The 71,563-nt window shown below is 39.5% G+C and overlaps 1 protein-coding gene and 1 non-coding gene across 2 annotated transcripts; one reads left to right on the top strand and one right to left on the bottom strand.

The window, feature by feature from the left end:
- Nucleotides 1–35,713: 35,713 nt before the first annotated feature.
- On the bottom strand, nt 35,714–36,591 carry LOC119994952. Its single transcript, XM_038841287.1, has 3 exons — nt 36,449–36,591; nt 36,185–36,394; nt 35,714–36,080 (listed from the first exon to the last, which is right to left on the bottom strand). The coding sequence occupies exons 1-3, from the start codon at nt 36,589–36,591 to the stop codon at nt 35,714–35,716; spliced, it is 720 nt and encodes a 239-aa protein (XP_038697215.1).
- A 3,888-nt stretch (nt 36,592–40,479) lies between these two features.
- LOC119994953 lies at nt 40,480–40,586 on the top strand. The gene has a single exon (XR_005467531.1). It is a non-coding gene; the product is annotated as a small nucleolar RNA R71 (small nucleolar RNA).
- Nucleotides 40,587–71,563: the final 30,977 nt, after the last annotated feature.

The following is a 71,563-nucleotide window of genomic DNA, read 5'->3' as shown; positions in this document are numbered from 1 at the left end:
GTGAAATTGCACAAAAACGTGAAAAGCTCCTCTATGGAGAGAGTTGAGCAATTCCAAAGCATCTTTGTGGGCCGTTGTACTACATTTAGTGCTCTTTAAAGAATAACTTGCTAGTTGAGCCTTCGTGCCACGTTTCGTAAGGTAAAGATGCGAATAGACCATGTTATGTTTAAAATTGCACAAAAACGTGAAAAGCTCCTCTATGGAGAGAGTTGAGCAATTCCAAAGCATCAATGTGGGCCGTTGTACTACATTTAGTGCTCTTCAAAGTATAACTTGCTAGTTGACCCTTCGTGCCACGTTTCGTAAGGTAAAGACGCGAATAGACCAAGTTATGTCTCAAAATGCACAAAAACGTGAAAAGCTCCTCTATGGAGAGAGTTGAGCAATTCCAAAGCTTCAATGTGGGCCTTTGTACTCTACTTAGTGCTCCTAAAAGTGTAACTTGCTAGTTAAGCCTTCGTCCCACGTTTCGTAAGGCAAAGACGCTATTGAATAGACCAAGTTATGTCTCAAATTGCACAAAAACGTGAAAAGCTCCTCTATGGAGAGAGTTGAGCAATTTCAAAGCATCAATGTGGACCGTTGTACTCTATTGAGTGCTCTTAAATGTCTAATTTGCTAGTTGAGCCTTCGTGCCGTGTTTCGAAAGGTAAAGACGCGAATAGACCAAGTTATGTCTCAAATTGCTCAAAAACGTGAAAAGCTCCTCTATGGAGAGAGTTGAGCAATTCCAAAGCATCAATGTGGACCGTTGTACTCTATTGAGTGCTCTTAAAAGTCTAACTTGCTAGTTGAGCCTTCGAGCCACGTTTCGCAAGGTAAAGACGCGAATAGACCAAGTTATGTCTCAAATTGCACAAAAACGTGAAAAGCTCCTCTATGGAGAGATTTGAGCAATTCCAAAGCATAAATGTGGACCGTTGTACTCTATTGAGTGCTCTTAAAAGTCTAACTTGCTAGTTGAGCCTTCGTGCCACGTTTCGTAAGGTAAAGACGCGAATAGACCAAGTTATGTCTCAAATTGCTCAAAAACGTGAAAAGCTCCTCTATGGAGAGAGTTGAGCAATTCCAAAGCATCAATGTGGATGGTTGTACTCTATTTAGTGCTCTTGAAAGTCTAACTTGCTAGTCGAGCCTTCGTGCCACGTTTCGTAAGGTAAAGATGCGAATAGACCATGTTATGTGTGAAATTGCACAAAAACGTGAAAAGCTCCTCTATGGAGAGAGTTGAGCAATTCCAAAGCATCTTTGTGGGCCGTTGTACTACATTTAGTGCTCTTTAAAGAATAACTTGCTAGTTGAGCCTTCGTGCCACGTTTCGAAAGCTAACGATGCGAATAGAACATGTTATGTTTAAAATTGCACAAAAACGTGAAAAGCTCCTCTATGGAGAGAGTTGAGCAATTCCAAAGCATCAATGTGGGCCTTTGTACTCTACTTAGTGCTCCTAAAAGTGTAACTTGCTAGTTAAGCCTTCGTCCCACGTTTCGTAAGGCAAAGATGCGAATAGACCATGTTATGTGTGAAATTGCACAAAAACGTGAAAAGCTCCTCTATGGAGAGAGTTGAGCAATTCCAAAGCATCTTTGTGGGCCGTTGTACTACATTTAGTGCTCTTTAAAGAATAACTTGCTAGTTGAGCCTTCGTGCCACGTTTCGTAAGGTAAAGATGCGAATAGACCATGTTATGTTTAAAATTGCACAAAAACGTGAAAAGCTCCTCTATGCAGAGAGTTGATCAATTCCAAAGCATCAATGTGGATGGTTGTACTCTATTTAGTGCTCTTGAAAGTCTAACTTGCTAGTCGAGCCTTCGTGCCACGTTTCGTAAGGTAAAGATGCGGATAGACCATGTTATGTGTGAAATTGCACAAAAACGTGAAAAGCTCCTCTATGGAGAGAGTTGAGCAATTCCAAAGCATCTTTGTGGGCCGTTGTACTACATTTAGTGCTCTTTAAAGAATAACTTGCTAGTTGAGCCTTCGTGCCACGTTTCGTAAGGTAAAGATGCGAATAGACCATGTTATGTTTAAAATTGCACAAAAACGTGAAAAGCTCCTCTATGGAGAGAGTTGAGCAATTCCAAAGCATCAATGTGGGCCGTTGTACTACATTTAGTGCTCTTCAAAGTATAACTTGCTAGTTGACCCTTCGTGCCACGTTTCGTAAGGTAAAGACGCGAATAGACCAAGTTATGTCTCAAAATGCACAAAAACGTGAAAAGCTCCTCTATGGAGAGAGTTGAGCAATTCCAAAGCTTCAATGTGGGCCTTTGTACTCTACTTAGTGCTCCTAAAAGTGTAACTTGCTAGTTAAGCCTTCGTCCCACGTTTCGTAAGGCAAAGACGCTATTGAATAGACCAAGTTATGTCTCAAATTGCACAAAAACATGAAAAGCTCCTCTATGGAGAGAGTTGAGCAATTTCAAAGCATCAATGTGGACCGTTGTACTCTATTGAGTGCTCTTAAATGTCTAATTTGCTAGTTGAGCCTTCGTGCCATGTTTCGAAAGGTAAAGACGCGAATAGACCAAGTTTTGTCTCAAATTGCTCAAAAACGTGAAAAGCTCCTCTATGGAGAGAGTTGAGCAATTCCAAAGCATCAATGTGGACCGTTGTACTCTATTGAGTGCTCTTAAAAGTCTAACTTGCTAGTTGAGCCTTCGTGCCACGTTTCGTAAGGTAAAGATGCGAATAGAACAAGTTAGGTCTCAAATTACTCAAAAACAGGAAAAGCTTCTCTACGGAGAGAGTTGAACAATTCCAATGCATCAATGTGGACGGTTGTACTCTATTGAGTGCTCTTGAAAGTCTAACTTGCTAGTTGAGCCTTTGTGCCACGTTTCGTAAGGTAATGACGCAAATAGACCAAGTTATGTCTCAAATTCCACAAAAACGTGAAAAGAACGTTGTACTCTATTTAGTGTTCTTTGAAGTCTAACTTGCTAGTTTAGCCTTCGTGCAACGTTTCGTAGGTAAACGATGCGAATAGACCAAGTTACGTTTAAAATTGCACAAAAACGTGAAAAGCTCCTCTATGGAGAGAGATGAGCAATTCCAAAGCGCAATTCCAAAGCATCAATGTGGACCGTTGTACTCTATTGAGTGCTCTTAAAAGTCTAACTTGCTAATTGAGCCTTCGTGCCACGTTTCGTAAGGTAAAGACGCGAATAGATCAAGTTATGTCTCAAATTGCACAAAAAGGTGAAAAGAACGTTGTACTCTATTTAGTGTTCTTTGAAGTCTAACTTGCTAGTTTAGCCTGCGTGCAACGTTTCGTAGGTAAACGATGCGAATAGACCATGTTACGTTTAAAATTACACAAAAACGTGAAAAGCTCCTCTATGGAGAGAGTTGAGCAATTCCAAAGCATTAATGTGGACGGTTGTACTCTATTTAGTGCTCTTGAAAGTCTAACTTGCTAGTTTAGCCTTCGTGCCACGTTTCGCAAGGTAAAGACGCGAATAGACCAAGTTATGTCTCAAATTGCACAAAAACGTGAAAAGCTCCTCTATGGAGAGAGTTGAGCAATTCCAAACTTTAATGTGGACGGTTGTACTCTATTTAGGGCTCTTGAAAGTCTAACTTGCTGGTTTAGCCTTCGTGCCACGTTTCGTAAGGTAAACACGCGAATAGACCAAGTTATATCTCAAATAGCACAAAAACGTGAAAAGCTCCTCTATGGAGAGAGTTTAGCAATTCCAAAGCATCAATGTGGACCGTTGTACTCTATTTAGTGCTCTTGAAAGTCTAACTTGCTAGTTGAGCCTTCGTGCCACGTTTCGTAAGGTGAAGACGCGAATAGACCAAGTTATGTCTCAAATTGCACAAAAACGTGAAAAGCTTCTCTATGGAGAGAGTTGAGCAATTCCAACGCATCAATGTGGACTGTTGTACTCTATTTAGTGTTCTTGAAAGTCTAACTTGCTAGTTGAGCCTTCGTGCCACGTTTCGTAAGGTAAAGACGCGAATAGACCAAGTTATGTCTCAAATTGCACAAAAACGTGAAAAGCTCCTCTATGGAGAGAGTTGAGCAATTCCAAAGCATGAATGTGGACTGTTGTACTCTATTTAGTGTTCTTAAAAGTCTAACTTGCTAGTTGAGCCTTCGTGGCACGTTTCGTAAGGTAAAGACGCGAATAGACCAAGTTATGTCTCAAAGTGCACAAAAACGTGAAAAGCTCCTCTATGGAGAGAGTTGAGCAATTCCAAAGCATCAATGTGGGCCGTTGTACTACATTTAGTGCTCTTCAAAGTATAACTTGCTAGTTGACCCTTCGTGCCACGTTTCGTAATGTAAAGACGCGAATAGACCAAGTTATGTCTCAAAATGCACAAAAACGTGAAAAGCTCCTCTATGGAGAGAGTTGAGCAATTCCAAAGCTTCAATGTGGGCCTTTGTACTCTACTTAGTGCTCCTAAAAGTGTAACTTGCTAGTTAAGCCTTCGTCCCACGTTTCGTAAGGCAAAGACGCTATTGAATAGACCAAGTTATGTCTCAAATTGCACAAAAACGTGAAAAGCTCCTCTATGGAGAGAGTTGAGCAATTTCAAAGCATCAATGTGGACCGTTGTACTCTATTGAGTGCTCTTAAATGTCTAATTTGCTAGTTGAGCCTTCGTGCCATGTTTCGAAAGGTAAAGACGCGAATAGACCAAGTTTTGTCTCAAATTGCTCAAAAACGTGAAAAGCTCCTCTATGGAGAGAGTTGAGCAATTCCAAAGCATCAATGTGGACCGTTGTACTCTATTGAGTGCTCTTAAAAGTCTAACTTGCTAGTTGAGCCTTCGTGCCACGTTTCGTAAGGTAAAGACGCGAATAGAACAAGTTAGGTCTCAAATTACTCAAAAACAGGAAAAGCTTCTCTACGGAGAGAGTTGAACAATTCCAATGCATCAATGTGGACGGTTGTACTCTATTGAGTGCTCTTGAAAGTCTAACTTGCTAGTTGAGCCTTTGTGCCACGTTTCGTAAGGTAATGACGTGAATAGACCAAGTTATGTCTCAAATTCCACAAAAACGTGAAAAGAACGTTGTACTCTATTTAGTGTTCTTTGAAGTCTAACTTGCTAGTTTAGCCTTCGTGCAACGTTTCGTAGGTAAACGATGCGAATAGACCAAGTTACGTTTAAAATTGCACAAAAACGTGAAAAGCTCCTCTATGGAGAGAGTTGAGCAATTCCAAAGCGCAATTCCAAAGCATCAATGTGGACCGTTGTACTCTATTGAGTGCTCTTAAAAGTCTAACTTGCTAATTGAGCCTTCGTGCCACGTTTCGTAAGGTAAAGACGCGAATAGATCAAGTTATGTCTCAAATTGCACAAAAACGTGAAAAGAACGTTGTACTCTATTTAGTGTTCTTTGAAGTCTAACTTGCTAGTTTAGCCTGCGTGCAACGTTTCGTAGGTAAACGATGCGAATAGACCATGTTACGTTTAAAATTACACAAAAACGTGAAAAGATCCTCTATGGAGAGAGTTGAGCAATTCCAAAGCATTAATGTGGACGGTTGTACTCTATTTAGTGCTCTTGAAAGTCTAACTTGCTAGTTTAGCCTTCGTGCCACGTTTCGTAAGGTAAAGACGCGAATAGACCAAGTTATGTCTCAAATTGCACAAAAACGTGAAAAGCTCCTCTATGGAGAGAGTTGAGCAATTCCAAAGCTTTAATGTGGACGGTTGTACTCTATTTAGGGCTCTTGAAAGTCTAACTTGCTGGTTTAGCCTTCGTGCCACGTTTCGTAAGGTAAACACGCGAATAGACCAAGTTATATCTCAAATTGCACAAAAACGTGAAAAGCTCCTCTATGGAGAGAGTTTAGCAATTCCAAAGCATCAATGTGGACCGTTGTACTCTATTTAGTGCTCTTGAAAGTCTAACTTGCTAGTTGAGCCTTCGTGCCACGTTTCGTAAGGTGAAGACGCGAATAGACCAAGTTATGTCTCAAATTGCACAAAAACTTGAAAAGCTTCTCTATGGAGAGAGTTGAGCAATTCCAACGCATCAATGTGGACCGTTGTACTCTATTTAGTGCTCTTGAAAGTCTAACTTGCTAGTTGAGCCTTCGTGCCACGTTTCGTAAGGTAAAGACGCGAATAGACCAAGTTATGTCTCAAATTGCACAAAAACGTGAAAAGCTCCTCTATGGAGAGAGTTGAGCAATTCCAAAGCATGAATGTAGACTGTTGTACTCTATTTAGTGCTCTTAAAAGTCTAACTTGCTAGTTGAGCCTTCGTGGCACGTTTCGTAAGGTAAAGACGCGAATAGACCAAGTTATGTCTCAAAGTGCACAAAAACGTGAAAAGCTCCTCTATGGAGAGAGTTGAGCAATTCCAAAGCATGAATGTGGACTGTTGTACTCTATTTAGTGCTCTTAAAAGTCTAACTTGCTAGTTGAGCCTTCGTGCCACGTTTCATAAGGTGAAGACGAGAATAGACCAAGTTATGTCTCAAATTGCTAAAAAACGTGAAAAGCTCCTCTATGGAGAGAGTTGAACAATTCCAAAGCATCAATATGGGCCGTTGTACTCTTTTTAGTGCTCTTCAAAGTCTAACTTGCTAGTTGAGCCTTCGTGCCATGTTTCGTAAGGTAAAGACGCGAATAGACCAAGCTATGTCTCAAATTGCTCAAAAACGTGAAAAGCTCCTCTATGGAGAGAGTTGAGCAATTCCAAAGCATCAATGTGGGCCGTTGTACTATATTTAGTTCTATTAAAAGTATAACTTGCTAGTTGACCCTTCGTGCCACGTTTCGTAAGGTAAAGACGCGAATAGACCAAGTTATGTCTCAAATTACACAAAAACATGAAAAGCTACTCTGTGGAGAGAGTTGAGCAATTCCAAAGCATCAATGTGGACCGTTGTACTCTATTTAGTGCTCTTGAAAGTTTACCTTGCTAGTTGAGCCTTCGTGCCACGTTTCGTAAGATAAAGATGCGAATAGACCAAGTTATGTTTGAAATTGCATAAAAAGGTGAAAATCTCCTCTATGGGGAGAGTCGAGCAATTCCAAAGCATCAATGTGGACCGTTGTACTCTATTTAGTGTTCTTAGAACTCTAAATTGCTAGTTTAGCCTTCGTGCAACGTTTCATAGGTAAAAGATCGGAATAGACCAACTTATGTTTGAAATTGCACAAAAACGTGAAATGCTCCTCTATGGGGAGAGTTGAGCAATTCCAAAGCATCAATGTGGGCCGTTGTACTCTATTTAGTGCTATTAAAAGTATAACTTGCCAGTTCAGCCAGCGTGCCACATTTCGTAAGGTAAAGACGCGAATAGACCAAGTTATGTCTCAAATTTCTGAAAAACGTGAAAAGCTCCTCTATGGAGAGAGTTGAGCAATTCCAAAGCATCAATGTGGGCCGTTGTACTATATTTAGCGCTCTTAGAAGTATAACTTGCTCGTTGAGCCTTTGTGCCACATTTCGTAAGGTAAAGACGCGAATAGACCAAGTTTTGTCCCAAATTGCACAAAAACGTGAAATGCTCCTCTATGGCGAGAGTTGAGCAATTCCAAAGCATCAATGTGGGCCGTTGTACTATATTTAGTGCTCTTAAAAGTATAACTTGCTAGTTGACCCTTCGTGACACGTTTCGTAAGGTAAAGACGTGAATAGACCAAGTTATGTCTCAAATTGCACAAAAAGTGAAAAGCTCCTCTATGGAGAGAGTTGAGCAATTCCAAAGCGTCAATGTGGGCCGTTTTACTATATTTAGTGCTTTTAAAAGTCTAACTTGCTAGTTGAGCCTTCGTGCCACGTTTCGCAAGGTAAATATGCGAATAAACCAAGTTATGTTTGAAATTGCACAAAAACGTGAAAAGTTCCTCTATGGAGAGAGTTGAGCAATTCCAAAGCATTAATGTGGACGGTTGTACTCTATTTAGTGCTCTTGAAAGTCTAACTTGCTAGTTTAGCCTTCGTGCCACGTTTCGTAAGGTAAAGACGCGAATAGACCAAGTTATGTCTGAAATTGCACAAAAACGTGAAAAGCTCCTCTATGGAGAGATTTGAGCAATTCCAAAGCATGAATGTGGACCGTTCTACTCTATTTAGTGCTCTTAAAAGTGTAACTTGCTAGTTGAGCCTTCGTGCCACGTTTCGTAAGATAAAGATGCGAATAGACCAAGTTATGTTTGAAATTGCACAAAAAGGTGAAAATCTCCTCTATGGGGAGAGTCGAGCAATTCCAAAGCATCAATGTGGACCGTTGTACTCTATTTAGTGTTCTTAGAACTCTAAATTGCTAGTTTAGCCTTCGTGCAACGTTTCATAGGTAAAAGATGGGAATAGACCAACTTATGTTTGAAATTGCACAAAAACGTGAAATGCTCCTCTATGGAGAGAGTTGAGCAATTCCAAAGCATCAATGTGGGCCGTTGTACTATATTTAGCGCTCTTAGAAGTATAACTTGCTCGTTGAGCCTTCGTGCCACGTTTCGTAAGGTAAAGACGCGAATAGACCAAGTTATGTCTCAAATTGCACAAAAACATGAAATGCTCCTCTATGGCGAGAGTTGAGCAATTCCAAAGCATCAATGTGGGCCGTTGTACTATATTTAGTGCTCTTAAAAGTATAACTTGCTAGTTGACCCTTCGTGACACGTTTCGTACGGTAAAGACGCGAATAGACCAAGTTATGTCTCAAATTGCACAAAAAGTGAAAAGCTCCTCTATGGAGAGAGTTGAGCAATTCCAAAGCGTCAATGTGGGCCGTTTTACTATATTTAGTGCTTTTAAAAGTCTAACTTGCTAGTTGAGCCTTCGTGCCACGTTTCGCAAGGTAAATATGCGAATAAACCAAGTTATGTTTGAAATTGCCCAAAAACGTGAAAAGCTCCTCTATGGAGAGAGTTGAGCAATTCCAAAGCATTAATGTGGACGGTTGTACTCTATTTAGTGCTCTTGAAAGTCTAACTTGCTAGTTTAGCCTTCGTGCCACGTTTCGTAAGGTAAAGATGCGAATAGACCAAGTTATGTCTGAAATTACACAAAAACGTGAAAACCTCCCCTATGGAGAGAGTTGAGCAATTCCAAAGCATCAATGTGGACCGTTGTACTCTATTTTGTGTTCTTAGAAGTCTAAATTTCTAGTTTAGCCTTCGTGCAACGTTTCGTTGGTAAAAGATGGGAGTAGACCAAGTTATGTTTGAAATTGCATAAAAATGTGAAATGCTCCTCTATGGAGAGAGTTGAGCAATTCCAAAGCATTAATGTGGACGGTTGTAGTATATTTAGTGCTCTTAAAAGTATAACTTGCTAGTTGACCCTTCGTGCCATGTTTCGTAAGGTAAAGACGCGAATAGACCAAGTTATGTCTCAAATTGCACAAAAAGTGAAAAGCTCCTCTATGGAGAGAGTTGAGCAATTCCAAAGCGTCAATGTGGGCCGTTTTACTATATTTAGTGCTTTTAAAAGTCTAACTTGCTAGTTGAGCCTTCGTGCCACGTTTCGCAAGGTAAATATGCGAATAAACCAAGTTATGTTTGAAATTGCACAAAAACATGAAAAGCTCCTCTATGGAGAGAGTTGAGCAATTCCAAAGCATTAATGTGGACCGTTGTACTCTATGTAGTGCTCTTGAAGGTCTAACTTGCTTGTTGAGCTTTCGTGCCACGTTTCGTAAGGTAAAGACGCGAATAGACCAAGTTATGTCTCAAATTGCTCAAAAACGTGAAAAGCTCTTCTATGGAGAGAGTTGAGCAATTCCAAAGCATCGATGTGGGCCGTTGTAGTATATTTAGTGCTCTTAAAAGTATAACTTGCTAGTTGACCCTTCGTGCCATGTTTCGTAAGGTAAAGACGCGAATAGACCAAGTTATGTGTCAAATTGCACAAAAACGTGAAAAGCTCCTCTATGGAGAGAGTTGAGCAATTCCAAAGCATCAATGTGGACCGTTGTACTCTATTTAGTGCTCTTGAAAGTCTACCTCGCTAGTTGAGCCTTCGTGCCACGTTTCGTAAGTTAAAGATGCGAATAGACCAAGTTATGTTTGAAATTGCACAAAAACGTGAAAAGCTCCTCTATGGAGAGAGTTGAGCAATTCCAAAGCATCAATGTGGACCGTTGTACTCTATTTTGTGTTCTTAGAAGTCTAAATTTCTAGTTTAGCCTTCGTGCAACGTTTCGTTGGTAAAAGATGGGAGTAGACCAAGTTATGTTTGAAATTGCATAAAAATGTGAAATGCTCCTCTATGGAGAGAGTTGAGCAATTCCAAAGCATTAATGTGGACGGTTGTACTTTATTTAGTGCTCTTGAAAGTCTAACTTGCTAGTTTAGCCTTCGTGCCACGTTTCGTAAAGTAAAGACGCGAATAGACCAAGTTATGTCTCAAATTGCACAAAAACGTGAAAACCTCCTCTATGGAGAGAGTTTAGTAATTCTAAAGCATCAATGTGGACCGTTGTACTCTATTTAGTGCTCTTGAAAGTCTAACTTGCTAGTTGAGCTTTCGTGCCACGTTTCGTAAGGTAAAGACGCGAATAGACCAAGTTATGTCTCAAATTGCACAAAAACGTGAAAAGCTCCTCTATGGAGAGAGTTGAGCAATTCCAAAGCATCAATGTGGACAGTTGTACTCTATTTAGTGCTCTTGAAAGTCTAACTTGCTAGTTTAGCCTTCGTGCCACGTTTCGTAAGGTAAAGACGCGAATAGACCAAGTTATTTCTCAAATTGCACAAAAAGGTGAAAAGTTCCTCTATGGAGAGAGTTGAGCAATTCCAAAGCATGAATATGGACCGTTGTACTCTATTTAGTGCTCTTCAAAGTGTAACTTGCTAGTTGAGCCTTCATGCCACGTTTCGTAAGGTAAAGACGCGAATAGACCAAGTTATGTCTCAAATTGCTCAAAAACGTGAAAAGCTCCTCTATGGAGAGAGTTGAGCAATTCCAAAGCATCAATGTGGGCCGTTGTAGTATATTTAGTGCTCTTAAAAGTATAACTTGCTAGTTGACCCTTCGTGCCACGTTTCGTAAGGTAAAGACGCAAATAGACCAAGTTATGTCTCAAATTGCACAAAAACGTGAAAAGCTCCTCTATGGAGAGAGTTGAGCAATTCCAAAGCATCAATGTGGACCGTTGTACTCTATTTAGTGCTCTTGAAAGTTTACCTTGCTTGTTGAGCCCTCGTGCCACGTTTCGTAAGGAAAAGATGCGAATAGACCAAGTTATGTTTGAAATTGCACAAAAAGGTGAAAATCTCCTCTATGGGGAGAGTTGAGCAATTCCAAAGCATCAATGTGGACCGTTGTACTCTATTTAGTGTTCTTAGAAGTCTAAATTGCTAGTTTAGCCTTCGTGCAACGTTTCGTAGGTAAAAGATGGGAATAGGCCATGTTATGTTTGAAATTGCACAAAAAGTGAAATGCTCCTCTATGGAGAGAGTTGAGCAATTCCAAAGCATCAATGTGGGCCGTTGTACTCTATTTAGTGCTCTTAAAAGTATAACTTGCTAGTTCAGCCTGCGTGCCACATTTCGTAAGGTAAAGACGCGAATAGACCAAGTTATGTCTCAAATTTCTCAAAAACGTGAAAAGCTCCTCCATGGAGAGAGTTGAGCAATTCCAAAGCATCAATGTGGGCCGTTGTACTATATTTAGCGCTCTTAGAAGTATAAATTGCTTGTTGAGCCTTCGTGCCACGTTTCGTAAGGTAAAGACGCGAATAGACCAAGTTATGTCTCAAATTGCACAAAAAGTGAAAAGCTCCTCTATGGAGAGAGTTGAGTAATTCTAAAGCGTCAATGTGGGCCGTTTTACTATATTTAGTGCTCTTAAAAGTCTAACTTGCTAGTTGAGCCTTCGTGCCACGTTTCGCAAGGTAAATATGCGAATAGACTAAGTTATGTTTGAAATTGCACAAAAACGTGAAAATCTCCTCTATGGAGAGAGTTGAGCAATTCCAAAGCATCAATGTGGACCGTTGTACTCTATTTAGTGCTCTTGAAAGTCTAACTTGCTAGTTGAGCCTTCGTGCCACGTTTCGTAAGGTTAAGACGCGAATATACCAAGTTATGTCTCAAATTGCACAAAAACGTGAAAAGCTCCTCTATGGAGAGAGTTGAGCAATTCCAAAGCATTAATGTGGACGGTTGTACTCTATTTAGTGCTCTTGAAAGTCTAACTTGCTAGTTTAGCCTTCGTGCAACAGGTCGGTGGTAAACGATGCGACTAGACCAAGCTACGTTTAAAATTACACAAAAACGTGAAAAGCTCCTCTACGGAGAGAGTTGAGCAATTCCAAAGCATTAATGTGAACGGTTGTACTCTATTTAGTGCTCTTGAAAGTCTAACTTGCTAGTTTAGCCTTCATGCCACGTTTCGTAAGGTAAAGACGCGAATAGACCAAGTTATGTCTCAAATTGCTCAAAAACGTGAAAAGCTCCTCTATGGAGAGAGTTGAGCAATTCCAAAGCATCAATGTGGGCCGTTGTAGTATATTTAGTGCTCTTAAAAGTATAACTTGCTAGTTGACCCTTCGTGCCATGTTTCGTAAGGTAAAGACGCGAATAGACCAAGTTATGTCTCAAATTGCACAAAAACGTGAAAAGCTCCTCTATGGAGAGAGTTGAGCAATTCCAAAGCATCAATGTGGACCGTTGTACTCTATTTAGTGCTCTTGAAAGTCTACCTCGCTAGTTGAGCCTTCGTGCCACGTTTCGTAAGGTAAAGATGCGAATAGACCAAGTTATGTTTGAAATTGCACAAAAACGTGAAAAGCTCCTCTATGGAGAGAGTTGAGCAATTCCAAAGCATCAATGTGGACCGTTGTACTCTATTTTGTGTTCTTAGAAGTCTAAATTGCTAGTTTAGCCTTCGTGCAACGTTTCGTAGGTAAAAGATGGGAGTAGACCAAGTTATGTTTGAAATTGCATAAAAATGTGAAATGCTCCTCTATGGAGAGAGTTGAGCAATTCCAAAGCATTAATGTGGACGGTTGTACTCTATTTAGTGCTCTTGAAAGTCTAACTTGCTAGTTTAGCCTTCGTGCCACGTTTCGTAAAGTAAAGACGCGAATAGACCAAGTTATGTCTCAAATTGCACAAAAACGTGAAAACCTCCTCTATGGAGAGAGTTTAGCAATTCTAAAGCATCAATGTGGACCGTTGTACTCTATTTAGTTCTCTTGAAAGTCTAAATTGCTAGTTGAGCTTTCGTGCCACGTTTCGTAAGGTAAAGACGCGAATAGACCAAGTTATGTCTCAAATTGCACAAAAACGTGAAAAGCTCCTCTATGGAGAGAGTTGAGCAATTCCAAAGCATCAATGTGGACAGTTGTACTCTATTTAGTGCTCTTGAAAGTCTAACTTGCTAGTTTAGCCTTCGTGCCACGTTTCGTAAGGTAAAGACGCGAATAGACCAAGTTATTTCTCAAATTGCACAAAAAGGTGAAAAGTACCTCTATGGAGAGAGTTGAGCAATTCCAAAGCATGAATGTGGACCGTTGTACTCTATTTAGTGCTCTTCAAAGTGTAACTTGCTAGTTGAGCCTTCATGCCACGTTTCGTAAGGTAAAGACGCGAATAGACCAAGTTATGTCTCAAATTGCTCAAAAACGTGAAAAGCTCCTCTATGGAGAGAGTTGAGCAATTCCAAAGCATCAATGTGGGCCGTTGTAGTATATTTAGTGCTCTTAAAAGTATAACTTGCTAGTTGACCCTTCGTGCCATGTTTCGTAAGGTAAAGACGCGAATAGACCAAGTTATGTCTCAAATTGCACAAAAACGTGAAAAGCTCCTCTATGGAGAGAGTTGAGCAATTCCAAAGCATCAATGTGGACCGTTGTACTCTATTTAGTGCTCTTGAAAGTCTACCTCGCTAGTTGAGCCTTCGTGCCACGTTTCGTAAGGTAAAGATGCGAATAGACCAAGTTATGTTTGAAATTGCACAAAAACGTGAAAAGCTCCTCTATGGAGAGAGTTGAGCAATTCCAAAGCATCAATGTGGACCGTTGTACTCTATTTTGTGTTCTTAGAAGTCTAAATTGCTAGTTTAGCCTTCGTGCAACGTTTCGTAGGTAAAAGATGGGAGTAGACCAAGTTATGTTTGAAATTGCATAAAAATGTGAAATGCTCCTCTATGGAGAGAGTTGAGCAATTCCAAAGCATTAATGTGGACGGTTGTACTCTATTTAGTGCTCTTGAAAGTCTAACTTGCTAGTTTAGCCTTCGTGCCACGTTTCGTAAAGTAAAGACGCGAATAGACCAAGTTATGTCTCAAATTGCACAAAAACGTGAAACCTCCTCTATGGAGAGAGTTTAGCAATTCTAAAGCATCAATGTGGACCGTTGTACTCTATTTAGTTCTCTTGAAAGTCTAAATTGCTAGTTGAGCTTTCGTGCCACGTTTCGTAAGGTAAAGACGCGAATAGACCAAGTTATGTCTCAAATTGCACAAAAACGTGAAAAGCTCCTCTATGGGGAGAGTTGAGCAATTCCAAAGCATCAATGTGGACAGTTGTACTCTATTTAGTGCTCTTGAAAGTCTAACTTGCTAGTTTAGCCTTCGTGCCACGTTTCGTAAGGTAAAGACGTGAATAGACCAAGTTATTTCTCAAATTGCACAAAAAGGTGAAAAGTACCTCTATGGAGAGAGTTGAGAAATTCCAAAGCATGAATGTGGACCGTTGTACTCTATTTAGTGCTCTTCAAAGTGTAACTTGCTAGTTGAGCCTTCATGCCACGTTTCGTAAGGTAAAGACGCGAATAGACCAAGTTATGTCTCAAATTGCTCAAAAACGTGAAAAGCTCCTCTATGGAGAGAGTTGAGCAATTCCAAAGCATCAATGTGGGCCGTTGTAGTATATTTAGTGCTCTTAAAAGTATAACTTGCTAGTTGACCCTTCGTGCCACGTTTCGTAAGGTAAAGACGCAAATAGACCAAGTTATGTCTCAAATTGCACAAAAACGTGAAAAGCTCCTCTATGGAGAGAGTTGAGCAATTCCAAAGCATCAATGTGGACCGTTGTACTCTATTTAGTGCTCTTGAATGTTTACCTTGCTTGTTGAGCCTTCGTGCCACGTTTCGTAAGGTAAAGATGCGAATAGACCAAGTTATGTTTGAAATTGCATAAAAAGGTGAAAATCTCCTCTATGGGGAGAGTTGAGCAATTCCAAAGCATCAATGTGGACCGTTGTACTCTATTTAGTGTTCTTAGAAGTCTAAATTGCTAGTTTAGCCTTCGTGCAACGTTTCGTAGGTAAAAGATGGGAATAGGCCAAGTTATGTTTGAAATTGCACAAAAAGTGAAATGCTCCTCTATGGAGAGAGTTCAGCAATTCCAAAGCATCAATGTGGGCCGTTGTACTCTATTTAGTGCTCTTAAAAGTATAACTTGCTAGTTCAACCTGCGTGCCACATTTCGTAAGGTAAAGACGCGAATAGACCAAGTTATGTCTCAAATTTCTGACAAACGTGAAAAGCTCCTCTATGGAGAGAGTTGAGCAATTCCAAAGCATCAATGTGGGCCGTTGTACTATATTTAGCGCTCTTAGAAGTATAAATTGCTCGTTGAGCCTTCGTGCCACGTTTCGTAAGGCAAAGACGCGAATAGACCAAGTTATGTCTCAAATTGCACAAAAACGTGAAAAGCTCCTCTATGGCGAGAGTTGAGAAATTCCAAAGCATCAATGTGGGCCGTTGTACTATATTTAGTGCTCTTAAAAGTATAACTTGCTAGTTGCCCCTTCGTGCCACGTTTCGTAAGGTAAAGACGCGAATAGACCAAGTTATGTCTCAAATTGCGCAAAAAGTGAAAAGCTCCTCTATGGAGAGAGTTGAGCAATTCCAAAGCGTCAATGTGGGCCGTTTTACTATATTTAGTGCTCTTAAAAGTCTAACTTGCTAGTTGAGCCTTCGTGCCACGTTTCGCAAGGTAAATATGCGAATAGACCAAGTTATGTTTGAAATTGCACAAAAACGTGAAAATCTCCTCTATGGAGAGAGTTGAGCAATTCCAAAGCATCAATGTGGACCGTTGTACTCTATTTAGTGCTCTTGAAAGTCTAACTTGCTAGTTGAGCCTTCGTGCCACGTTTCGTAAGGTTAAGACGTGAATATACCAAGTTATGTCTCAAATTGCACAAAAACGTGAAAAGCTCCTCTATGGAGAGAGTTGAGCAATTCCAAAGCATTAATGTGGACGGTTGTACTCTATTTAGTGCTCTTGAAAGTCTAACTTGCTAGTTTAGCCTTCGTGCAACAGGTCGGCGGTAAACGATGCGACTAGACCAAGCTACATTTAAAATTACACAAAAACGTGAAAAGCTCCTCTACGGAGAGAGTTGAGCAATTCCAAAGCATTAATGTGAACGGTTGTACTCTATTTAGTGCTCTTGAAAGTCTAACTTGCTAGTTTAGCCTTCGTGCCATGTTTCGTAAGGTAAAGTCGCGAATAGACCAAGTTATGTCTCAAATTGCACAAAAACGTGAAAAGCTCCTCTATGGAGAGAGTTGAGCAATTCCAAAGCATCAATGTGGACCGTTGTACTCTATTTAGTGCTCTTGAAAGTCTAACTTGCTAGTTAAGCATTCGTGCCACTTTTCGTAAGGTTAATACGCGAATAGACCCAGTTATGTCTCAAATTGCACAAAAACGTGAAAAGCTCCTCTATGGAGAGAGTTGAGCAATTCCAAAGCACTAATGTGGACGGTTGTACTCTATTTAGTGCTCTTGAAAGTCTAACTTGCTAGTTGAGCCTTCGTGCCACGTTTCATAAGGTAAAGACGCAAATAGACCAAGCTGTGTCTCAAATTGCTCAAAAACGTCAAAATCTCCTCTATGGAGAGAGTTGAACAATTCCAAAGCATCAATATGGACTGTTGTACTCTAGTTAGTGCTCTTGAAAGTCTAACTTGCTAGTTAAGCCTTCGTGCCACTTTTCGTAAGGTTAAGACACGAATATACCAAGTTATGTCTCAAATTGCACAAAAACGTGAAAAGCTCCTCTATGGAGAGAGTTGAGCAATTCCAAAGCATTAATGTGGACGGTTGTACTCTATTTAGTGCTCTTGCAAGTCTAACATGCTAGTTTAGCCTTCGTGCCACGTTTTGTAAGGTAAAGACGCGAATAGACCAAGTTATGTCTCAAATTGCACAAAAACGTGAAAAGCTCTTCTATGGAGAGAGTTTAGCAATTCCAAAGCATCAATGTGGGCCGTTTTACTATATTTAGTGCTCTTAACAGTCTAACTTGCTAGTTGAGCCTTCGTGCCACATTTCACAAGGTAAATATGCGAATAGACTAAGTTATGTTTAAAAGTGCACAAAAACGTGAAAATCTCCTCTATGGAGAGAGTTGAGCAATTCCAAAGCATCAATGTGGACCGTTGTACTCTATTTAGTGCTCTTGAAAGTCTTACTTGCTAGTTAAGCCTTCGTGCCACTTTTCGTAAGGTTAAGACGCGAATAGACCAAGTTATGTCTCAAATTGCACAAAAACGTAAAAAGCTCCTCTATGGAGAGAGTTGAGCAATTCCAAAGCATTAATGTGGACGGTTGTACTCTATTTAGTGCTCTTGAAAGTCTAACTTGCTAGTTGAGCCTTCGTGCCACGTTTCGTAAGGCAAAGTCGCGAATAGACCAAGTTCTGTCTCAAATTGCACAAAAACGTGTAAAGCTCCTCTATGGAGAGAGTTGAGCAGTTCCAAAGCATTAATGTGGACGGTCGTACTCTATTTAGTGCTCTTGAAAGTCTAACATGCTAGTTTAGCCTTCGTGCCACGTTTCGTAAGGTAAAGACAAGAATAGACCAAGTTATGTCTCAAATTGCACAAAAACGTGAAAAGCTACTCTATGGAGAGAGTTTAACAATTCCAAAGCATCAATGTGGACCGTTGTACTCTATTTAGTGCTCTTGAAAGTCTAACTGGCTAGTTGAGCCTTCGTGCCACGTTTCGTAAGGTAAAGACGCGAATAGACCAAGTTATTTCTCAAATTGCACAAAAACGTGAAAAGCTCCTCTATGGAGAGAGTTGAGCAATTCCAAAGCATGAATGTGGACCGTTGTACTCTATTTAGTGCTCTTAAAAGTCTAACTTGCTAGTTGAGCCTTCGTGCCACGTTTCAAGAGGTAAAGACGCGAATAGACCAAGTTATGTCACAAATTGCTCAAAAACGTGAAAAGCTCCTCTATGGAGAGAGTTGAACAATTCCAAAGCATCAATATGGGCCGTTGTACTCTATTTAGTGCTCTTCAAAGTCTAACTTGCTAGTTGAGCCTTCATGCCACGTTTCGTAAGGTAAAGACGCGAATAGACCAAGTTATGTCTCAAATTGCTCAAAAACGTGAAAAGCTCCTCTATGGAGAGAGTTGAGCAATTCCAAAGTGTCAATGTGGGCCGTTGTAGTATATTTAGTGCTCTTAAAAGTATAACTTGCTAGTTGACCCTTCGTGTCACGTTTCGTAAGGTAAAGACGCAAATAGACCAAGTTATGTCTCAAATTGCACAAAAACGTGAAAAGCTCCTCTATGGAGAGAGTTGAGCAATTCCAAAGCATCAATGTGGACCGTTGTACTCTATTTAGTGCTCTTGAAAGTCTAACTTGCTAGTTGATCCTTCGTGCCATGTTTCGTAAGGTAAAGATGCGAATAGACCAAGTTATGTTTGAAATTGCAAAAAAACGTGAAAAGCTCCTCTATGGAGAGAGTTGAGCAATTCCAAAGCATCAATGTGGACCGTTGTACTCTATTTTGTGTTCTTAGAAGTCTAAATTGCTAGTTTAGCCTTCGTGCAACGTTTCGTAGGTAAAAGATGGGAATAGACCAAGTTATGTTTGAAATTGCACAAAAACGTGAAATGCTCCTCTATGGAGAGAGTTGAGCAATTCCAAAGCATCAATGTGGGCCGTTGTACTCTATTTAGTGCTCTTAAAAGTATAACTTGCTAGTTGACCCTTCGTGCCACGTTTCGTAAGGTAAAGACGCGAATAGACCAAGTTATGTCTGAAATTGCACAAAAACGAGAAAAGCTCCTCTATGGAGAGAGTTGAGCAATTCCAAAGCATCAATGTGGACCGTTGTACTCCAGTGAGTGCTCTTGAAAGTTTAACTTGCTAGTTGAGCCTTCGTGCCACGTTTCGTAAGGTAAAGATGCGAATAGACCAACTTATGTTTGAAATTGAACAAAAACGTGAAAAGCTCCTCCATGGAGAGAGTTGAGCAATTCCAAAGCATCAATGTGGACCGTTGTACTCTATTTAGTGCTCTTAGAAGTCTAACTTGCTAGTTTAGCCTTCGTGCAATGTTTCGTAGGTAAAAGATGCGAATAGACCAAGTTACGTTTGAAATTGCACAAAAACGTGAAAAGCTCCTCTATGCAGAGAGTTGAGCAATTTCAAAGCTTCAATGTGGGCCGTTGTACTGTATTTAGTTCTCTTAAAAGTGTAACTTGCTAGTTGAGCCTTCTTGGCTCGTTTCGTAAGGTAAAGACGCGAATAGACCATGTTATGTCTCAAATTGCACAAAAACGTGAAAATCTCCTCTATGGAGAGAGTTGAGCAATTCCAAAGCATCAATGTGGACCGTTGTACTCTATTTAGTGCTCTTGAAATTCTAACTTGCTAGTTAAGCCTTCGTGGCACGTTTCGTAAGGCTAAGACGCGAATAGACCAAGTTATGTCTCAAATTGCACAAAAACGTGAAAAGCTCCTCTATGGAGAGAGTTGAGCAATTCCAAAGCATTAATGTGGACGGTTGTACTCCATTTAGTGCTCTTGAAAGTCTAACTTGCTAGTTTAGCCTTCGTGCAACGGGTCGGTGGTAAACGATGCGAATAGACCAAGTTACGTTTAAAATTGCACAAAAACGTGAAAAGCTCCTCCATAGAGAGAGTTGAGCAATTCCAAAGCATTAATGTGCACGGTTGTACTCTATTTAGTGCTCTTGAAAGTCTAACTTGCTAGTTTAGCCTTCGTGCCACGTTTCGTATAGTAAAGACGCGAATAGACCAAGTTATGTCTTAAATTGCACAAAAACGTGAAAAGCTTTTCTATGGAGAGAGTTGAACAATTCCAAAGCATTAATGTGGACGGTTGTACTCTATTTAGTGCTCTTGAAAGTCTAACTTGGTAGTTTAGCCTTCGTGCCACGTTTCGTAAGGTAAAGACGCGAATAGACCAAGTTATGTCTCAAATTGCACAAAAACGTGAAAACCTCCTCTATGGAGAGAGTTTAGCAATTCCAAAGCATCAATGTGGACCGTTGTACTCTATTTAGTGCTCTTGAAAGTCTACCTTGCTTGTTGAGCCTTCGTGCCACATTTCGTAAGGTAAAGATGCGAATAGACCAAGTTATGTTTGAAATTGCACAAAAAGGTGAAAATCTCCTCTATGGGGAGAGTTGAGCAATTCCAAAGCATCAATGTGGACCGTTGTACACTATTTAGTGTTCTTAGAAGTCTAAATTGCTAGTTTAGCCTTCGTGCAACGTTTCGTAGGTAAAAGATGGGAATAGACCAAGTTATGTTTGAAATTGCACAAAAACGTGAAATGCTCCTCTATGGAGAGAGTTGAGCAATTCCAAAGCATCAATGTGGGCCGTTGTACTCTATTTAGTGCTCTTAAAAGTATAACTTGCTAGTTCAGCCTGCGTGCCACATTTCGTAAGGTAAAGACGCGAATAGACCAAGTTATGTCTCAAATTTCTCAAAAACGTGAAAAGCTCCTCTATGGAGAGAGTTGAGCAATTCCAAAGCATCAATGTGGGCCGTTGTACTATATTTAGCGCTCTTAGAAGTATAACTTGCTCGTTGAGCCTTCGTGCCATGTTTCGTAAGGTAAAGACGCGAATAGACCAAGTTATGTCTCAAATTGCAAAAAAAACGTGAAACGCTCCTCTATGGCGAGAGTTGAGAAATTCCAAAGCATCAATGTGGGCCGTTGTACTATATTTAGTGCTCTTAAAAGTATAACTTGCTAGTTGCCCCTTCGTGCCACATTTCGTAAGGTAAAGACGCGAATATACCAAGTTATGTCTCAAATTGCACAAAAAGTGAAAAGCTCCTCTATGGAGAGAGTTGAGCAATTCCAAAGCGTCAATGTGGGCCGTTTTACTATATTTAGTGCTCTTAAAAGTCTAACTTGCTAGTTGAGCCTTCGTGCCACGTTTCGCAAGTAAATATGCGAATAGACCAAGTTATGTTTGAAATTGCACAAAAACGTGAAAATCTCCTCTATGGAGAGAGTTGAGCAATTCCAAAGCATCAATGTGGACCGTTGTACTCTATTTAGTGCTCTTGAAAGTCTAACTTGCTAGTTGAGCCTTCGTGCCACGTTTCGTAAGGTTAAGACGCGAATAGACCAAGTTATGTCTCAAATTGCACAAAAACGTGAAAAGCTCCTCTATGGAGAGAGTTGAGCAATTCCAAAGCATTAATGTGGACGGTTGTACTCTATTTAGTGCTCTTGAAAGTCTAACTTGCTAGTTTAGCCTTCGTGCAACAGGTCGGTGGTAAACGATGCGACTAGACCAAGCTACGTTTAAAATTACACAAAAACGTGAAAAGCTCCTCTACGGAGATAGTTGAGCAATTCCAAAGCATTAATGTGAACAGTTGTACTCTATTTAGTGCTCTTGAATATCTAACTTGCTAGTTTAGCCTTCGTGCCACGTTTCGTAAGGTAAAGTCGCGAATAGACCAAGTTATGTCTCAAATTGCACAAAAACGTGAAAAGCTCCTCTATGGAGAGAGTTGAGCAATTCCAAAGCATTAATGTGGACGGTTGTACTCTATTTAGTGCTCTTGAAAGTCTAACATGCAAGTTTAGCCTTCGTGCCACGTTTCATAAGGTAAAGACGCGAATAGACCAAATTATGTCTCAAATTGCACAAAAACGTGAAAAGCTCTTCTATGGAGAGAGTTTAGCAATTCCAAAGCATCAATGTGGGCCGTTTTACTATATCTAGTGCTCTTAACAGTCTAACTTGCTAGTTGAGCCTTCGTGCCACGTTTCGCAAGGTAAATATGCGAATAGACTAAGTTATGTTTGAAATTGCACAAAAACGTGAAAATCTCCTCTATGGAGAGAGCTGAGCAATTCCAAAGCATCAATGTGGACCGTTGTATTCTATTTAGTGCTCTTGAAAGTCTAACTTGCTAGTTAAGCCTTCGTGCCACTTTTCATAAGGTTAAGACGCGAATAGACCAAGTTATGTCTCAAATTGCACAAAAACGTCAAAAGCTCCTCTATGGAGAGAGTTGAGCAATTCCAAAGCATTAATGTGGACGGTTGTACTCTATTTTGAAAGACTCTAGGTAACACAAGAGAGGGGGTGAATTGTTTTACCCTTTAAAAATATGTCAAATTTTAGTTTAAACCTGCTGATTTCAGATTACTTTAAATCTTATAGGAACTTGATATTAGTGAATATAAGCTTGAGGTCTAGGTTAGTTCCAGTAGGAATCAAGTACTAGAATTAAATACAACAAGCACACACACAAATAAATTAGTAAAGAGTAGGGTAAGAGAGTGCAAACAGATTTATAGTGGTTCGGCTTTGTATAGTCCTACATCCACTCCTCAAGGCTCCTCCTTGAGATTTTGAATCCACTATGATTTGCTTGTTGAAGAGCCAAGCCTCTCTCTTTACACCAGCTGTTGTTTAAAGTGTCAACTTCACTTTACAATGGCTTTTTTGGCTTACCAAGTGCCAGCCTCACTTTCTTGTGATTTTGTAAGCTAACCACAAACACTTAGACTCTTAATTGTGTGTACAAAGTGACCCTATAATGATCAAGGAGTGTACAATGAAGCTTGAGTATTTTCTGAGTAAGAATGAAGGCTAGAATGCTTGTAAAACTCTCAGAGAATTGGAATGAAGTTCTGTGTGTGTCTATGAAGTATGTATGAGCATTTATATGCACTAGAATTCCTAAATATGTCCGTTGCATTGAGCTATACATTTTTGACCTTTAAAGCTTTGTGATATGAAAGATTTCAGCTCCCATTTATTTCTTTTGCAGCTGTCTTTTACTTCTTGTCTTCTCCATTTATTTCTTCTTCTTATCTCTTCAATAATTCAAACAACTTATGTCATCTCTTTTATTTCTTTTACAGCCACCTTTGACTTCTTATCTCTTTCACCTACTTCATTGCTTTTCTTTTCAACAATTGCAGCTATCTTTAACTCTTTGATCATGTGATGTCTGTAGGTGCAAGGAAAGTCTTCATAATTTAATTTTTAGCATGCTTTGCTAGCTGTTATTTCAAACCAGCTGCTAATCTTTCTTTTCTGCACTCATTCATTGAATTTCAGCAAGTTTTGACTTTATAGGATGACAACTTGTGATATGCTATCTTGTGTAAGAGTAGCAAAGGCCAAAACAACAAGACAATTCATAGTGAAATCTGGAACCTGAAACTTAGTGACTTGTAAGCTTGATTAAAAGCTTCATGTCTTGATCTTTGTTAGCCTTGAAAATTAAAGCATTAAAGGATAGAAACAAGTTCAGAATATAATTAAGAATGCATAGCAAACATAGAACACATATTTTGATCAACATATAGAATGCACACTTCATCATCAAAACTCATATCATAACATTCTCCCCCTTTTTGATGATGACAAAATATGTATGACTTAAATCAGATTTAAGTCTTGATGTTTGTCAATTTGTCAATGTTTCTCCCCCTTTTTGGAATAATCAAAAAGAATAATATTGAATGCTCCCCCTGAAATGATGCATGGTAGAAACTAAGATGTTTGAGTTAATCCTAGTTCATGTCTTAAGAATTTAAATCTCTCAGAATTCAAGGGTTTTGTAAAAATGTCAGCAAGTTGGTGAGTAGTGTCAATGTATTCTATGCTAACATTACCCTTTATGACATGGTCCCTGATAAAATGGTGCCTAACATCTATGTGTTTGGCTTTGGAATGATGCACAGGGTTGTTTGATAGATTGATTGAACTTGTGTTATCACACATAATTGGAATTTTTGAATACGTGAGTCCAAAATCACTTAGTTGTTGTCTTATCCATAATAGTTGACTACAACAGCCCGCAAAAGCTACATATTCTGCCTCCGTGGTTGATAGAGCCACACTGTATTGCTTTTTAGAATACCAGGAAACTAACATTCTTCCTAGAAATTGACATGTGCTAGAGGTACTTTTCTTATCAATTATGCTGCCTGCATAATCAGCATCAGAGAAACCAAACAAATCAAGGTTTGATTCTCTAGAATACCATAGTCCTAAAGTAGGGGTACCATTTAAGTATCTAAAAATTCTTTTGACAGCTTTTAGATGTGATTCCTTAGGATTTGATTGAAATCTAGCACACATACATACACTAAACATGATATCTGGTCTACTGGCAGTTAAATATAGCAAAGATCCAATCATGGATCTATAGAGTTTTGAATTTACCTCATTGCCTTCTGAGTCTATGTCAAGTTTAGTTGTAGTTGCCATAGGAGTTGGAGAAGGTTTAGCTTTGTCCATTCCAAATTTGATCTGAAGATCCTTTATGTATTTGGTTTGATTGATGTGTGTTCCCTTAGGCGTTTGTTTCACTTGTAAGCCAAGAAAATAGGTAAGTTCACCCATCATGCTCATCTCAAACTCCCCCTGCATTCTTGCAGCAAATTCCTTGCACATACATTCATTAGTAGCTCCAAAAATCACATTGTCAACATATATTTGTACTAGTAGTATATCTTGATCTTTAATCTTAATAAACAAAGTGTTATCAATTTTCCCACGGCTAAAACCACATTGAATTAAGAAGCTGGACAGCTTCTCATACCAGGCTCTAGGAGCTTGTTTTAATCCATAAAGAGCTTTATTTAATTTGAAAACATAATCTGGATGTTTCAAGTCTTCAAACCCTGGTGGTTGTTTAACATACACTTCTTCATTAATTTTTCCATTTAAGAAAGCACTTTTAACATCCATTTGAAATAATTTTATTCCTTTGTAACATGCAAATGCAATTAATAGTCTTATGGCTTCCATTCTAGCTACGGGTGCATAGGTTTCACCAAAATCAATGCCTTCTTGTTGATTATAACCTTGTGCAACTAACCTGGCTTTATTCCTTGTAACTACACCACTTTCATCCGTTTTATTTCTATAAATCCATCTAGTACCTATGATTGATTTATTTTCTGGTTTTGGAACTAGTTCCCATACATTACATTTTTTAAATTGATCTAATTCTTCCTGCATAGCAATAACCCAATCATTGTCATCTATAGCTTCACTTATATTCCTAGGTTCAATCTTAGAAATGAGTGCAACAAAATTGAAAACATTAAGAGATGATAACCTGGAATTTCTGGTCTGAATTCCTTCATGTACATCACCAATTATTTCTTTTGGTGAATGATATGTTGTGTATCTTGGTTTCTTTGGATCCACTACTATGATTGGTATTGAAGTTGTGCTTTCATGAGTTTCATACTCATTTTTCTCTTCTTGTTTCTTTGTTCCAAAAATGTCAACTTCCTCTTCAGAGTCATCTTCCTTCTCTGGAGAAATTGTACCAGCTTTTTCCTTGTTTGTTAAATCTGCAATTTCTGTTACTATATCCACATTTTTCTCACAAGAAGGTGTTAGAGTAGATAATTCATCAAATTTAACATGTATTGCTTCTTCAACACATTTAGTTCTTTTATTAAACACCCTATAGGCTTTACTAACCAGTGAGTAGCCTAAAAAGATACCTAAATCAGATTTGGAATCAAATTTGTCTAGATTATCCTTGGTATTTAGAATAAAACATTTACATCCAAAAACTTTAAAATAGTCAACTCTAGGAGGTCTTCCATTCCACAACTCATAAGGGGTTTTCTTAAGAATAGGTCTTATTGTTAAGCTATTTGAGACATAACAAGCTGTATTTATTGCTTCAGCCCAAAAATACTTAGGTGAATTGTTTTCAAGCATCATAGTTCTTCCAATTTCTTGTAAAGTTCTATTTTTCCTTTCCACCACACCATTTTGCTGTGGTGTTCTAGAAACTGAAAAATTATGTGAAATACCTTGTTCATCACAATATTTTACAAATTCATTGTTCTCAAACTCACCTCCATGGTCACTTCTTATTCTAGATATGCAACAACTCTTTTCATTTTGCAATTTCTTTACTAGTTTTGAAAATTCAGTTAAGGCCTCATTTTTATGTGCTAAAAATAGAACCCATGTAAATCTTGTATAGTCATCAACTAGAACAAAAGCATAAGATTTTCCACCAAGACTTTTTACTCTACTAGGACCAAAAAGGTCCAAATGCAATAGTTGTAATGGCCTTGAAGTAGAAACTACATCTTTAGGTTTAAAAGAGCTTTTCACTTGCTTGCCTCTTGTGCAAGTATCACAGACACCATTATTGACAAAATTCAGATTTGGAACTCCTTTAACTAGCCCTCTTTTAGTCAATTTAGCTAAGGTGCTCATACCTATATGTCCAAGTCTTCTATGCCAATTTTCAATTACTAATTCAGATGCAACTAAGCATTTTACAGGACTTGCATGTAACATTTCCAAGTCAATTTTATAAACGTTACCTTTTCTGAAACCAGTTAGGGTAGTGACATTTTCAACACTTGTTATAAGACATTTTTTCTTAGAAAAACACACATTAAGATCTCTATCTGTTAATTGACTAATACTTAATAGATTGTAAGATAAACCATCTTCCAAGAGCACATTTTCAATGCAAAATGAAGAGAGATTACCTATAGATCCTATACCTAGGATCTTACCCTTTGCATTGTCTCCAAAAGTTACATATCCTCCATTTTCTTTCATTGTGAAGGATGAAAACAATTTTGGATTTCCAGTCATATGTCTAGAACACCCGCTGTCCAGAAACCATTCACAAGTTTTAAGGCTTGATTTTAGACAAACCTGCAGAGAATTTGTGTTCATTTAGGTACCCACACTTTGTGGGGTCCTTGGTGGTTAGTATCAACAACATATGTTCCTTTAGGAACCCAAATTTGGACAATTTTTTTATTTGTAGTTCTTGACCTGAATCTGGAATTTTTAATTACTGAGCTGGTGGAGGCATTAAAATCAAATTTGCTTCTTTCTAATAATGTTTCCTTCAATTTAGTAGGATTGTATCCTATCCCTGTTTTATCTAGGTATGGTTTTTGCATAGATAGGATGTTATCAAGCTTGTCTGAACTAGCATAAAATTTTTTAAAAGATTCTTCTAAGCATTTGTTCTTTTCTTTTAGACATCTAAGTTCTTCTAGCAAATCTGAATTTTCAGGCATAATAATGTCCTTAAAATTTTTCAGCTCCTCTAGTTCTATATTTAAGTTGTTAAGCTTGCTTTGTAATTTACTTCTTTCTTCTAGACATGCTTTCTCTTTATCTTTCAAGCTAGCATTTTCCTTTTTCAAATTCTTGTTTACAAAGATAAGTTTTTCATTCTAATTGCACATTTCCTGGAAAGATTTAAATAATTCATCAACAGAAATATCATCATAATCAGAGTCCAAATCAGATTCACTAACCTCTGCAGAAGAATGAACTTCTTCCTTAGCCACTAGGCAAAAGTTTGCCCTGATATCTTCATTATCAGATTGGTCTGACTCTGAAGAATCTGGATCCCAAGTAGATTTAAGTGCTTTCTTATCTTCTTTCTTCTTATCTCTGTAGTGTGCTCTTTTCTTCCTTGGACATTCATTTTTAACATGTCCTGCTTTGCCACAATTAAAGCAAACAACTTCATCAATTGTTTTACCTTTTTCATTTCTTTTGCTTCTGTTAGGAAACTTCTTCCTGTACTTCATAAATTTTTTGAAATTTTTAACCAACAAAGCTGTATCAGTATCACTATCATCTTCACTATCTTCGTGGGAACTTTGTACAGCAAGTGCAGTAGTTCTTTTCTTGCTGTCCTCTTCTTCCTCCACTTCTCTATCCTTCAATTTTAGCTCGTGAGTCATTAGAGAACCAATGAGTTCCTCAAGAGGTAATGTCTTCAAGTTCTTTGATTCTTGAATTGCTGTCACCTTGGCATTGCACTTTTTAGGTAGAGATCTTAGGATCTTTTGTACTTGATCTGCATCTGAAAACACTTTACCAAGAGCAGTTAAATCATTTACTAAACCAGTAAGCCTTCCATACATATCAGATATTGACTCATGAGGTTCCATTTTGAACAACTCATACTTATGAACAAGAATATTTATTTTAGAGTCCTTAACTTGACTTGTCCCTTCATGCTTAATTTCTAATTTCTTCCATATATCTCTAGCTGTTACACATGTAGAAATATGATTATATTCTTGTCTACTTAGTCCACAGTGTAATATGTTTTTAGCTTTTGCATTATAGGACACTAACTTCTTGTCATTTTCACTCCATTCATTTCTAGGTTTATCAATCTCTGATTCTTCTTCACCTTTCTTGATCTGCTTTGTTGGTTTATATGGTCCATTTGCTACAATTTCCCATAACTCAATGTCATTTGATTGTAGAAAAATCTCCATTCTATTTTTCCAAAAAGCATAGTCTTTTCCTTTAAAGAATGGTGGTTTATTGATTGACATTCCAAATTCTTCAGCCATCTAATTCTCTAGAATGTTAGTTCTTATGAGAATTTAAAACCTTCCTCTGATACCAATTGAAAGACTCTAGGTAACACAAGAGGGGGGGTGAATTGTTTTACCCTTTAAAAATATGTCAAATTTTAGTTTAAACCTGCTGATTTCAGATTACTTTAAATCTTATAGGAACTTGATATTAGTGAATATAAGCTTGAGGTCTAGGTTAGTTCAAGTAGTACTAGAATTAAATACAACAAGCACACACACAAATAAATTAGTAAAGAGTAGGGTAAGAGAGTGCAAACAGATTTATAGTGGTTCGGCTTTGTATAGTCCTACATCCACACCTCAAGGCTCCTCCTTGAGATTTTGAATCCACTATGATTTGCTTGTTGAAGAGCCAAGCCTCTCTCTTTACACCAGCTGTTGTTTAAAGTGTCAACTTCACTTTACAATGGCTGTTTTGGCTTACCAAGTGCCAGCCTCACTTTCTTGTGATTTTGTAAGCTAACCACAAACACTTAGACTCTTAATTGTGTGTACAAAGTGACCCTATAATGATCAAGGAGTGTACAATGAAGCTTGAGTATTTTCTGAGTAAGAATGAAGGCTAGAATGCTTGTAAAACTCTCAGAGAATTGGAATGAAGTTCTGTGTGTGTCTATGAAGTATGTATGAGCATTTATATGCACTAGAATTCCTAAATATGTCCGTTGCATTGAGCTATACATTTTTGACCTTTAAAGCTTTGTGATATGAAAGATTTCAGCTCCCATTTATTTCTTTTGCAGCTGTCTTTTACTTCTTGTCTTCTCCATTTATTTCTTCTTCTTATCTCTTCAATAATTCAAACAACTTATCTCATCTCTTTTATTTCTTTTACAGCCACCTTTGACTTCTTATCTCTTTCACCTACTTCATTGCTTTTCTTTTCAACAATTGCAGCTATCTTTAACTCTTTGATCATGTGATGTCTGTAGGTGCAAGGAAAGTCTTCATAATTTAATTTTTAGCATGCTTTGCTAGCTGTTATTTCAAATCAGCTGCTAATCTTTCTTTTCTGCACTCATTCATTGAATTTCAGCAAGTTTTGACTTTATAGGATGACAACTTGTGATATGCTATCTTGTGTAAGAGTAGCAAAGGCCAAAACAACAAGACAATTCATAGTGAAATCTGGAACCTGAAACTTAGTGACTTGTAAGCTTGATTAAAAGCTTCATGTCTTGATCTTTGTTAGCCTTCAAAATTAAAGCATTAAAGGATAGAAACAAGTTCAGAATATAATTAAGAATGCATAGCAAACATAGAACACATATTTTGATCAACATATAGAATGCACACTTCATCATCAAAACTCATATCATAACATATTTAGTGCTCTTGAAAGTCTAACTTGCTAGTTGAGCCTTCGTGCCACGTTTCATAAGGTAAAGACGCGAATAGACCAAGTTATGTCTCAAATTGCTCAAAAACGTGAAAAGCTCCTCTATGGAGAGAGTTGAACAATTCCAAAGCATCAATATGGACCGTTGTACTCTAGTTAGTGCTCTTGAAAGTCTAACTTGCTAGTTAAGCCTTCGTGCCACTTTTCGTAAGGTTAAGACGCGAATAGACCAAGTTATGTCTCAAATTGCACAAAAACGTGAAAAGCTCTTCTATGGAGAGAGTTTAGCAATTCCAAAGCATCAATGTGGGCCGTTTTACTATATTTAGTGCTCTTAACAGTCTAACTTGTTAGTTGAGCCTTCGTGCCACGTTTCGCAAGGTAAATATGCGAATAGACTAAGTTATGTTTGAAATTGCACAAAAACGTGAAAATCTCCTCTATGGAGAGAGTTGAGCAATTCCAAAGCATCAATGTGTACCGTTGTACTCTATTTAGTGCTCTTGAAAGTCTAACTTGCTAGTTAAGCCTTCGTGCCACTTTTCGTAAGGTTAAGACGCGAATAGACCAAGTTATGTCTCAAATTGTACAAAAACGTAAAAAGCTTCTCTATGGAGAGAGTTGAGCAATTCCAAAGCATTAATGTGGACGGTTGTACTCTATTTAGTGCTCTTGAAAGTCTAACTTTCTAGTTGAGCCTTCGTGCCACGTTTCGTAAGGCAAAGTCGCGAATAGACCAAGTTATGTCTCAAATTGCACAAAAACGTGAAAAGATGCTCTATGGAGAGAGTTGAGCAATTCCAAAGCATTAATGTGGACGGTTGTACTCTATTTAGTGCTCTTGAAAGTCTAACATGCTAGTGATGTGAGATTTCGAACCACTAAAATTATAGCGATTCAAAACTCAGCTTATTACTCGCAAGTGCACGAATCAATAGTAGTATAGCTTAGCAAATACGAGTGTCGAATCCACGAGAACTGAGTATTAGTTTAACTTAATTCCAATGTTCACTAAAAAAAATACCAATTATGTCGCAAGCAACAAATCAAAAGTTGAATGAAAAATCAACGTGATAAAAGTACTAGGGGTTCGATTTCACCATCTCCATTATACTCAACTCTCTCGGTTGTTAACTGCCAATTCAGCCATACTTGTTGACGATCAGGTCCCTTAATTCATGTAGTAGTCATGGCGTCTAACTTACTACATCTATCCTTACTTTGCAACTACCTATGGCGTCTAGATTAGTTTAACAAACAAGGATGCATTCGAATCAATGGTAACCTTTAACACGATCACATAAATCTTAGCATATGGCGTCTATGTCTAGGCAGTTATGGACCGTTGTATTCTAGTTAGTGCTCTTGAAAGTCTAACTTGCTAGTTAAGCCTTCGTGCCACTTTTCGTAAGGTTAAGACGCGAATAGACCAAGTTATGTCTCAAATTGCACAAAAACGTGAAAAGCTCCTCTATGGATAGAGTTGAGCAATTCCAAAGCATTAATGTGGACGGTTGTACTCTATTTATTGCTCTTGAAAGTCTAACATGCTAGTTTAGCCTTCGTGCCACGTTTCGTAAGGTAAAGACGCGAATAGACCAAGTTATGTCTCAAATTGCACAAAAACGTGAAAAGCTCTTCTATGGAGAGAGTTTAGCAATTCCAAAGCATCAATGTGGGCCGTTTTACTCTATTTAGTGCTCTTAACAGTCTAACTTGTTAGTTGAGCCTTCGTGCCACGTTTCGCAAGGTAAATATGCGAATAGACTAAGTTATGTTTGAAATTGCACAAAAACGTGAAAATCTCCTCTATGGAGAGAGTTGAGCAATTCCAAAGCATCAATGTGTACCGTTGTACTCTATTTAGTGCTCTTGAAAGTCTAACTTGCTAGTTAAGCCTTCGTGCCACTTTTCGTAAGGTTAAGACGCGAATAGACCAAGTTATGTCTCAAATTGTACAAAAACGTAAAAAGCTTCTCTATGGAGAGAGTTGAGCAATTCCAAAGCATTAATGTGGACGGTTGTACTCTATTTAGTGCTCTTGAAAGTCTAACTTGCTAGTTGAGCCTTCGTGCCACGTTTCGTAAGGCAAAGTCGCGAATAGACCAAGTTATGTCTCAAATTGCACAAAAACGTGAAAAGATGCTCTATGGAGAGAGTTGAGCAATTCCAAAGCATTAATGTGGACGGTTGTACTCTATTTAGTGCTCTTGAAAGTCTAACATGCTAGTGATGTGAGATTTCGAACCACTAAAATTATAGCGATTCAAAACTCAGCTTATTACTCGCAAGTGCACGAATCAATAGTAGTATAGCTTAGCAAATACGAGTGTCGAATCCACGAGAACTGAGTATTAGTTTAACTTAATTCCAATGTTCACTAAAAAAAATACCAATTATGTCGCAAGCGACAAATCAAAAGTTGAATGAAAAATCAACGTGATAAAAGTACTAGGGGTTCGATTTCACCATCTCTATTATACTCAACTCTCTCGGTTGTTAACTGCCAATTCAGCCATACTTGTTGACGATCAGGTCCCTTAATTCATGTAGTAGTCATGGCGTCTAACTTACTACATCTATCCTTACTTTGCAACTACCTATGGCGTCTAGATTAGTTTAACAAACAAGGATGCATTCGAATCAATGGTAACCTTTAACACGATCACATAAATCTTAGCATATGGCGTCTATGTCTAGGCAGTTATGTTGTTGAATTGCAAGAAGCTAATCTCAAATTGAGCATGGCGTCTACTACAATTTGCATCAAAATAATCAAATCCCAATGGTGATCAATCATCAAGATTCAAATATCGTTCAAGTATAGCAATTAACACTCAACAAAGCATGAATAAATTAACAATCAAACCAAAATCCTTGAGCATAATAGAGTGGCTACATCATTCCCCTAGCAGGAGGATTAGTTCCTCATGCTAGATTCAAACAAAGAAAGCAAAGAAATTGATTCCATAAGGGTTGAGAAAAGCCAACACAATTGCATAAAGTCTTCGACCAAGCTCCTCCTTGCTGCCGATTAGTTTTCCTCTTAGAGAGATAAGTCTCTCCCATTTTTTTTCCAACCCTTTTAGGTCTACAGCCTTTTTTGAAGAAATGACATTGCGGCCCTTGTAATGGGCTGAGCTGATTGGCCTTGAAAAAGCTTTAAAAGAATAGCACAATGATTTGGGCCTAAATCATCTATGAAATTCCAGCTTGGTATACCAACTTTGTAACTCTATAACTTCGTTAATTGTGAACGAAATTCAATGAACTTGATATCAATACGAAGCTTAAGAAGTCGACCCTTCACCGTCACTGAAAAATTCCAGATTCGGAGCTTTCTAGCGGAAATTTTGGACATTCGAATATCAGCCTGCCAATTGTCCTATTTTGAACCCATGTTGAAAATATTTGCTCTCGCACCTACAAACGCGCAAAATAGACCAAAATCATAGAGAAAGATCCGAATAGTCATGCAAAAGTCCCTATGAAAACACAATTATATCTATATATTATTTGACTTATCAAATACCCCCACACTTAGACTTTGCTAGTCCTCGAGCAATAGTAAAACAAATCATTAACAAAAACAAAAATTAACATCTAACTCACTTTCGCAGGAATCGCGGTGACACTTAGCATGTGACACAAGCCTTTAAACCCCTAGGTGTCCCTAGTGGACGAGTTATAGTCTCGTGAGGGCTTACCAGAATGATACCCACAAACATTATAAGACACCACAATGCCAAGTTATTACACTAATAGAAACATGCAAATACAATCTTGCTTTCATATTCACACCAACAAACCAAGCATCAGGGCAACATTTTCCAATACAAGCATTCATTCGCAAACTTCATTATATCCAACGTGCTTATGGAATGTGAAATAGCACTTGTATAGGGATTTCAATAACAACTCAACATGAACACAATCATAGCATATCAGAAATCATTAGCAAAAACAAGTAAGCACACCGGGTTGTTTATTTATTTATTTTGAAAGCAACTATTTTTTTTTTCCGTTACTTGTGCAATGCTTTACCCCCTTAAGCTTTCTAATTGACCCATGTAACGAGTTTTCAATCAATGACTCTCAGTCCAGTTGGCTTAGGGCATCAGGTGTAGAGACACCCCTACGAGTCTAATAACTCAAGTCAAAAAGGCTACGAGGCTAAGCAAGTCACTGTGTAGAAGTCACTCATTGTCTACCTTTTTACGCGAAACTCACTGCTTGCTAAGCAAGAGGCCCGGTTACTCAGTAGAAAACCCATGCGAAAAATCCACTTATCCTATTGTTCTTTTTTTTTCTTTTTCTTCTGCTTTTTTTTTTTTTTTTTTAATGAATTAATCCCGGATGTGTAACTTTAGAAAACTAATGTTCCTGACATACCACAAGTGTCCAACATTAAGTGTCACCTCATACCCCACAATATAAGTGTTCAAATTGTTGGATCATGCAAGATAAACAAAGCTCAAGATATAAACACTCAATTGGGCATGAGTCCTTAGCAAGATTCATTAGTGCTTCAATTAATCACAATATCATATTCATCAAGTTTCATTCATGAAAGTCACATGGCATTGCGGTTCTCTTTTTTCTTTTTCTTTTTTTCTAAATTGCTCACTAAACATTTTTTAACACCCAACACATAATACCCACACATCACCCCCCACACTAGAAAGATGCAGTGTCCTCAGTGTAGTTAATCGAGAGTACGAAAACAGAAAAGAAAAGAACAGGACAACCTGACAAACTCAAGCAGATGGGGGTGGAAGGCGAGACACTATAGTGTCTGGATAAATTTGACATTCATTGTTGGGGTCTATGTCAAGAAGGAATCCAAGAGCATGAGTTGTTAGAAACTGGACCGCATCGCGATGTTCGGGCAATTCCTGCACTTCCCACTCAATGCGTGTTTCAGGTGCAAGTTCAACCGTGTGGAAAGGGTCTACTGCTACTTGCTTTCCTTTAGATGCCAAAATCTTACGTTTAGTCATTTTCTGTGCACAATAACACAAGTTAGCATATTCATGGAATTTTGGAATTGAAGCGCAAGATAGTATGAACTTGAAAGGCATGGATCCCTAAACACATGTAGATCATAGACAATGACATTTAAGTGTTAATGGATCAAAGCGGCCAGACTTGAAGGCAAAAAGTTCCATTCGAACATTTCAGCTAACACATTGTGGGCATATAATAATCTTGTGTATAAGCAATGTGTTTATGCGAATGTGAACCCCAAACTGCAAATATATATTTAAGAGACCTGCAATAACATGGTGGAGTGCACCAAATTTCCAAACTCCTCCATAAAGCATCTTAGTTTTCAACCTCCAAAACCGTGATTCATCTCAAACAATAATCATACGCATGGAATAAGGTAAGAAGGATGAGAGAAAAGAGATGGAAGAGAAAGAAAGGTACCTTGGATGTTTAGAGAACGAGGGAAGAATGGATGGACACTCGTTTTCTTGATGTGCCGTGAGAGAACTTACTGCGGTGTCCGAGAAAACGTGTATTTAAAAGTGGGAAACTTACCTATGGGGTCGAGCAGCTGTTGAGCGTGGGTTGAACGGCTGTCGAGCGTGACTCTCTGGCCTTATTTGACTAGCATGCGCTCGAGCAATTGTTGCACGGCTGTTGAGCAATTTCAACACTCGTGCACTACAGCTTCCAATCAAGAAATAGAAACAAATTAACAAACCAAAAAGAGCAAAACAAAACAAAATAAAAATACAAAAGCTTGGGTTGCCTCCCAAGTAGCGCTGTATTTAACGTCTAGGCAAGACGGAGTGAGACAAATCCACTCAGGCTTTTGAATCTTGAAGGATAGTGATGGACTCAGCAGCATCAAAGTTGGCTTCCAAATACGGTTTGAGGCGATGTCCATTGACTTTGAACTCATTACCCGTTTTTAAGTTCTTGATATCAACAGCTCCATGGGGATATACTCGAACCACCTGAAAAGGCCCATACCATCTTGATCGTAACTTACCAGGAAAAAGTTTAAGCCTAGAATTGTATAACAACACTTTTTGTCCCGAAAAGAACTCCTTCGGTGCAATGTGCTGGTCATGATAGCGCTTTGTCTTTTCCTTGTAGATCTTCGCATTCTCATAGGCCTCCTCGCGTAATTCTTCCATTTCATTGAGTTGTAACTTAGCTTTTCTCCGGCTGCATCATAATCAAAATTCAACTTCTTGATAGCCCAGAAAGCCTTGTGCTCAAGTTCCACCGGTAGATGACAAGCCTTTCCAAAAACCAAACGATAGGGGGACATGCCAATTGGAGTCTTATATGCAGTTCTATACGCCCAAAGAGCATCGTTTAATTTTATACTCCAATCGGTTCTCTTGAGATTCACAGTTTTCTCCAAAATTCGCTTAATCTCTCTATTGGAAATCTCTGCTTGCCCACTTGTCTGAGGATGATATGCAGTAGCTACTCTATGTGTGATATGATACTTTGATAAAAGTGTGGCCACAGCCCTGTTAAGAAAGTGCTTTCCCTCATCACTGATAATGACTCAGGGAGTGCCATACCTTGGAAAAATTATACCTTGAAGTAAACGGATCACCACCTCACTTTTGTTGGTTGAACTTGCAACTGCTTCAACCCACTTAGATACATAGTCTACTGCTACCAAGATGTACTCATTTCCATGTGACTTGGGGAATGGTCCCATGAAATCAATGCCCCAAACATCAAAAATGTCTACCACCAAAATATTGTGGAGCGGCATTTCATTCCTCCGAGATATATTGCCAAGCTTTTGACAATTTTCACATGTAGAGCAAAAAGTATGAGCGTCTTTGTGGAGAGATGGCCAAAAGAACCCGGATTGTAGAATTTTTGCTGCTGTCCTTTGAGACCCAAAATGACCTCCACAAGCATATACGTGACAAAAAGTCAGAATACTTTTCTGTTCATTTTGTGGTACACACCTGCGAATGACTTGATCTGCACAGTACTTGTACAAGTAAGGCTCATCCCAAAAGTAGTGCTTGGCTGTAGACAAGAATTTTTTTCTTTGTTGATGCGTCCAGCCCTTTGGAATGATGCCTTGTGCAAGATAGTTCGCTATGTCTGCATACCAAGGTACTTCACTTTGCATTATGAATAAATGCTCATCTGAAAAAGTTTCATTCAAGGGAAGAATTGACGATTCGCATTCATTTGCTTGAACAATACGAGATAAGTGATTTGCGACAACATTCTCCGCCCCCTTTTTATCTCTTATCTCTAAATCAAATTCTTGAAGCAACAATACCCAACGAATTAGTCTAGGCTTAGAGTCCTTTTTCGATAGCAAATATTTGAGTGCTGCATGATCGCTGTATACAATTACCTTGGAGCCAATCAAATATTGTCGGAACTTCTCCAATGCATATACTACCGCAAGCAACTCTTTCTCTGTGGTTGAATAGTTGATCTGAGCATCATTAAGAGTACGACTTGCATAATATATGACATGTGGAAGTTTCTCGACTCTTTGCCCCAACACTGCTCCAATTGCATAATCGCTTGCATCACACATGAGCTCAAATGGCAGACTCCAATCTGGGGCCATCATTATAGGTGCTGAAGCAAGTAATTGCTTCAACTTATTGAATGCCTGTGAACATTCATCGGTGAAATTGAAGTTGGCATCTTTGGTAAGTAGATTACACAATGGCCTGGAGATCTTCGAGAAGTTTTTAATGAATCGACGGTAGAAGCCTGCATGACCGAGGAAAGATCTTACACCCTTGACTGATGTAGGTGGTGGTAGCTTGGATATTAATTCAATCTTCGCCTTATCAACCTCAATCCCTTTTTCTGAAATAAGATGTCCCAACACGATACCTTCTCGAACCATGAAATGACACTTCTCCCAATTCAGTACAAGATTTGTTTCTTTGCATCTTTCCAACACCAAGGCTAGATTATATAGACATGTATCAAATGATGAACCAAAGACAGAGAAGTCATCCATAAATACCTCTATGATACGTCCCACCATATCTGAAAATATGCTAGTCATGCACCTTTGGAATGTGGCGGGTGCGTTGCATAGTCCAAATGGCATCCTTCGATAAGCAAAAGTTCCAAAAGGGCACGTGAAGGTTGTTTTATCTTGATCCTCTGGAGCAATCACAATTTGGTTGTAACCTGAATAACCATCAAGGAAACAATAATGGGAGTGACCTGCTAACCTTTCCAACATTTGATCGATGAATGGCAATGGAAAATGATCCTTTCTTGTGGCAGCATTCAATTTTTGATAATCAATACAGACCCGCCATCCTGTTTGCTTCCTCGTCGGAATGAGTTCATTATTTTCATTAGCGACTACTGTAATACCAGATTTCTTCGGAACCACCTGTACTGGGCTCACCCACTTGCTATCCGATATGGGATAGATAACTCCAACATCCAATAACTTAAGGATTTCAGCTCTGACAACCTCCTTCATTGGTGGATTAAGACGCCTTTGTGCTTCACATGATGACCTGGCATCTTCTTCTAATAGGATTCGATGCATGCACATAGTGGGACTAATACCCTTGATATCAGCTATTGACCACCCAATCACACTTTTATATTCGCGTAGCACACACAAAAGATTTTTTTCCTCTTCATTGGTGAGATTGGCAGAAACTATAACAGGTAATTCATCTTTTTCTCCAAGGTAGGCATACTTCAAATGCTTTGGGAGTTGCTTTAGGTCCAACTTCGGTGGTGATTCTATAGAGGGAAAAACTTTTGGAAGTGCTGGCCCAAGGGCTTCAAAGGTTCGACTCCACCTATTATTAAATGTTGGTTGTTTCTCTAGATATGCACATATCTCTGCAGCTTCTCCATCTTCAGCAATCTGCAATTCAGGAAACATAAGACAGTTTGCCAAATAATCAGTAGCTTGATTTTCTAAGAATGAATCATTGATAAGATTGTCAAGAATGTCAACTCTAAAACACTCCCTTTATCAGAAGGATGGCGTCCAGCTTCATATAAATTGAATTCCACTGTTTGTCCTTGCACCGTCATTGTCATACAACCTTTTTTCACATCCACGATAGTTCCCGCTGTCGCTAAGAAAGGTCAACCCAAAATAATTGGTATGTCCCTATCTTCCTCCATGTCTAGAATTATGAAGTCCGCTGGGAGTAGGAACTTATCAACTTGGACAAGAACATCCTCTATAATGCCTCTTGGGAATTTTATGGACCGATCTGCCAATTGAAGAGTGATTGAAGTCGGTTGTAACTCCTTTTCAAGACCTAGCTGCATAAAAACTGAATATGGCATTAGATTTATGCTAGCACCTAAGTCTAGAAAAGCTTTTTCAAAAGATAATTGACCAACAGTACAGGGGATAGAGAAACTCCCTGGATCCTTTAGCTTTGGAGGTAGTTTCTTGTTCAACACAGCACTGCATTGTTCTGACAACATCACCTTCTCGTACGGTGCCAACTTCCTCTTGCTAGTGCAAACATCCTTCAAAAATTTAGCATACGAGGGAATTTGATGAATTGCATCTAACAGGGGAATGTTGATCTCAACTTTTCTAAAAATATCCATGACCTTTCACATTTGCTCAGTCTTCTTTTCATTTACCAATCGACTAGGAAAGGGCACATGAGGTTCAGATTTCTCAACCTTCAGTGGGATGGCTGCCTTGGTCTGATTTTCCTCCTTAAGTTCTTGTTGTCTCCCAGTTTCTTGCTCCTTTTCATCTTTTTCTTCATTCTTCTCTATGTATCCCACAGTTATACCACTTCGGGTGGTAATGGCATTGAGTTGTTCTTTGTCTTTGGGATTAATTTCAGCTTGACTTGGAAGTCTTCCTGGCTCTCTTTCACTTAATTGCTTGACAATTTGACCAACTTGGACTTCAAGTTTCTGGATGGAAGCTTGTGTGTTGCTAAACTGTTGGTCATATTTGCTATTCTGCTGTGTCACCTTCTGCATGAAGTTGTTTGTGTTAAGAGCCAAGAGAGCCATTTGCTCCTCCAATGATGGTTTCTTAGATTCAGTTGGGACTTGTTGCGCATTCTGATTATATTGCTTGTTCTGATTCTGATTCTGATTCTGTCCTCCCCAACTGAAATTCGGGTGATTTCTCCATCCCGGATTATAAGTATTCGAGAATGGATTATTATTGGGATGGAAACCACCTTGCCCCGCATAGTTAACATGTTCCTGCTCTGAAAAAGAAGACATGGGGCACATTTCTGTAGTATGACTAGTCTGAGAACAAATTGCACATACCTCAACCGGGATTGTTTGTTGGGTGGGTCCAATGTTCTGAGTTGAGAATGCTTTTACCAACATATCAATCTTTTTCTCCATGGACAGCAACTGAGGCTGCTTTTCTGAGTTAGTGTGGACTTCATAAACGCCTCTTGGAAGTTTCAGTCCTTGTTTCCCTCTAGATGAAAATTGTTGAGAATTTTCACTGAGAATCTCGAATAAGTCGAAAGCTTCTTCACTACTCTTTTCCATAAGTACACCTCCACAGGCTGAATCTACAATGTTTGTGTTGTTTGCATCCAATCCTTCATAAAAAGCCTGAACTTGATCATCTTGGGATATATTATGATGCGGGCACTTGAGAAGCAATTGCTTAAAATCATCCCAGGCTTCATAGAACAAATCACCATCTTTTTGTTGCCAAGTTTGAATTTCTCTTCTCAATTTCTTCGTTTTCTGCGCTGGGAAAAACTTTTTCAGAAATTTTGTGGCCATCTGTTCCCATGTAGTGATTGATCCCGGGGCTAAAGAATTGAACCACAGCTTGGCATTGTCCTTGAGTGAAAAAGGAAATAGTAGAAGCCGAACTTCTTCTTGAGTTAACCCCTGAACATGCTGAGTCTTGCAGAGCTCAAAGAATTCTCTAATGTGTAGATATGGATCATCAGATGATGTGCCTCTAAAGTGAGGTGCTGCATTCAGCAAATTGGGAGGGAATGTGACATTGCCCTGAAAGTTTGGTTGAAATGCAATACTGGATGGTTGTTCCAAATTCTACGGCACAAAAGAGTTCTTCATTGGCCTTCTAACTGGGTCAATAGCAGGAGCAGCTGCAACTCTAGCAAGAGCATTCTCACCATGCTCAATCTCTGGATTCTCTAAATTCGCCATAGTTCCTCTCGCTTTTGCTTCCCTTCTCAATTGTGCAAGAGTCTTCTCAATTTCCGGATCGTAGTCAATTAAATTTCGACCTTGAGATCGATGTCCGAGCATACACTGTAAGACCAAGTTAATGAGGATAATTAATTAACAAATAAAAATCGAGAATAAGAAAGGAAAGATCGAAACTAAATATAAACCAATAATTTCAGTCCCCGGCAACGGCGCCAAAAACTTGATGTGAGATTTCGAACCACTAAAATTATAGCGATTCAAAACTCAGCTTATTACTCGCAAGTGCACGAATCAATAGTAGTATAGCTTAGCAAATACGAGTGTCGAATCCACGAGGACTGAGTATTAGTTTAACTTAATTCCAATGTTCACTAAAAAAAATACCAATTATGTCGCAAGCAACAAATCAAAAGTTGAATGAAAAATCAACGTGATAAAAGTACTAGGGGTTCGATTTCACCATCTCCATTATGCTCAACTCTCTCGGTTGTTAACTGCCAATTCAGCCATACTTGTTGACGATCAGGTCCCTTAATTCATGTAGTAGTCATGGCGTCTAACTTACTACATCTATCCTTACTTTGCAACTACCTATGGCGTCTAGATTAGTTTAACAAACAAGGATGCATTCGAATCAATGGTAACCTTTAACACGATCACATAAATCTTAGCATATGGCGTCTATGTCTAGGCAGTTATGGTGTTGAATTGTAAGAAGCTAATCTCAAATTGAGCATGGCGTCTACTACAATTTGAATCAAAATAATCAAATCCCAATGGTGATCAATCATCAAGATTCAAATATCGTTCAAGTATAGCAATTAACACTCAACAAAGCATGAATGAATTAACAATCAAACCAAAATCCTTGAGCATAATAGAGTGGCTACATCATTCCCCTAGCAGGAGGATTAGTTCCTCATGCTAGATTCAAACAAAGAAAGCAAAGAAATTGATTCCATAAGGGTTGAGAAAAGCCAACACAATTGCATAAAGTCTTCGACCAAGCTCCTCCTTGCTGCCGATTAGTTTTCCTCCTAGAGAGATAAGTCTCTCCCGTTTTTTTTCCAACCCTTTTAGGTCTACAGCCTTTTTTTGAGGAAATGACATTGCTGCCCTTGTAATGGGCTGAGCTGATTGGCCTTGAAAAAGCTTTAAAAGAATAGCACAATGATTTGGGCCTAAATCATCTGTGAAATTCCAGCTTGGTATACCAACTTTGTAACTCTATAACTTCGTTAATTGTGAACAAAATTCAATGAACTTGATATCAATACGAAGCTTAAGAAGTCGACCCTTCATCGTCACTGAAAAATTCCAGATTCGGAGCTTTCTAGCGGAAATTTTGGACATCCGAATATCAGCCTGCCAATTGTCCTATTTTGAACCCATGTTGAAAATATTTGCTCTCGCACCTACAAACGCGCAAAATAGACCAAAATCATAGAGAAAGATCCGAATAGTCATGCAAAAGTCCCTATGAAAACACAATTATATCTATATATTATTTGACTTATCAGCTAGTTTAGCCTTCGTGCCACGTTTCGTAAGTTAAAGACGCGAATAGACCAAGTTATGTCTCAAATTACACAAAAACGTGAAAACCTCCTCTATGGAGAGAGTTTAGCAATTCCAAAGCATCAATGTGGACCGTTGTACTCTATTTAGTGCTCTTGAAAGTCTAACTTGCTAGTTGAGCTTTCGTGCCACGTTTCGTAAGGTAAAGACGCGAATAGACCAAGTTATTCCTCAAATTGCACAAAAACGTGAAAAGCTCCTCTATGGAGAGAGTTGAGAAATTCCAAAGCATCAATGTGGATCGTTGTACTCTATTTAGTGCTCTTGAAAGTCTAACTGGCTAGTTGAGCCTTCGTGCCACGTTTCGTAAGGTAAAGACGCGAATAGACCAAGTTATTTCTCAAATTACACAAAAACGTGAAAAGCTCCTCTATGGAGAGAGTTGAGCAATTCCAAAGCATGAATTTGGACTGTTGTACTCTATTTGGTGCTCTTAAAAGTCTAACTTGCTAGTTGAGCCTTCGTGCCACGTTTCATAAGGTAAAGACGCGAATAGACCAAGTTATGTCTCAAATTGCTCAAAAACGTGAAAAGCTCCTCTATGGAGAGAGTTGAACAATTCCAAAGCATCAATATGGGCCGTTGTACTCTATTTAGTGCTCTTCAAAGTCTAACTTGCTAGTTGAGCCTTCATGCCACGTTTCGTACGGTAAAGACGCGAATAGACCAAGTTATGTCTCAAATTGCTAAAAAATATAAAAAGCTCCTCTATGGAGGGAGTTGAGCAATTCCAAAGCATCAATGTGGGCCGTTGTAGTATATTTAGTGCTCTTAAAAGTATAACTTGCTAGTTGACCCTTCGTGTCACGTTTCGTAAGGTAAAGACGCAAATAGACCAAGTTATGTCTCAAATTGCACAAAAACGTGAAAAGCTCCTCTATGGAGAGAGTTGAGCAATTCCAAAGCATCAATGTGGACCGTTGTACTCTATTTAGTGCTCTTGAAAGTCTAACTTGCTAGTTGATCCTTCGTGCCATGTTTCGTAAGGTAAAGATGCGAATAGACCAAGTTATGTTTGAAATTGCACAAAAACGTGAAAAGCTCCTCTATGGAGAGAGTTGAGCAATTCCAAAGCATCAATGTGGACCGTTGTACTCTATTTTGTGTTCTTAGAAGTCTAAATTGCTAGTTTAGCCTTCGTGCAACGTTTCGTAGGTAAAAGATGGGAATAGACCAAGTTATGTCTGAAATTGCACAAAAACGTGAAAAGCTCTTCTATGGAGAGAGTTGAGCAATTCCAAAGCATCAATGTGGACCGTTGTACTCTAGTGAGTGCTCTTGAAAGTCTAACTTGCTAGTTGAGCCTTCGTGCCACGTTTCGTAAGATAAAGATGCGAATAGACCAAGTTATGTTTGAAATTGAACAAAAACGTGAAAAGCTCCTCCATGGAGAGAGTTGAGCAATTCCAAAGCATCAATGTGGACCGTTGTACTCTATTTAGTGCTCTTAGAAGTCTAACTTGCTAGTTTAGCTTCGTGCAATGTTTCGTAGGTAAAAGATGCGAATAGACCAAGTTACGTTTGAAATTGCACAAAAACGTGAAAAGCTCCTCTATGGAGAGAGTTGAGCAATTTCAAAGCTTCAATGTGGGCCGTTGTACTGTATTTAGTGCTCTTAAAAGTGTAACTTGCTAGTTGAGCCTTCTTGCCTCGTTTCGTATGGTAAAGACGCGAATAGACCATGTTATGTCTCAAATTGCACAAAAACATGAAAATCTCCTCTATGGAGAGAGTTGAGCAATTCCAAAGCATCAATGTGGACTATTGTACTCTATTTAGTGCTCTTGAAAGTCTAACTTGCTAGTTAAGCCTTCGTGCCACGTTTCGTAAGGTTAAGACGCGAATAGACCAAGTTATGTCTCAAATTGCACAAAAACGTGAAAAGCTCCTCTATGGAGAGAGTTGAGCAATTCCAAAGCATTAATGTGGACGGTTGTACTCCATTTAGTGCTCTTGAAAGTCTAACTTGCTAGTTTAGCCTTCGTGCAACGGGTCGGTGGTAAACGATGCGAATAGACCAAGTTACGTTTAAAATTGCACAAAAACGTGAAAAGCTCCTCTATGGAGAGAGTTGAGCAATTCCAAAGCATTAATGTGCACGGTTGTACTCTATTTAGTGCTCTTGAAAGTCTAACTTGCTAGTTTAGCCTTCGTGCCACGTTTCGTAAGGTAAAGACGCGAATAGACCAAGTTATGTCTCAAATTGCACAAAAACGTGAAAAGCTCCTCTATGGAGAGAGTTGAGCAATTCCAAAGCATTAATGTGGACGGATGTACTCTATTTAGTGCTCTTGAAAGTCTAACTTGCTAGTTTAGCCTTCGTGCCACGTTTCGTAAGGTAAAGATACGAATAGACCAAGTTATGTCTCAAATTGCACAAAAACGTGAAAACCTCCTCTATGGAGAGAGTTTAGCAATTCCAACGCATCAATGTGTACCGTTGTACTCTATTTAGTGCTCTTGAAAGTCTAACTTGCTAGTTGAGCTTTCGTGCCACGTTTCGTAAGGTAAAGACGCGAATAGACCAAGTTATGTCTCAAATTGCACAAAAACGTGAAAAGCTCCTCTATGGAGAGAGTTGAGCAATTCCAAAGCATCAATGTGGACCTTTGTACTCTATTTAGTGCTCTTGAAAGTCAAACTTGCTAGTTGAGCCTTCGTGCCACGTTTCGTAAGGTAAAGACGCGAATAGACCAAGTTATTTCTCAAATTGCACAAAAAGTGAAAAGCTCCTCTATGGAGAGAGTTGAGCAATTCCAAAGCATGAATGTGGACCGTTGTACTCTATTTAGTTCTCTTAAAAGTCTAACTTGCTAGTTGAGCCTTCGTGCCACGTTTCATAAGCTAAAGACGCAAATAGACCAAGTTATGTCTCAAATTGCTCAAAAACGTGAAAAGCTCCTCTATGGAGAGAGTTGAACAATTCCAAAGCATCAATATGGGCCGTTGTACTCTATTTAGTGCTCTTCAAAGTCTAACTTGCTAGTTGAGCCTTCATGCCACGTTTCGTAAGGTAAAGACGTGAATAGACCAAGTTATGTCTCAAATTGCTCAAAAAAGTGAAAACCTCCTCTATGGAGAGAGTTGACCAATTCCAAAGCATCAATGTGAGTCGTTGTACTCTATTTAGTGCTCTTAAAAGTATAACTTGCTAGTTGACCCTTCGTGTCACGTTTCGTAAGGTAAAGACGCGAATAGACCAAGTTATGTCTCAAATTGCACAAAAACGTGAAAAGCTCCTCTATGGAGAGAGTTGAGCAATTCCAAAGCATCAATGTGGACCGTTGTACTCTATTTAGTGCTCTTGAAAGTCTAACTTGCTAGTTGAGCTTTCGTGCCATGTTTCGTAAGGTAAAGATGCGAATAGACCAAGTTATGTTTGAAATTGCACAAAAACGTGAAAAGCTCCTCTATGGAGAGAGTTGAGCAATTCCAAAGCATCAATGTGGACCGTTGTACTCTATTTTGTGTTCTTAGAAGTCTAAATTGCTAGTTTAGCCTTCGTGCCATGTTTCGTAAGGTAAAGATGCGAATAGACCAAGTTATGTTTGAAATTGCACAAAAACGTGAAAAGCTCGTCTATGGAGAGAGTTGAGCAATTCCAAAGCATCAATGTGGACCGTTGTACTCTATTTTGTGTTCTTAGAAGTCTAAATTGCTAGTTTAGCCTTCGTGCAACGTTTCGTAGGTAAAAGATGGGAATAGACCAAGTTATGTTTGAAATTGCACAAAAACGCGAAATGCTCCTCTATGGAGAGAGTTGAGCAATTCCAAAGCATCAGTGTGGACGGTTGTACTCTATTTAGTGCTCTTGAAAGTCTAACATGCTAGTTTAGCCTTCGTGCCACGTTTCGCAAGGTAAAGACGTGAATAGACCAAGTTATGTCTCAAATTGCACAAAAACGTGAAAACCTCCTCTGTGGAGAGAGTTTAGCAATTCCAAAGCATCAATGTGGACCGTTGTACTCTATTTAGTGCTCCTGAAAGTCTAACTTGCTAGTTGAGCTTTCGTGCCACGTTTCGTAAGGTAAAGACGCGAATAGACCAAGTTATGTCTCAAATTGCACAAAAACATGAAAAGCTCCTCTATGGAGAGAGTTGAGCAATTCCAAAGCATCAATGTGGACCTTTGTACTCTATTTAGTGCTCTTGAAAGTCTAACTGGCTAGTTGAGCCTTTGTGCCACGTTTCGTAAGGTAAAGATGCGAATAGACCAAGTTTTGTTTGAAATTGAACAAAAACGTGAAAAGCTCCTCCATGGAGAGAGTTGAGCAATTCCAAAGCATCAATGTGGACCGTTGTACTCTATTTAGTGCTCTTAGAGTCTAACTTTCTAGTTTAGCCTTCGTGCAATGTTTCGTAGGTAAAAGATGCGAATAGACCAAGTTACGTTTGAAATTGCACAAAAACGTGAAAAGCTCCTCTATGGAGAGAGTTGAGCAATTTCAAAGCTTCAATGTGGGGCGTTGTACTGTATTTAGTGCTCTTAAAAGTGTAACTTGCTAGTTGAGCCTTCTTGCCTCGTTTCGTAAGGTAATGACGCGAATAGACCATGTTATGTCTCAAATTGCACAAAAACGTGAAAATCTCCTCTATGGAGAGAGTTGAGCAATTCCAAAGCATCAATGTGGACCGTTGTACTCTATTTAGTGCTCTTGAAAGTCTAACTTGCTAGTTAAGCCTTCGTGCCACGTTTCGTAAGGTTAAGACGCGAATAGACCAAGTTATGTCTCAAATTGCACAAAAACGTGAAAAGCTCCTCTATGGAGAGAGTTGAGCAATTCCAAAGCATTAATGTGGACGGTTGTACTCCATTTAGTGCTCTTGAAAGTCTAACTTGCTAGTTTAGCCTTCGTGCAATGGGTCGGTGGTAAACGATGCGAATAGACCAAGTTACGTTTAAAATTGCACAAAAACGTGAAAAGCTCCTCTATGGAGAGAGTTGAGCAATTTCAAAGCTTCAATGTGGGCCGTTGTACTGTATTTAGTGCTCTTAAAAGTGTAGCTTGCTAGTTGAGCCTTCTTGCCTCGTTTCGTAAGGTAATGACGCGAATATACCATGTTATGTCTCAAATTGCACAAAAACGTGAAAAGCTCCTCTATGGAGAGAGTTGAGCAATTCCAAAGCATCAATGTGGACTGTTGTACTCTATTTAGTGCTGTTGAAAGTCTAACTTGCTAGTTAAGCCTTCGTGCCACGTTTCGTAAGGTTAAGACGCGAATAGACCAAGTTATGTCTCAAATTGCACAAAAACGTGAAAAGCTCCTCTATGGAGAGAGTTGAGCAATTCCAAAGCATTAATGTGGACGGTTGTACTCCATTTAGTGCTCTTGAAACTCTAACTTGCTAGTTTAGCCTTCGTGAAACGGGTCGGTGGTAAACGATGCGAATAGACCAAGTTACGTTTAAAATTGCACAAAAACGTGAAAAGCTCCTCTATGGAGAGAGTTGAGCAATTCCAAAGCATTAATGTGCACGGTTGTACTCTATTTAGTGCTCTTGAAAGTCTAACTTGCAAGTTTAGCCTTCGTGCCACGTTTCGTAAGGTAAAGACGCGAATAGACCAAGTTATGTCTCAAATTGCACAAAAACGTGAAGAGCTCCTCTATGGAGAGAGTTGAACAATGCCAAAGCATTAATGTGGACGGTTGTACTCTATTTAGTACTCTTGAAAGTCTAACTTGCTAGTTTAGCCTTCGTGCCACGTTTCGTAAGGTAAAGATGCGAATAGACCAAGTTATGTCTCAAATTGCACAAAAACGTGAAAACCTCCTCTATGGAGAGAGTTTAGCAATTCCAAAGCATCAATGTGGACCGTTGTACTCCATTTAGTGCTCTTGAAATTCTAACTTGCTAGTTGAGCTTTCGTGCCACGTTTCTTAAGGTAAATACGCGAATAGACCAAGTTATGTCTCAAATTGCACAAAAACGTAAAAAGCTCCTCTATGGAGAGAGTTGAGCAATTCCAAAGCATCAATGTGGACCGTTGTACTCTATTTAGTGCTCTTGAAAGTCTAACTTGCTAGTTGAGCCTTCGTGCCACGTTTCGTAAGGTAAAGACGCGAATAGACCAAGTTATTTCTCAAATTGCACAAAAACGTGAAAAGCTCCTCTATGGAGAGAGTTGAGCAATTCCAAAGCATGAATGTGGACCGTTGTACTCTATTTAGTGCTCTTAAAAGTATAACGTGCTAGTTGAGCCTTCGTGCCACGTTTCGTAAGGTAAAGATGCGAATAGACCAAGTTATGTTTGAAATTGAACAAAAACGTGAAAAGCTCGTCCATGGAGAGAGTTGAGCAATTCCAAAGCATCAATGTGGACCGTTGTACTCTATTTAGTGCTCTTAGAAGTCTAACTTGCTAGTTTAGCCTTCGTGCAATGCTTCGTAGGTAAAAGATGTGAATAGACCAAGTTACGTTTGAAATTGCACAAAAACGTGAAAAGCTCCTCTATGGAGAGAGTTGAGCAATTTCAAAGCTTCAATGTGGGCCGTTGTACTGTATTTAGTGCTCTTAAAAGTGTAACTTGCTAGTTGAGCCTTCTTGCCTCGTTTCGTAAGGTAAAGACGCGAATAGACCAAGTTATGTCTCAAATTGCACAAAAACGTGAAAAGCTCCTCCATGGAGAGAGTTGAGCACTTCCAAAGAATCAATGTGGACCGTTGTACTATATTTAGTGCTCTTGAAAGTCTAACTTGCTAGTTGAGCCTTCGTGCCACGTTTTGTAAGGTAAAGATGCGAATAGACCAAGTTATGTTTGAAATTGCACAAAAACGTGAAAAGGTCCTCTATGGAGAGAGTTGAGCAATTGCAAAGCGTGAATGTGGACGGTTGTACTCTATTTAGTACTCTTAAAAGTCTAACTTGCTTGTTGAGCCTTCGTGCCACGTTTCGTAAGGTAAAGACGCGAATAGACCAAGTTATGTCTCAAATTGCACAAAAACGTGAAAAGCTCCTCTATGGAGAGAGTTGAGCAATTCCAAAGCTTCAATGTGGGCCGTTGTACTCTATTTAGTGCTCCCAAAAGTGTAACTTGCTAGTTGAGTCTTCGTGCCACGTTTCGTAAGGTAAAGACGCGAATAGACCAAGTTTATGTCTCAAATTGCACAAAAACGTGAAGAGCTCCTCTATGGAGAGAGTTGAACAATGCCAAAGCATTAATGTGGACGGTTGTACTCTATTTAGTACTCTTGAAAGTCTAACTTGCTAGTTTAGCCTTCGTGCCACGTTTCGTATGGTAAAGATGCGAATAGACCAAGTTATGTCTCAAATTGCACAAAAACGTGAAAACCTCCTCTATGGAGAGAGTTTAGCAATTCCAAAGCATCAATGTGGACCGTTGTACTCCATTTAGTGCTCTTGAAATTCTAACTTGCTAGTTGAGCTTTCGTGCCACGTTTCGTAAGGTAAATACGCGAATAGACCAAGTTATGTCTCAAATTGCACAAAAACGTAAAAAGCTCCTCTATGGAGAGAGTTGAGCAATTACAAAGCGTCAATGTGGACCGTTGTACTCTATTTAGTGCTCTTGAAAGTCTAACTTGCTAGTTGAGCCTTCGTGCCACGTTTCGTAAGGTAAAGACGCGAATAGACCAAGTTATTTCTCAAATTGCACAAAAACGTGAAAAGCTCCTCTATGGAGAGAGTTGAGCAATTCCAAAGCATGAATGTGGACCGTTGTACTCTATTTAGTGCTCTTAAAAGTATAACGTGCTAGTTGAGCCTTCGTGCCACGTTTCGTAAGGTAAAGATGCGAATAGACCAAGTTATGTTTGAAATTGCACAAAAACGTGAAAAGGTCCTCTATGGAGAGAGTTGAGCAATTGCAAAGCGTGAATGTGGACGGTTGTACTCTATTTAGTACTCTTAAAAGTCTAACTTGCTTGTTGAGCCTTCGTGCCACGTTTCGTAAGGTAAAGACGCGAATAGACCAAGTTATGTCTCAAATTGCACAAAAACGTGAAAAGCTCCTCTATGGAGAGAGTTGAGCAATTCCAAAGCTTCAATGTGGGCCGTTGTACTCTATTTAGTGCTCCCAAAAGTGTAACTTGCTAGTTGAGTCTTCGTACCACGTTTCGTAAGGTAAAGACGCGAATAGACCAAGTTTATGTCTCAAATTGCACAAAAACGTGAAGAGCTCCTCTATGGAGAGAGTTGAACAATGCCAAAGCATTAATGTGGACGGTTGTACTCTATTTAGTACTCTTGAAAGTCTAACTTGCTAGTTTAGCCTTCGTGCCACGTTTCGTAAGGTAAAGATGCGAATAGACCAAGTTATGTCTCAAATTGCACAAAAACGTGAAAACCTCCTCTATGGAGAGAGTTTAGCAATTCCAAAGCATCAATGTGGACCGTTGTACTCCATTTAGTGCTCTTGAAATTCTAACTTGCTAGTTGAGCTTTCGTGCCACGCTTCGTAAGGTAAATACGCGAATAGACCAAGTTATGTCTCAAATTGCACAAAAACGTAAAAAGCTCCTCTATGGAGAGAGTTGAGCAATTCCAAAGCATCAATGTGGACCGTTGTACTCTATTTAGTGCTCTTGAAAGTCTAACTTGCTAGTTGAGCCTTCGTGCCACGTTTCGTAAGGTAAAGACGCGAATAGACCAAGTTATTTCTCAAATTGCACAAAAACGTGAAAAGCTCCTCTATGGAGAGAGTTGAGCAATTCCAAAGCATGAATGTGGACCGTTGTACTCTATTTAGTGCTCTTCAAAGTATAACGTGCTAGTTGAGCCTTCGTGCCACGTTTCGTAAGGTAAAGATGCGAATAGACCAAGTTATGTTTGAAATTGAACAAAAACGTGAAAAGCTCGTCCATGGAGAGAGTTGAGCAATTCCAAAGCATCAATGTGGACCGTTGCACTCTATTTAGTGCTCTTAGAAGTCTAACTTGCTAGTTTAGCCTTCGTGCAATGCTTCGTAGGTAAAAGATGTGAATAGACCAAGTTACGTTTGAAATTGCACAAAAACGTGAAAAGCTCCTCTATGGAGAGAGTTGAGCAATTTCAAAGCTTCAATGTGGGCCGTTGTACTGTATTTAGTGCTCTTAAAAGTGTAACTTGCTAGTTGAGCCTTCTTGCCTCGTTTCGTAAGGTAAAGACGCGAATAGACCAAGTTATGTCTCAAATTGCACAAAAACGTGAAAAGCTCCTCCATGGAGAGAGTTGAGCACTTCCAAAGAATCAATGTGGACCGTTGTACTATATTTAGTGCTCTTGAAAGTCTAACTTGCTAGTTGAGCCTTCGTGCCACGTTTTGTAAGGTAAAGATGCGAATAGACCAAGTTATGTTTGAAATTGCACAAAAACGTGAAAAGGTCCTCTATGGAGAGAGTTGAGCAATTGCAAAGCGTGAATGTGGACGGTTGTACTCTATTTAGTACTCTTAAAAGTCTAACTTGCTTGTTGAGCCTTCGTGCCACGTTTCGTAAGGTAAAGACGCGAATAGACCAAGTTATGTCTCAAATTGCACAAAAACGTGAAAAGCTCCTCTATGGAGAGAGTTGAGCAATTCCAAAGCTTCAATGTGGGCCGTTGTACTCTATTTAGTGCTCCCAAAAGTGTAACTTGCTAGTTGAGTCTTCGTGCCACGTTTCGTAAGGTAAAGACGCGAATAGACCAAGTTTATGTCTCAAATTGCACAAAAACGTGAAGAGCTCCTCTATGGAGAGAGTTGAACAATGCCAAAGCATTAATGTGGACGGTTGTACTCTATTTAGTACTCTTGAAAGTCTAACTTGCTAGTTTAGCCTTCGTGCCACGTTTCGTAAGGTAAAGATGCGAATAGACCAAGTTATGTCTCAAATTGCACAAAAACGTGAAAACCTCCTCTATGGAGAGAGTTTAGCAATTCCAAAGCATCAATGTGGACCGTTGTACTCCATTTAGTGCTCTTGAAATTCTAACTTGCTAGTTGAGCTTTCGTGCCACGTTTCGTAAGGTAAATACGCGAATAGACCAAGTTATGTCTCAAATTGCACAAAAACGTAAAAAGCTCCTCTATGGAGAGAGTTGAGCAATTCCAAAGCATCAATGTGGACCGTTGTACTCTATTTAGTGCTCTTGAAAGTCTAACTTGCTAGTTGAGCCTTCGTGCCACGTTTCGTAAGGTAAAGACGCGAATAGACCAAGTTATTTCTCAAATTGCACAAAAACGTGAAAAGCTCCTCTATGGAGAGAGTTGAGCAATTCCAAAGCATGAATGTGGACCGTTGTACTCTATTTAGTGCTCTTAAAAGTATAACGTGCTAGTTGAGCCTTCGTGCCACGTTTCGTAAGGTAAAGATGCGAATAGACCAAGTTATGTTTGAAATTGAACAAAAACGTGAAAAGCTCGTCCATGGAGAGAGTTGAGCAATTCCAAAGCATTAATGTGGACCGTTGCACTCTATTTAGTGCTCTTAGAAGTCTAACTTGCTAGTTTAGCCTTCGTGCAATGCTTCGTAGGTAAAAGATGTGAATAGACCAAGTTACGTTTGAAATTGCACAAAAACGTGAAAAGCTCCTCTATGGAGAGAGTTGAGCAATTTCAAAGCTTCAATGTGGGCCGTTGTACTGTATTTAGTGCTCTTAAAAGTGTAACTTGCTAGTTGAGCCTTCTTGCCTCGTTTCGTAAGGTAAAGACGCGAATAGACCAAGTTATGTCTCAAATTGCACAAAAACGTGAAAAGCTCCTCCATGGATAGAGTTGAGCACTTCCAAAGAATCAATGTGGACCGTTGTACTATATTTAGTGCTCTTGAAAGTCTAACTTGCTAGTTGAGCCTTCGTGCCACGTTTTGTAAGGTAAAGATGCGAATAGACCAAGTTATGTTTGAAATTGCACAAAAACGTGAAAAGCTCCTCTATGGAGAGAGTTGAGCAATTGCAAAGCGTGAATGTGGACGGTTGTACTCTATTTAGTACTCTTAAAAGTCTAACTTGCTTGTTGAGCCTTCGTGCCACGTTTCGTAAGGTAAAGACGCGAATAGACCAAGTTATGTCTCAAATTGCACAAAAACGTGAAAAGCTCCTCTATGGAGAGAGTTGAGCAATTCCAAAGCTTCAATGTGGGCCGTTGTACTCTATTTAGTGCTCCCAAAAGTGTAACTTGCTAGTTGAGTCTTCGTGCCACGTTTCGTAAGGTAAAGACGCGAATAGACCAAGTTTATGTCTCAAATTGCACAAAAACGTGAAGAGCTCCTCTATGGAGAGAGTTGAACAATGCCAAAGCATTAATGTGGACGGTTGTACTCTATTTAGTACTCTTGAAAGTCTAACTTGCTAGTTTAGCCTTCGTGCCACGTTTCGTATGGTAAAGATGCGAATAGACCAAGTTATGTCTCAAATTGCACAAAAACGTGAAAACCTCCTCTATGGAGAGAGTTTAGCAATTCCAAAGCATCAATGTGGACCGTTGTACTCCATTTAGTGCTCTTGAAATTCTAACTTGCTAGTTGAGCTTTCGTGCCACGTTTCGTAAGGTAAATACGCGAATAGACCAAGTTATGTCTCAAATTGCACAAAAACGTAAAAAGCTCCTCTATGGAGAGAGTTGAGCAATTACAAAGCATCAATGTGGACCGTTGTACTCTATTTAGTGCTCTTGAAAGTCTAACTTGCTAGTTGAGCCTTCGTGCCACGTTTCGTAAGGTAAAGACGCGAATAGACCAAGTTATTTCTCAAATTGCACAAAAACGTGAAAAGCTCCTCTATGGAGAGAGTTGAGCAATTCCAAAGCATGAATGTGGACCGTTGTACTCTATTTAGTGCTCTTAAAAGTATAACGTGCTAGTTGAGCCTTCGTGCCACGTTTCGTAAGGTAAAGATGCGAATAGACCAAGTTATGTTTGAAATTGAACAAAAACGTGAAAAGCTCGTCCATGGAGAGAGTTGAGCAATTCCAAAGCATCAATGTGGACCGTTGCACTCTATTTAGTGCTCTTAGAAGTCTAACTTGCTAGTTTAGCCTTCGTGCAATGCTTCGTAGGTAAAAGATGTGAATAGACCAAGTTACGTTTGAAATTGCACAAAAACGTGAAAAGCTCCTCTATGGAGAGAGTTGAGCAATTTCAAAGCTTCAATGTGGGCCGTTGTACTGTATTTAGTGCTCTTAAAAGTGTAACTTGCTAGTTGAGCCTTCTTGCCTCGTTTCGTAAGGTAAAGACGCGAATAGACCAAGTTATGTCTCAAATTGCACAAAAACGTGAAAAGCTCCTCCATGGATAGATTTGAGCACTTCCAAAGAATCAATGTGGACCGTTGTACTATATTTAGTGCTCTTGAAAGTCTAACTTGCTAGTTGAGCCTTCGTGCCACGTTTTGTAAGGTAAAGATGCGAATAGACCAAGTTATGTTTGAAATTGCACAAAAACGTGAAAAGCTCCTCTATGGAGAGAGTTGAGCAATTGCAAAGCGTGAATGTGGACGGTTGTACTCTATTTAGTACTCTTAAAAGTCTAACTTGCTTGTTGAGCCTTCGTGCCACGTTTCGTAAGGTAAAGACGCGAATAGACCAAGTTATGTCTCAAATTGCACAAAAACGTGAAAAGCTCCTCTATGGAGAGAGTTGAGCAATTCCAAAGCTTCAATGTGGGCCGTTGTACTCTATTTAGTGCTCCCAAAAGTGTAACTTGCTAGTTGAGTCTTCGTGCCACGTTTCGTAAGGTAAAGACGCGAATAGACCAAGTTTATGTCTCAAATTGCACAAAAACGTGAAGAGCTCCTCTATGGAGAGAGTTGAACAATGCCAAAGCATTAATGTGGACGGTTGTACTCTATTTAGTACTCTTGAAAGTCTAACTTGCTAGTTTAGCCTTCGTGCCACGTTTCGTAAGGTAAAGATGCGAATAGACCAAGTTATGTCTCAAATTGCACAAAAACGTGAAAACCTCCTCTATGGAGAGAGTTTAGCAATTCCAAAGCATCAATGTGGACCGTTGTACTCCATTTAGTGCTCTTGAAATTCTAACTTGCTAGTTGAGCTTTCGTGCCACGTTTCGTAAGGTAAATACGCGAATAGACCAAGTTATGTCTCAAATTGCACAAAAACGTAAAAAGCTCCTCCATGGAGAGAGTTGAGCAATTCCAAAGCATCAATGTGGACCGTTGTACTCTATTTAGTGCTCTTGAAAGTCTAACTTGCTAGTTGAGCCTTCGTGCCACGTTTCGTAAGGTAAAGACGCGAATAGACCAAGTTATTTCTCAAATTGCACAAAAACGTGAAAAGCTCCTCTATGGAGAGAGTTGAGCAATTCCAAAGCATGAATGTGGACCGTTGTACTCTATTTAGTGCTCTTAAAAGTATAACGTGCTAGTTGAGCCTTCGTGCCACGTTTCGTAAGGTAAAGATGCGAATAGACCAAGTTATGTTTGAAATTGAACAAAAACGTGAAAAGCTCGTCCATGGAGAGAGTTGAGCAATTCCAAAGCATCAATGTGGACCGTTGTACTCTATTTAGTGCTCTTAGAAGTCTAACTTGCTAGTTTAGCCTTCGTGCAATGCTTCGTAGGTAAAAGATGTGAATAGACCAAGTTACGTTTGAAATTGCACAAAAACGTGAAAAGCTCCTCTATGGAGAGAGTTGAGCAATTTCAAAGCTTCAATGTGGGCCGTTGTACTGTATTTAGTGCTCTTAAAAGTGTAACTTGCTAGTTGAGCCTTCTTGCCTCGTTTCGTAAGGTAAAGACGCGAATAGACCAAGTTATGTCTCAAATTGCACAAAAACGTGAAAAGCTCCTCCATGGAGATAGTTGAGCACTTCCAAAGAATCAATGTGGACCGTTGTACTATATTTAGTGCTCTTGAAAGTCTAACTTGCTAGTTGAGCCTTCGTGCCACGTTTTGTAAGGTAAAGATGCGAATAGACCAAGTTATGTTTGAAATTGCACAAAAACGTGAAAAGCTCCTCTATGGAGAGAGTTGAGCAATTGCAAAGCGTGAATGTGGACGGTTGTACTCTATTTAGTACTCTTAAAAGTCTAACTTGCTTGTTGAGCCTTCGTGCCACGTTTCGTAAGGTAAAGACGCGAATAGACCAAGTTATGTCTCAAATTGCACAAAAACGTGAAAAGCTCCTCTATGGAGAGAGTTGAGCAATTCCAAAGCTTCAATGTGGGCCGTTGTACTCTATTTAGTGCTCCCAAAAGTGTAACTTGCTAGTTGAGTCTTCGTGCCACGTTTCGTAAGGTAAAGACGCGAATAGACCAAGTTTATGTCTCAAATTGCACAAAAACGTGAAGCTCCTCTATGGAGAGAGTTGAGCAATTCCACAGCATCAATGTGGACCGTTGTACTCTAGTGAGTGCTCTTGAAAGTCTAACTTGCTAGTTGAGCCTTCGTGCTACGTTTCGTAAGGTAAAGATGCGAATAGACCAACTTATGTCTCAAATTGCTCAAAAACGTGAAAAGCTCCTCTATGGAGAGAGTTGAGCAATTCCAAAGCATCAATGTGGGCCGTTGTACTCTATTTAGTGCTCTTAAATGTCTAACTTGCTAGTTGACCCTTCGTGCCACGTTTCGTAAGGTAAAGACGCGAATAGACCAAGTTATGTCTCAAATTGCACATAAAGGTGAAAAGCTCCTCTATGGAGAGAGTTGAACAATTCCAAAGCATCAATATGGGCCGTTGTACTCTATTTAGTGCTCTTCAAAGTCTAACTTGCTAGTTGACCCTTCGGGCCACGTTTCGTAAGGTAAAGACGCGAATAGACCAAGTTATGTCTCAAATTGCACATAAAGGTGAAAAGCTCCTCTATGGAGAGAGTTGAACAATTCCAAAGCATCAATATGGGCCGTTGTACTCTATTTAGTGCTCTTCAAAGTCTAACTTGCTAGTTGAGCCTTCATGCCACGTTTCGTAAGGTAAAGACGTGAATAGACCAAGTTATGTCTCAAATTGCTCAAAAAAGTGAAAACCTCCTCTATGGAGAGAGTTGACCAATTCCAAAGCATCAATGTGGGCCGTTGTACTGTATTTAGTGCTCTTAAAAGTGTAACCTTCTAGTTGAGCCTTCTTGCCTCGTTTCGTAAGGTAAAGACGCGAATAGACCAAGTTATGTCTCAAATTGCACAAAAACGTGAAAAGCTCCTCTATGGAGAGAGTTGAGCAATTCCAAAGCATCAATGTGGACCGTTGTACTCTATTTAGTGCTCTTGAAAGTCTAACTTGCTAGTTGAGCTTTCGTGCCATGTTTCGTAAGGTAAAGATGCGAATAGACCAAGTTATGTTTGAAATTGCACAAAAACATGAAAAGCTCCTCTATGGAGAGAGTTGAGCAATTCCAAAGCATCAATGTGGACCGTTGTACTCTATTTTGTGTTCTTAGAAGTCTAAATTGCTAGTTTAGCCTTCGTGCCATGTTTCGTAAGGTAAAGATGCGAATAGACCAAGTTATGTTTGAAATTGCACAAAAACGTGAAAAGCTCGTCTATGGAGAGAGTTGAGCAATTCCAAAGCATCAATGTGGACCGTTGTACTCTATTTTGTGTTCTTAGAAGTCTAAATTGCTAGTTTAGCCTTCGTGCAACGTTTCGTAGGTAAAAGATGGGAATAGACCAAGTTATGTTTGAAATTGCACAAAAACGCGAAATGCTCCTCTATGGAGAGAGTTGAGCAATTCCAAAGCATCAGTGTGGACGGTTGTACTCTATTTAGTGCTCTTGAAAGTCTAACATGCTAGTTTAGCCTTCGTGCCACGTTTCGCAAGGTAAAGACGTGAATAGACCAAGTTATGTCTCAAATTGCACAAAAACGTGAAAACCTCCTCTGTGGAGAGAGTTTAGCAATTCCAAAGCATCAATGTGGACCGTTGTACTCTATTTAGTGCTCCTGAAAGTCTAACTTGCTAGTTGAACTTTCGTGCCACGTTTCGTAAGGTAAAGACGCGAATAGACCAAGTTATGTCTCAAATTGCACAAAAACATGAAAAGCTCCTCTATGGAGAGAGTTGAGCAATTCCAAAGCATCAATGTGGACCTTTGTACTCTATTTAGTGCTCTTGAAAGTCTAACTGGCTAGCTGAGCCTTTGTGCCACGTTTCGTAAGGTAAAGATGCGAATAGACCAAGTTTTGTTTGAAATTGAACAAAAACGTGAAAAGCTCCTCCATGGAGAGAGTTGAGCAATTCCAAAGCATCAATGTGGACCGTTGTACTCTATTTAGTGCTCTTAGAGTCTAACTTGCTAGTTTAGCCTTCGTGCAATGTTTCGTAGGTAAAAGATGCGAATAGACCAAGTTACGTTTGAAATTGCACAAAAACGTGAAAAGCTCCTCTATGGAGAGAGTTGAGCAATTTCAAAGCTTCAATGTGGGGCGTTGTACTGTATTTAGTGCTCTTAAAAGTGTAACTTGCTAGTTGAGCCTTCTTGCCTCGTTTCGTAAGGTAATGACGCGAATAGACCATGTTATGTCTCAAATTGCACAAAAACGTGAAAATCTCCTCTATGGAGAGAGTTGAGCAATTCCAAAGCATCAATGTGGACGTTGTACTCTATTTAGTGCTCTTGAAAGTCTAACTTGCTAGTTAAGCCTTCGTGCCACGTTTCGTAAGGTTAAGACGCGAATAGACCAAGTTATGTCTCAAATTGCACAAAAACGTGAAAAGCTCCTCTATGGAGAGAGTTGAGCAATTCCAAAGCATTAATGTGGACGGTTGTACTCCATTTAGTGCTCTTGAAAGTCTAACTTGCTAGTTTAGCCTTCGTGCAACGGGTCGGTGGTAAACGATGCGAATAGACCAAGTTACGTTTAAAATTGCACAAAAACGTGAAAAGCTCCTCTATGGAGAGAGTTGAGCAATTTCAAAGCTTCAATGTGGGCCGTTGTACTGTATTTAGTGCTCTTAAAAGTGTAGCTTGCTAGTTGAGCCTTCTTGCCTCGTTTCGTAAGGTAATGACGCGAATAGACCATGTTATGTCTCAAATTGCACAAAAACGTGAAAAGCTCCTCTATGGAGAGAGTTGAGCAATTCCAAAGCATCAATGTGGACTGTTGTACTCTATTTAGTGCTGTTGAAAGTCTAACTTGCTAGTTAAGCCTTCGTGCCACGTTTCGTAAGGTTAAGACGCGAATAGACCAAGTTATGTCTCAAATTGCACAAAAACGTGAAAAGCTCCTCTATGGAGAGAGTTGAGCAATTCCAAAGCATTAATGTGGACGGTTGTACTCCATTTAGTGCTCTTGAAACTCTAACTTGCTAGTTTAGCCTTCGTGAAACGGGTCGGTGGTAAACGATGCGAATAGACCAAGTTACGTTTAAAATTGCACAAAAACGTGAAAAGCTCCTCTATGGAGAGAGTTGAGCAATTCCAAAGCATTAATGTGCACGGTTGTACTCTATTTAGTGCTCTTGAAAGTCTAACTTGCAAGTTTAGCCTTCGTGCCACGTTTCGTAAGGTAAAGACGCGAATAGACCAAGTTATGTCTCAAATTGCACAAAAACGTGAAGAGCTCCTCTATGGAGAGAGTTGAACAATGCCAAAGCATTAATGTGGACGGTTGTACTCTATTTAGTACTCTTGAAAGTCTAACTTGCTAGTTTAGCCTTCGTGCCACGTTTCGTAAGGTAAAGATGCGAATAGACCAAGTTATGTCTCAAATTGCACAAAAACGTGAAAACCTCCTCTATGGAGAGAGTTTAGCAATTCCAAAGCATCAATGTGGACCGTTGTACTCCATTTAGTGCTCTTGAAATTCTAACTTGCTAGTTGAGCTTTCGTGCCACGTTTCGTAAGGTAAATACGCGAATAGACCAAGTTATGTCTCAAATTGCACAAAAACGTAAAAAGCTCCTCTATGGAGAGAGTTGAGCAATTCCAAAGCATCAATGTGGACCGTTGTACTCTATTTAGTGCTCTTGAAAGTCTAACTTGCTAGTTGAGCCTTCGTGCCATGTTTCGTAAGGTAAAGATGCGAATAGACCAAGTTATTTCTCAAATTGCACAAAAACGTGAAAAGCTCCTCTATGGAGAGAGTTGAGCAATTCCAAAGCATGAATGTGGACCGTTGTACTCTATTTAGTGCTCTTAAAAGTATAACGTGCTAGTTGAGCCTTCGTGCCACGTTTCGTAAGGTAAAGATGCGAATAGACCAAGTTATGTTTGAAATTGAACAAAAACGTGAAAAGCTCGTCCATGGAGAGAGTTGAGCAATTCCAAAGCATCAATGTGGACCGTTGTACTCTATTTAGTGCTCTTAGAAGTCTAACTTGCTAGTTTAGCCTTCGTGCAATGCTTCGTAGGTAAAAGATGTGAATAGACCAAGTTACGTTTGAAATTGCACAAAAACGTGAAAAGCTCCTCTATGGAGAGAGTTGAGCAATTTCAAAGCTTCAATGTGGGCCGTTGTACTGTATTTAGTGCTCTTAAAAGTGTAACTTGCTAGTTGAGCCTTCTTGCCTCGTTTCGTAAGGTAAAGACGCGAATAGACCAAGTTATGTCTCAAATTGCACAAAAACGTGAAAAGCTCCTCCATGGAGAGAGTTGAGCACTTCCAAAGAATCAATGTGGACCGTTGTACTATATTTAGTGCTCTTGAAAGTCTAACTTGCTAGTTGAGCCTTCGTGCCACGTTTTGTAAGGTAAAGATGCGAATAGACCAAGTTATGTTTGAAATTGCACAAAAACGTGAAAAGGTCCTCTATGGAGAGAGTTGAGCAATTGCAAAGCGTGAATGTGGACGGTTGTACTCTATTTAGTACTCTTAAAAGTCTAACTTGCTTGTTGAGCCTTCGTGCCACGTTTCGTAAGGTAAAGACGCGAATAGACCAAGTTATGTCTCAACTTGCACAAAAACGTGAAAAGCTCCTCTATGGAGAGAGTTGAGCAATTCCAAAGCTTCAATGTGGGCCGTTGTCCTCTATTTAGTGCTCCCAAAAGTGTAACTTGCTAGTTGAGTCTTCGTGCCACGTTTCGTAAGGTAAAGACGCGAATAGACCAAGTTTATGTCTCAAATTGCACAAAAACGTGAAGCTCCTCTATGGAGAGAGTTGAGCAATTCCAGAGCATCAATGTGGACCGTTGTACTCTAGTGAGTGCTCTTGAAAGTCTAACTTGCTAGTTGAGCCTTCGTGCTACGTTTCGTAAGGTAAAGATGCGAATAGACCAACTTATGTCTCAAATTGCTCAAAAACGTGAAAAGCTCCTCTATGGAGAGAGTTGAGCAATTCCAAAGCATCAATGTGGGCCGTTGTACTCTATTTAGTGCTCTTAAATGTCTAACTTGCTAGTTGACCCTTCGTGCCACGTTTCGTAAGGTAAAGACGCGAATAGACCAAGTTATGTCTCAAATTGCACATAAAGGTGAAAAGCTCCTCTATGGAGAGAGTTGAGCAATTCCAAAGCATCAATGTGGACCGTTGTACTCTATTGAGTGCTCTTAAAAGTCTAACTTGCTAGTTGAGCCTTCGTGTCACGTTTCGTAAGGTAAAGACGCGAATAGACCAAGTTATGTCTCAAATTGCTCAAAAATGTGAAAAGCTCCTCTATGGAGAGAGTTGAGCAATTCCACAGCATAAATGTGGACGGTTGTACTCTATTTAGTGCACTTGAATGTCTAACTTGCTAGTTGAGCCTTCGTGGCACGTTACGTAAGGTAAAGATGCGAATAGACCAAGTTATGTTTGAAATTGAACAAAAACGTGAAAAGCTCCTCCATGGAGAGAGTTGAGCAATTCCAAAGCATCAATATGGAGTGTTGTGTTAGATCGGATGGCACCGTAAGAAGGGGGGTGAATTGTGGTCTTAATCAAATTTAGACTAAGTCACCTCTTTTTCTGTTTCAATTGAGTTTCACCCTAAGCGGAAGCAATTTAAATAAGTTGAATATAAATGTAGGTAAAGATAATCACATAAAGCAAACTTAACAACAAGAATCAAGTCAAATGATCAAAAATGAATATCACGCACCAAAACAGGTTGTAATGAAGCAGAAAATCAGATTCAACAAATGTATGCACAAGCTTGATTCTATCACCCTAGATGTCCAATTTCAAGTATGCAATGCAAGTATGATATGCTAAAATGAAATTGCTGTAAAGTAAAGAGGGCAAAGAGATTTATAGTGGTTCGGCTTAACCCAAGCCTACTCCACTCCCCAAGTCACCCTTGGGAATTTGAAACACTCCACTATGGCTTGTTTAACCGAGTCAAGCGGAACTCATACAACCAGTGTTTTGAAGCCAAACACTAAAACTTTACAATCAGTGTGGTTTCTAGCTCTCCACACAAACTCTTATCAATGATACACCTCGGTCTCACCGAGAACACAAATTAACAAGTTGAACTCTCAAATAGGCTCTTTATGGCAGCCGGGTAGAGAAGTGGTTTAAGCTCAAGGTATGGCTCTTTGAGTAGCTAGATATGGAAGTGTTTAGGCTCAAATGAGGCTCTTAGGTAGCTGGATATGGTATGGTGAAAATTTGGACAGTTTTGTAGTATTTTAGTTGCTAGGGTTTGTGGACCTTGAATATGTAGCAACTAGCTTGAATCAAGTGATGAAGGCTCGAATGTATGAAATGAAAGTTTCAGAGTGGCCTTTTATGTTCTTGAAATCAGATTGTTCAAGCAAGAAAATGGCTCTTGAGGAAATGATAAGAATCAGGTAAGAAAGACTCAAGAGTAACAATAAAGCTTTGCTTGGCTAGTGTGTATGATCTCTCTTCAAAATCAAGTATGTAATCAAGGAATGAATGAGTGAAAGAATGAAAGCTTAGAAGATGAAGAACACTTGAGAGAGAAAGAGTAATTTTCGGCCAAGTCTCTGCACCATGGACAAAGAGTTAATTTTTGTAGAAATTGTGGAGTGTAAGCTCATGAAATGAGGGCCATTGGATTAGATATGAAAAATATGGACCCTTGGATCAATATAGCTGTTAGAAGGCTTAGAGAAGTGTGAAAATGATTACAACAAGTCTCTCTCTGCTGGGAGGAATAATGGCCATTAGATGAGGAAGGTTTAAAGATAGACATTGGATAAAAAGGTGTAGTGGAAAGGTTTAATCTTGAACCAATGGATCAAAAAGATATTTTGGAGGGAAGGAATGTGGACCATTGGATGAGGAAAACCTTTGAAATAAATCACCTTCCTTTGTCTCTTTCCAAAGTGCTTTTCCAGCAAACTATATCTCTTTTGTGGCAAAAGAGGTCTTGAAAATGTGAGGCATTTATTGCATGTCTCTTCTTGCTTTTTGGCTTTAAATCTCTATTGTTGACTTGCAGCTCTTATTGGCTCCACTAATCCATTTCATGTATTCACTTCATATGCCATGTCATCACGTCCATGTCATCTGCCACGTCAGTCTGTTGACTTTGACTCTGACCAGAAAGTCAACTTTACTTCAATTGGCTCCATTTAAGCTCCAATATATTCTGAATATGATTGACCACGAAAATGACTTTCTTAATCATGTTTGACCATGATTAAGTCTTCATTACAGTTCGGTTAAGGTCACCATATTGATACTTGATCAACTTGATCATCCTACACACAATTAAACTCAAGACATGCTATGTAAGCCTTGTTAGGGCTTCTTGCAATGTTAGTCCATGTTAGTTCAATAAATCAAATTCCCATGCATTTTGGGTAGGACATATAGGTCTAAGATTTCTCATGTACATTATGGATCAAAGTTCAATCAATCATGCTTTTGTAATCACTCAAACATATATATTCAACATGTTGTACTCTATTTAGTGTTCTTTGAAGTCTAACTTGCTAGTTTAGCCTTCGTGCAACGTTTCGTAGGTAAACGATGCGAGTAGACCAAGTTACGTTTAAAATTGCACAAAAACGTGAAAAGCTCCTCTATGGAGAGAGTTGAGCAATTCCAAAGCTTCAATGTGGGCCGTTGTACACTATTTAGTGCTCTGAAAAGTGTAACTTGCTAGTTGAGCCTTCGTGCCACGTTTCGTAAGGTAAAGACGCGAATAGACCAAGTTATGTCTCAAATTGCTCAAAAACGTGAAAAGCTCCTCCATGGAGAGAGTTGAGCGATTCCAAAGCATCAATCTGGACGGTTGTACTCTATTTAGTGCTCTTGAAAGTCTAACTTGCCGTAAGGTAAAGACGCGAATAGACCAAGTTATGTCTTAAATTGCACAAAAACGTAAAGAGCTCCTCTATGGATAGAGTTGAACAATTCCAAAGCATCAATGTGCACCGTTGTACTCTATTGAGTGCTCTTAAAAGTCTAACTTGCTAGTTGAGCCTTCGTGCCACGTTTCGTAAGGTAAAGACGCGAATAGACCAAGTTATGTCTTAAATTGCTCAAAAACGTGAAAAACTCCTCTATGGAGAGAGTTGAGCAATTCCAAAGCTTCAATGTGGGCCGTTGTACTCTATTTAGTGCTCTTAAAAGTCTAACTTGCTAGTTGACCCTTCGTGCCACGTTTCGTATGGTAAAGACACGAATAGACCAGGTTATGTCTCAAATTGCACAAAAAGGTGAAAAGCTCATCTATCGAGAGAGTTGAGCAATTCCAAAGCATCAATGTGGACCGTTGTACTCTATTGAGTGCTCTTAAAAGTCTAACTTGCTAGTTGCGCCTTCGTGCCACGTTTCGTCAGGTAAAGACACGAATAGACTAAGTTATGTCTCAAATTGCTCAAAAACGTGAAAAGCTCCTCTATGGAGGGAGTTGAGCAATTCCAAAGCATCAATGTGGACGGTTGTACTCTATTGAGTGCTCTTGAAAGTCTAACTTGTTAGTTGAGCCTTCGTGCCACGTTTCGTAAGATAAAGGCGCGAATAGACCAAGTTATGTCTCAAATTGCTCAAAAACGTGAAAAGCTCCTCTATGGAGAGAGTTGAGCAATTCCAAAGCATTAATGTGGACGGTTGTACTCCATTTAGTGCTCTTGAAACTCTAACTTGCTAGTTTAGCCTTCGTGAAACGGGTCGGTGGTAAACGATGCGAATAGACCAAGTTACGTTTAAAATTGCACAAAAACGTGAAAAGCTCCTCTATGGAGAGAGTTGAGCAATTCCAAAGCATTAATGTGCACGGTTGTACTCTATTTAGTGCTCTTGAAAGTCTAACTTGCAAGTTTAGCCTTCGTGCCACGTTTCGTAAGGTAAAGACGCGAATAGACCAAGTTATGTCTCAAATTGCACAAAAACGTGAAGAGCTCCTCTATGGAGAGAGTTGAACAATGCCAAAGCATTAATGTGGACGGTTGTACTCTATTTAGTACTCTTGAAAGTCTAACTTGCTAGTTTAGCCTTCGTGCCACGTTTCGTAAGGTAAAGACGCGAATAGACCAAGTTATGTCTCAAATTGCACAAAAACGTGAAGAGCTCCTCTATGGAGAGAGTTGAACAATGCCAAAGCATCAATGTGGACGGTTGTACTCTATTTAGTGCTCTTGAAAGTCTAACTTGCTAGTTGAGCCTTCGTGCCACGTTTCGTAAGGTAAAGGCGCGAATAGACCAAGTTATGTCTCAAATTGCTCAAAAACGTGAAAAGCTCCTCCATGGAGAGAGTTGAGCGATTCCAAAGCATCAATCTGGACGGTTGTACTCTATTTAGTGCTCTTGAAAGTCTAACTTGCCGTAAGGTAAAGACGCGAATAGACCAAGTTATGTCTTAAATTGCACAAAAACCTAAAGAGCTCCTCTATGGATAGAGTTGAGCAATTCCAAAGCATCAATGTGCACCGTTGTACTCTATTGAGTGCTCTTAAAAGTCTAACTTGCTAGTTGAGCCTTCGTGCCACGTTTCGTAAGGTAAAGACGCGAATAGACCAAGTTATGTCTCAAATTGCTCAAAAACGTGAAAAACCCCTCTATGGAGAGAGTTGAGCAATTCCAAAGCTTCAATGTGGGCCGTTGTACTCTATTTAGTGCTCTTAAAAGTCTAACTTGCTAGTTGACCCTTCGTGCCACGTTTCGTATGGTAAAGACACGAATAGACCAGGTTATGTCTCAAATTGCACAAAAAGGTGAAAAGCTCATCTATCGAGAGAGTTGAGCAATTCCAAAGCATCAATGTGGACCGTTGTACTCTATTGAGTGCTCTTAAAAGTCTAACTTGCTAGTTGCGCCTTCGTGCCACGTTTCGTCAGGTAAAGACGCGAATAGACTAAGTTATGTCTCAAATTGCTCAAAAAGGTGAAAAGCTCCTCTATGGAGGGAGTTGAGCAATTCCAAAGCATCAATGTGGACGGTTGTACTCTATTGAGTGCTCTTGAAAGTCTAACTTGCTAGTTGAGCCTTCGTGCCACGTTTCGTAAGGTAAAGGCGCGAATAGACCAAGTTATGTCTCAAATTGCTCAAAAACGTGAAAAGCTCCTCTATGGAGAGAGTTGAGCAATTCCAAAGCATCAATGTGGATGGTTGTACTCTATTTAGTGCTCTTGAATGTCTAACTTGCTAGTTGAGCCTTCATGGCACGTTTCGTAAGATAAAGATGCGAATAGACCAAGTTATGTTTGAAATTGAACAAAAACGTCAAAAGCTCCTCCATGGAGAGAGTTGAGCAATTCCAAAGCATCAATATGGAGCGTTGTACTCTATTTAGTGTTCTTTGAAGTCTAACTTGCTAGTTTAGCCTTCGTGCAACGTTTCGTAGGTAAACGATGCGAGTAGACCAAGTTACGTTTAAAATTGCACAAAAACGTGAAAAGCTCCTCTATGGAGAGAGTTGAGCAATTCGAAAGCTTCAATGTGGGCCGTTGTACTCTATTTAGTGCTCCTAAAAGTGTAACTTGCTAGTTGAGCCTTCGTGCCACGTTTCGCAAGGTAAAGACGCGAATAGACCAAGTTATGTCTCAAATTGCACAAAAACATGAAAAGCTCCTCTATGGAGAGAGTTGAGCAATTCCAAAGCATGGAACGTTGTACTCTATTGAGTGCTCTTAAAAGTCTAACTTGCTAGTTGAGCCTTCGTGCCACGTTTCGTAAGGTAAACACGCGAATAGACCAAGTTATGTCTCAAATTGCACAAAAACGTAAAGAGCTCCTCTATGGATAGAGTTGAGCAATTCCAAAGCATCAATGTGCACCGTTGTACTTTATTGAGTGCTCTTAAAAGTCTAACTTGCTAGTTGAGCCTTCGTGCCACGTTTCGTAAGGTAAAGACGTGAATAGACCAACTTATGTCTCAAATTGCTCAAAAACCTGAAAAGCTCCTCTATGGAGAGAGTTGAGCAATTCCAAAGCTTCAATGTGGGCCATTGTACTCTATTTAGTGCTCCTAAAAGTGTAACTTGCTAGTTGAGCCTTCGTGCCACGTTTCGCAAGGTAAAGTAGCGAATAGACCAAGTTATGTCTCAAATTGCACAAAAACATGAAAAGCTCCTCCATGGAGAGAGTTGAGCAATTCCAAAGCATGGACCGTTGTACTCTATCGAGTGCTCTTAAAAGTCTAACTTGCTAGTTGAGCCTTCGTGCCACGTTTCGTAAGGTAAAGACACGGATAGACCAGGTTATGTCTCAAATTGCACAAAAAGGTGAAAAGCTCTTCTATCGAGAGAGTTGAGCAATTCCAAAGCATCAATGTGGACCGTTGTACTCTATTGAGTGCTCGTAAAAGTCTAACTTGCTAGTTGAGCCTTCGTGCCACGTTTCGTCAGGTAAAGACGCGAATAGACTAAGTTATGTCTCAAATTGCTCAAAAACGTGAAAAGCTCCTCTATGGAGGGAGTTGAGCAATTCCAAAGCATCAATGTGGACGGTTGTACTCTATTGAGTGCTCTTGAAAGTCTAACTTGCTAGTTGAGCCTTCGTGCCACGTTTCGTAACGTAAAGACGCGAATAGACCAAGTTATGTCTCAAATTGCTCAAAAACGTGAAAAGCTCCTCTATGGAGAGAGTTGAGCGATTCCAAAGCATCAATGTGGACGGTTGTACTCTATTTAGTGCTATTGAAAGTCTAACTTGCTAGTTGAGCCTTCGTGGCACGTTTCGTAAGGTAAAGATGCGAATAGACCAAGTTATGTTTGAAATTGAACAAAAACGTGAAAAGTTCCTCTATGGAGAGAGTTGAGCAATTCCAAAGCATCAATGTGGACCATTGTACTCCATTGAGTGCTCTTCAAAGTCTAACTTGCTTGTTGAGCCTTCGTGCCACGTTTCGTCAGGTAAAGATGCGAATAGACTAAGTTATGTCTCAAATTGCTCAAAAACGTGAAAAGCTCCTCTATGGAGGGAGTTGAGCAATTCCAAAGCATCAATGTGGACGGTTGTACACTATTGAGTGCTCTTGAAAGTCTAACTTGCTAGTTGAGCCTTCGTGCCACGTTTCGTAAGGTAAAGGCGCGAATAGACCAAGTTATGTCTCAAATTGCTAAAAAACGTGAAAAGCTCCTCTATGGAGAGAGTTGAGCAATTACAAAGCAACAATGTGGACGGTTGTACTCTATTTAGTGCTCTTGAATGTCTAACTTGCTAGTTGAGCCTTCGTGACACGTTTCGTAAGATAAAGATGCGAATAGACCAAGTTATGTTTGAAATTGAACAAAAACGTGAAAAGCTCCTCCATGGAGAGAGTTGAGAAATTCCAAAGCATCAATATGGAGCGTTGTACTCTATTTAGTGTTCTTTGAAGTCTAACTTGCTAGTTTAGCCTTCGTGTAACGTTTCGTAGGTAAACGATACGAGTTGACCAAGTTACGTTTAAAATCGCATAAAAACCTGAAAAGCTCCTCTATGGAGAGAGTTGAGAAATTCCAAAGCTTCAATGTGGGCCGTTGTACTCTATTTAGTGCTCCTAAAAGTGTAACTTGCTAGTTGAGCCTTCGTGCCACGTTTCGCAAGGTAAAGGGGTGAATAGACCAAGTTATGTCTCAAATTGCACAAAAACATGAAAAGCTCCTCTATGGAGAGAGTTGAGCAATTCCAAAGCATGGACCGTTGTACTCTATTGAGTGCTCTTAAGAGTCTAACTTGCTAGTTGAGCCTTCGTGCGACGTTTCGTAAGGTAAAGACGCGAATAGACCAAGTTATGTCTCAAATTGCACAAAAACGTAAAGAGCTCCTCTATGGATAGAGTTGAGCAATTCCAAAGCATCAATGTGGACCGTTGTACTCTATTGAGTGCTCTTAAAAGTCTAACTTGCTAGTTGAGCCTTTGTGCCACGTTTCGTAAGGTAAAGACGCGAATAGACCAAGTTATGTCTCAAATTGCTCAAAAACGTGAAAAGCTCCCGTATGGAGAGAGTTGAGCAATTCCAAAGCTTCAATGTGGGCCGTTGTACTCTATTTAGTGCTCTTAAAAGTCTAACTTGCTAGTTGACCCTTCGTGCCACGTTTCGTAAGGTAAAGACACGAATAGACCATGTTATGTCTTAAATTGCACAAAAAGGTGAAAAGCTCTTCTATCGAGAGAGTTGAGCAATTCCAAAGCAACAATGTGCACCGTTGTACTCTATTGAGTGCTCTTAAAAGTCTAACTTACTAGTTGAGCCTTCGTGCCACGTTTCGTCAGGTAGAGACGCGAATAGACTAAGTTATGTCTCAAATTGCTCAAAAACGTGAAAAGCTCCTCTATGGAGGGAGTTGAGCAATTCCAAAGCATCAATGTGGACGGTTGTACTCTATTGAGTGCTCTTGAAAGTCTAACTTGCTAGTTGAGCCTTCGTGCCAAGTTTCGTAAGGTCAAGACGCGAATAGACCAAGTTATGTCTCAAACTGCTCAAAAACATGAAAAGCTCCTCTATGGAGAGAGTTGAGCGATTCCAAAGCATCAATGTGGACGGTTGTACTCTATTTAGTGCTCTTGAAAGTCTAACTTGCTAGTTGAGCCTTCGTGGCACGTTTCGTGAGGTAAAGGCGCGAATAGACCAAGTTATGTCTCAAATTGCTCAAAAACGTGAAAAGCTCCTCTATGGAGATAGTTGAGCAATTCCAAAGCATCAATGTGGACGGTTGTACTCTATTTAGTGCTCTTGAATGTCTAACCTGCTAGTTGAGCCTTCGTGGCACGTTTCGTAAGATAAAGATGCGAATAGACCAAGTTATGTTTGAAATTGAACAAAAACGTGAAAAGCTCCTCCATGGAGAGAGTTGAGCAATTCCAAAGCATCAATATGGAGCGTTGTACTCTATTTAGTGTTCTTTGAAGTCTAACTTGCTAGTTTAGCCTTCGTGCAACGTTTCGTAGGTAAACGATGCGAGTAGACCAAGTTACGTTTAAAATTGTACAAAAACGTGAAAAGCTCCTCAATGGAGAGAGTTGAGCAATTCAAAAGCTTCAATGTGGGCCGTTGTACTTTATTTAGTGCTCCTAAAAGTGTAACTTGCTAGTTGAGCCTTCGTGCCACGTTTCGTAAGGTAAAGACGCGAATAGACCAAGTTATGTCTCAAATTGCACAAAAACATGAAAAGCTCCTCTATGGAGAGAGTTGAGCAATTCCAAAGCATGGACCGTTGTACTCTATTGAGTGCTCTTAAAAGTCTAACTTGCTAGTTGAGCCTTCGTGCCACGTTTCGTAAGGTAAAGACGCGAATAGACCAAGTTATGTCTCAAATTGCACAAAAACGTAAAGAGCTCCTCTATGGATAGAGTTGAGCAATTCCAAAGCATCAATGTGGACCGTTGTACTCTATTGAGTGCTCTTCAAAGTCTAACTTGCTAGTTGAGCCTTCGTGCCACGTTTCGTAAGGTAAAGACGCGAATAGACCAAGTTATGTCTCAAATTGCTCAAAAACATGAAAAGCTCCTCTATGGAGAGAGTTGAGCAATTCGAAAGCATGGACCGTTGTACTCTATTGAGTGCTCTTAAAAGTCTAACTTGCTAGTTGAGCCTTCGTGCCACGTTTCGTAAGGTAAAGACGCGAATAGACCAAGTTATGTCTCAAATTGCACAAAAACGTAAAGAGCTCCTCTATGGATAGAGTTGAGCAATTCCAAAGCATCAATGTGGACGGTTGTACTCTATTTAGTGCTCTTGAATGTCTAACTTGCTAGTTGAGCCTTCGTGGCACGTTTCGTAAGATAAAGATGCGAATAGACCAAGTTATGTTTGAAATT

Source organism: Tripterygium wilfordii, unplaced genomic scaffold (genome assembly GCF_013401445.1).
Source record: "Tripterygium wilfordii isolate XIE 37 unplaced genomic scaffold, ASM1340144v1 ctg404, whole genome shotgun sequence".
Taxonomy (NCBI): Eukaryota; Viridiplantae; Streptophyta; class Magnoliopsida; order Celastrales; family Celastraceae; genus Tripterygium; species Tripterygium wilfordii.
This window is presented reverse-complemented; position numbering and strand designations above follow the sequence as displayed.

Coding starts and splice junctions, on each gene's coding strand:
- LOC119994952 (XM_038841287.1), bottom strand. CDS start 36,591: ATGGGACCATTCCCCAAGTCACATGGAAATGAGTACATCTTGGTAGCA. Junction 36,395..36,448: donor CAAGGTATAATTTTTCCAAG/GTATGGCACTCC, acceptor CTTTCTTAACAG/GGCTGTGGCCACACTTTTAT. Junction 36,081..36,184: donor TATAAGACTCCAATTGGCAT/GTCCCCCTATCG, acceptor ATTATGATGCAG/CCGGAGAAAAGCTAAGTTAC.